The sequence below is a fragment of the Homo sapiens genome, chromosome 6, assembly GCF_000001405.40.
Source record: "Homo sapiens chromosome 6, GRCh38.p14 Primary Assembly".
Lineage (NCBI taxonomy): Eukaryota > Metazoa > Chordata > Mammalia > Primates > Hominidae > Homo > Homo sapiens.
Window position 1 is genome coordinate 19,309,715 of NC_000006.12, and position 72,089 is coordinate 19,381,803.

General features: G+C 39.1%; 2 long non-coding RNA genes and 1 pseudogene across 2 annotated transcripts, besides 2 other annotated features; 1 reads left to right on the forward strand and 2 right to left on the reverse strand.

The window, feature by feature from the left end:
- Nucleotides 1,797-2,581: an enhancer, noted in NCBI's record as "OCT4-NANOG-H3K27ac-H3K4me1 hESC enhancer chr6:19311742-19312526 (GRCh37/hg19 assembly coordinates)". NCBI's record gives its function as "activates a minimal SCP1, AML or CMV promoter by ChIP-STARR-seq in naive H9 embryonic stem cells {active_cell/tissue: H9 hESC(naive)}" and the evidence as "EXISTENCE:reporter gene assay evidence [ECO:0000049][PMID:30033119]".
- Nucleotides 2,582-3,367: an enhancer, noted in NCBI's record as "OCT4-NANOG-H3K27ac-H3K4me1 hESC enhancer chr6:19312527-19313312 (GRCh37/hg19 assembly coordinates)". NCBI's record gives its function as "activates a minimal SCP1, AML or CMV promoter by ChIP-STARR-seq in naive and primed H9 embryonic stem cells {active_cell/tissue: H9 hESC(naive and primed)}" and the evidence as "EXISTENCE:reporter gene assay evidence [ECO:0000049][PMID:30033119]".
- Nucleotides 7,338-12,571, reverse strand: LOC105374961 (uncharacterized). Its single transcript, XR_926561.3, has 3 exons — nt 12,479-12,571; nt 11,204-11,307; nt 7,338-7,558 (listed from the first exon to the last, which is right to left on the reverse strand). It is a non-coding gene; the product is annotated as an uncharacterized LOC105374961 (long non-coding RNA).
- A 777-nt stretch (nt 12,572-13,348) lies between these two features.
- LOC107986575 (uncharacterized) lies at nt 13,349-21,189 on the reverse strand. The gene is made up of 2 exons (XR_001744014.3): nt 20,915-21,189; nt 13,349-16,084 (listed from the first exon to the last, which is right to left on the reverse strand). It is a non-coding gene; the product is annotated as an uncharacterized LOC107986575 (long non-coding RNA).
- On the forward strand, nt 38,400-39,419 carry RPL5P20 (ribosomal protein L5 pseudogene 20; annotated as a pseudogene).

Below are 72,089 nucleotides of genomic sequence, written 5' to 3' on the forward strand. Positions count from 1 at the left end.
CCAAATCTCACTTACAGTTGTAATTCCCATAGTCAGGGGAGGGACCTGGTGGGAGGTGACTGGATCATGGGGCAGATTTTACCCTTGCTGTTCTCATGTTAGTGAGTGAGTTCTCACCAGATCAGATGGCTTACAAGTGTGTGGCACTTCCTCTTTCACTCTCTCTCTCTCCTGCCGCCATGTGAAAACATGCTTGCTTCCCCTTTGTCCCTCCACCATGATTGTAAGTTTCCCAAGGCCTTCCAGCCATGCTTCCTGTACAGCCTGCAGAACTGTGAGTCAATTAAACCTCTTTTCTTTATAAATTGCCCTGTCTCAGGTAGTTCTTTACAGCAATGTGAGAATGGACTAATACAAAGGTAGTGTTTTTCTTTTCTTTTTTTTTTTTTTTTAATAGAGTGAGAATAATCCCTCTCACCCTATCTCTTAGTTTTCTTCCATGCTCTTTTTGAATGAAAGCCTCTCTCCACTTTAGCCAGAAAACCAACCATAATTATTGCCCTGTTTTCCTAACAGGGCAGTGGACTATGGAATGAGATGAGAAACTTGTGTTAATGACAACTAAATTACTGGCCCAGTGATTCCCTTTTTCTCCCTTCATTAATATCTACAAGAAACCAGTATTTCCAGTGCATTGGCCTCGTTTGATGTTAGGACCTGGAAGAAAAAGATAGAACAGCACAGTTGAAAAGAAAACCTCTGTGGAAGCAACCCAGATGCCCATTGATGGACGACTGGATCAAAAACATGTGGTACGTACATACAATGGAATATTGTCCAGTCTTAAAATGGAAGGAAATTCCACCACATGCTATTCCACCACATGCTACAATGTAGATGAACCTTGAGGACATTATGCACAGTAAAATAAACCAGTTACAGAAAGATAATTACTAAATGATCCCTCCTAAATGAGGTACTAGAGGAGTCCAATTCACAGAAGCAAAGAGTAGAAGGGTAGTTGCCAGGGGCTAGGGTGGGGGCTGGGGGCTGGGTGGGTATTGTTTGGTGAAACAGAGTTTCAGCTTAGGATGATGAAAAATGTTCTGGAAATGGATGGTGGTGATGTCTACCCAAATTGTGAATGTACTTAATAGGGTCTAAACTGTATACCTAAAAATGGGTAACATGGCACATTTTATGTGATACATATTTTATCAAAATAAAAAGGAAGAAAGAAAGGAAAAAAAAGGCTCTGTCCTTAAAGATCTTTGAAGTGTTGAGGCATCCTTGAGTTCAATACTTGCAATGTCCAGGGGGCAAAAATGTCTTATGTCAAGCGAAATAAGTCAGGCACAGAAAGGCAAATATCACATGTTCTCACTCATATGTAGAAGCTTAAAAAGTTGATCTCGGCCAGGCGCAGTGGCTCACGCCTGTAATCCCAGCATTTTGGGAGGCCAAGGCGGGCGGATCATGAGGTCAAGAGATCGAGACCATCCGGGCTAACACAGTGAAACCCCGTCTCTACTAAAAATACAAAAAATTAGCCAGGCATGGTGGTGGGCGACTGTAGTCCCAGCTACTTGGGAGGCTGAGGCAGGAGAATGACGTGAACCCGGGAGGAGGAGCTTGCAGTGAGCCGAGATCGTGCCACCTCAGCCTGGGCGACAGAGCAAGACTCTGTCTCCAGAAAAAGTTGATCTCATGGGGGTAGCTCTGGAAGGGTGTGTGTGAGGGGGTAGGAGGTGTGATGAAGAGAGGTTGGTTAATGGGCATAAATGTACTGTTAGACAGGAAGAATAAGTATAATGTTTGACAGCAGAGTAGGATGACCCTAGCTGACAATTTATTGTATGTTTTCAGGTAGCTAGAAGAGAGGATTTGAAATATTCCCACCACATAGAAATGATAAATACTCAAGGTAATGGATACCCCAAATACTCTGACTTGATCATTACACACTGAATTCATGTAACAAAATATCACATGCAACCCATATATATGTACAAATGTTATGTATCAATTTTTAAAATGAAAAAGAAAGGCAAATCTAAGAAAAAACAAAACAGTTGTTTCCTAGGGCTGTGTAAATTGCAGCTACTGGTAGGAACTCTCATATTAAAAGGGAACCCAAACCAGGGCGGCTTGAGGAGGCAGCTTCCCAGAAAGGATGGCTTTTTGAGCTGCCTTGTGGGGAGACCCTGCTGTGTGTCCCCAGTTCACCAGCAGTTGACTAGGAGTGAAGGGAGAGGGGAAGATTTCCTGGTAGTGTCTCTTGTAATACCTTGTTAGTACTTGTAATCAACATGGCTAGGATGAAAGAATTCTGGCTTCAGAACAGAAACATTGTGCTTTAAATTAAATCAGTTCCCTGCTGGGAGCCACTTACTCTCCTTCTTTACCACAGCCAGGGAAACAATTCAGAGGTTTCTCTGCATGGTTAGCAGCATGAGTGACCTTCAGTCTTCCCACTTAAAATCGATTCAAGATGATCACGCTGCCTTAAACAAAAGTCTCCATCTCACCCTTCCCGTTTCTCCTCCTCTTCCTAGTATCTCTGTCTCTGTCTCTGTCTCTCATAGAGAGCCTCACGTTTATTTGTCTTATGCGTGTGTGCACAAGAGGGGCTAAATCCACCCCAAATGTATCACCCTTCCACCTGGCTCAGGGCTGACAGTGAGATTTTGCATCTCCTCACTCTCCTCTCTCCTCCCTGAAGAACAGCAAGCCAGATGGCCATTCCCCAGTCTCCCAGCATGAGTTTGACTGACAGGAGCCTTTGATAAACCTTGGAAGAATGAAGTCATCTCCGGGTCACCGCGGTTGCCTGGCCTTTAACACCCCACACAGACCACCATTATCTGTTGAATAGGAGACAAAGGAAATTAGCCCTGCTTCCCTATCATCCCCATTATTTCCAGGCTGATTTAAACAAGGAAGCAATGAGATGCCCTTCACTTTTCTCCAAAAGGTACAAATGTCAGCTGTTAAAAAATGCAAACAAGAGGCTTTCCTATGTTAATGGTGGGTTTCTTTGTTATAGCTGAGAAGTGGAAAGTGCATTTTATTCACTGCCTTTGAGGAAAGACTTAACAGGATTCTAAACAACTTCCTTAACTACACATACCTCAGAGCCACCTAAGAGCATGCCTTCAGGGTTTTAGCTGGAAAAAGAAGGGAGGAAGTGGGACTTCATTCCCAATCTTTAACATCAAAGAACCTGGACAGACAAGTTACAAGAGTGTTCTACCCATTTAACCCTTTTTTTTTTTTTTTTTTTTTTGAGATGGAGTTTCACTCTTGTTGCCCAGGCTGGAGTGCAATGGCGCAATCTCGGCTCACTGCAACCTCCACCTCCCGGGTTCAAGCAATTCTCCTGCCTCAGCCTCCTGAGTAGCTGGGATTATAGGCATGTGCCACCATGCCCAGCTAATTTTGCATTTTTAGTAGAGACAGGGTTTCACCATGTTGGCCAGGCTGGTCTTGAACTCCTGACGTCAGGTGATCCACCTGCCTCAGCCTCCCAAAGTGCAAGGATTACAGGCGTGAGCCATCATGCTCGGCTTTAACCCTAAAATTGAAAAGGAAAAAAAAAAAGATTTCTCTCCTCTTTCCCAAAATAATTTTCTCCCACAAAGTAAATGTTTAAGTGCCAACAGAGCAAAAAATGAGGCAAGGGTACCATAGAATTGTCATTTAAGGGAATTGTGGCTGATTGTCTCCTGTCATTGTGTTGCAAGAGGCAGCACGTGTGTGTGTGTGTGTGTGTGTGTGTGTGCACATGTATGCATATGTGGGCATTTGTGTATACACATTATAGCAGAAAGGCTCATTATTGGGAAGAAATTTATTCATAACTATTCCATAGTTTCTGAATATTAGGAGTTGGTGTAAATAAGTTCTCTTTAGATGACAGCCCCCACTTTTTCTAAGAAGGCAATGCTCACCATTGTTACCATTTAGGCTATAATACTTTAAAGCTCTGAGTGCTGCAAAACAGCCAGAAGATTTCAATGAAAGGGCAAGTACCAGAGAAATCAAGACAATGCAGGTGAATGAATGACTCAATCAATAGACACTTGTTGGGCATCAGGGCCAGGCATTGCACTAGGTCCCTCAAGGGATACTAATTTGAAGGCATAGTCCCCACAAAAGGTTTCCAGCCTAGTAAGGAAACAGGAGTGAGACTGGACCTCGTTCCTAAAGTGGAACCTACATAAGTGAAAAGGTGAGAGGAGGCCCTCCCAGAAATAAACTAAAGCCTGGAGAAGAAAGAGAACTACGTGTTGAGGGGTTTCATGGGAATGGGAAGTACTTTTATGAATGGGGTTGAATTGTTGAGGGGTCGTATTTTCTGGATGAGGAATTTACACTTCCTTCTTGTATTAGTCTGCTCTGACTACCATAACAAAAGACTAGAGCTGGTGGTATAAGCAATAGAAATTTATTTCTCTCTGTTCTGGAGTCTGTAAGTCCAACGTCAAGGTGTCAGCAGGTTTGGTTTCTCCTGTGGCCTCTCTTCTTGGCTTGCAGATGGCCACTTTCTCTCTGCATCCTCACAGTAAGTCTCTATGCATGCATATTCCTAATCTTTCTCTTTCTTCTTATAAGGACACCGGTCATATTAAATTAGGGCCTCATCCTAATGACATCATTTAGTGTTAATTACCTTATTAAAGGCCATACCTCCAGATATAGTCACATTGGGGATTAAAGCTACAACATAGAAATTTGGGTTAGGACACAGTTCAGTCTTTAATACCTCATTAGGCAACAGGAATGCAGGGACTGATGGGAGAGGGGGACCCTCAGGATGAGAAGTTCTTTCAGAAGCCTGAGTGAATTAGTGAAGAGAGGGGCAAACTAAGAGACAAATTAGAAGGCTATTAAATTAGGCAACAGGTAAAATGGAAAGGACCTGAACTTGATGTTGGCAGTAAATGAAACAGGATGCAAAATAAAAGTGTTAAGAGAAAATCAATAGGACTTGATGACTGATCAGATATGGCAAGCAAGAGAGAAGAAAGATGACTTCAGGTTATAATTCTGAGAGCCTCGGGAAGTGGTTGAAAGATGAAATGGTACAGAGGAGGTACTGATACCAAAAGATGGAGTAGAAAGGTTATGATGTCTGCAACTTAAGCTCAGACACACTATGTTAGAAACCCAAGGTTTGTCATCTTCTGTGTGTGAGACCTTAGCAATTTACTTAACCTTCCTGCGTCTCAATGTACATTTGTGTTGAGTTGGGCGATAGCAGCAACCTCACTGAGTGGTTCACGTTTTATAGATAAAAGGATATCTCCTAATTCCACTGAGATAAAATTCAAAATTACCATGACAGATTGCAGAAGAAGCTTAAGAACAACATGTCATTCAAACTGTGGTGAGGTCCTTTAGGCAGAAGAGTTCAAAATCAATAAAACAAAGAACAATGATATAGACATAAGAGTCACACTGAACCGTGAGATGAACATGGAGGCTGTAACGTAGCTTAGAAACAAGTCTGATCTTGCGCACATGCAACAGAAATGCAACACTTGAGAACCATAAAATAATTATTTGCACTGGAAAGTAAGACACATTTTTTTTTAAAAAAAATGGCAAAAGGAAGCTAGGTGTGGTGGCTCACATCTGTAACCCCAGCACTTTGAGAGGCCAAGGTGGGCGAATCACCTGAGTTCAGGAGTTGAGGACTAGCTTGGCCAACATGGTGAAACCCATCTCTACTAAAAAATGCAAAAATTAGCCGGGCGTGGTTGTGCGCGCCTGTAATCCCAGCTACTCGGGAGCCTGAGGCAGGAGAATTGCTTGAACCCGGGAGGTGGAGGTTGCAGTGAGCCGAGATGGTGCCACTCCACTCCAGCCTGGGCAACAAGAGCGAAACTCCATCTCAAAAACACAAAGGCAAAAGGAATAGAAGAGATTGCTAAGGAAGGGAATCATCTCCTACCAACTGCTGAAAAGTTATTGTTTGGGGAATAGTAATCAATTCTCCATCTCTACTGAAGGTGGGAGGAGAAACAAAATGGACTCAAAGCAAATTAGAAGACATAGAAATGATCTCTAAGGAAGAAATTCTGACAAAGTGGTAAGCATATGCTCTGGGCTGAATTATGTCCCCCCAGTGTTGACATGTTGAAGTCCTAACCCCCAGTGCCTCAGAATGTGACTGTATTTGGTGAATGGGTCTTTAATTGGGTGATTATGTTAAAATGAGGTCTTGAGGGTGCACCCTAATTTAATCTGACTGGTGTCCCTTTAAGAAGAGGAGATGAGGCCAGGTGCGATGACTCATGCCTGTAATCCCAGCACTTTGGGAGGCCAAGGTGGGTGGATCACCTGGGGTCGGGAGTTCGAGACCACCCTGACCAACATGGAGAAACCCTGTCTCTACTAAAAATACAAAATTAGCCAGGCATGGTGGCTCATGCCCGTAGTCCCAGCTACTTGGGAGGCTGAGGCAAAAGAATCGCTTGAACCTGAGAGGCAGAGGTTGTGGTGAGCTGAGATTGTGCCACTGTGCCATTGCACTCTAGCCTGGGCAACAAGAGCGAAACTCCGTCTAAAAAAAAAAAAAAAAAAAAAAAAAAAGGAGAGGAGGACAAAAGCACAGAGAGAAGACCATGTGAGGATACAGAGAGAAGACGGCCATCTACATGCCAAAGGGAAGGGCCTCAGAAGAAACCAGCCTGACTGACACTTTGATCTAAGATTTTCAGCTTCTGGAACTGTGAGGAAATCAATTACTGATGTTTAAGCCACACAGCCTGTGGTATTTTTTTAGGACAGCCTTAGAGCCCACAATACTGAAGATTCTTGTAGCATCTCCCTGCTTTGCAATTTTTAAGAACAGACTAATCAAATTATGAGGGGAGAGCTCATCAAATCTTCAATTAACATTTTTATTCCTTGATGACAGCTCCCATCATTGTTGGTCCAGAAGGTTCTCTTGTTCAGAGACTTAATGTGATTTTCAAATAGTTCGAGTTATGCTCAGCACCACAGAAGCAAATGCCCCCACCTTTGCCATGATTGGTTTTCTGGAATCACAGAAAAACAGAACACAAAATGGCCTTCGAGAGTACTGTCTAAATTCATTATGTAGCTTAATTGGGCCAATTTGAATACTTTTGTAGCAATCCTTGGGTCCCTTGGGATGCAGCGCAGTTCTTAAAGTGGTGATTATTTCATTTTTTTACACTTGGAACTCCAATTCTTTGTAATTAATTATGCAAAAAATGTAAGAGAAGTTTGTGGAAGTAAAGCATCTTGGTATTGCCTAAAAATTAAAAAAACTTCCAATTCAAAACATGAATCCTTCTGTACATGTCACCCAGTGGCTAACTAAATGCCTTTAACTGTCAGAAACTCATCTTCATAGGGCTGCCCCTGTGGTTGCGTGAGGGTGGAACTCTGTATTTCTGTGCCTTTCCTTGGCTGATAGCAGCTTACAGTAGTTGTTCTTTTAGTCCACCCAGCATGCCTCCCAATCCTACCCCTCACCTTGTCCATGACCCAAGCCCAGGGAAGCAAAGTACTTTCCAAGTATTTTTCAGGCTTAGCTGACAGTAAAGAGCCTTCTTTTCTCTCTGGTTGCTTGATGAATGACAGTCTGGGGGAACATAACGCAGTAAGATAATATCAAGTTTGTTGTAAAAGTAAGTGAGAGAGAAAAGAGAGAGAGAGAGAGAGAGAGAGAGAGAGAGAGAGAGAAACACCCTGGTCCTAGTTTTCACTATGGCTAGCCCTTTTTCTGACTTTCCCACCATTTGGTTATGTGAGCCAATAAGCCCTTCTTGTTTGCTTATGATACTTCCAGTTACATTGTCATCACATGCAAATATGAAACTTGGCTGAGGAATAAGTATAATACATCCTCTCCAAATGTTTGGAAGCCATCATTAGAGAGATCATATTTTTATTGTCAAACTAGGGCACTTTTGAGAGTGAAATACAATGCAAATTGCAATTATACTGGGACAATAGCCATACACTTAGACCAGTCCAATAAACTTATCGTTAGTCTTCTTACTCTTACTCTTTCCAGTTCACACATCCCTGATTTTTTCTTACAAGTCATGGTTAGGAATCCCTCACCACGTTGACTGATATCCTTTGGACACTTGGCAGTTTGCCAGTGTCTTACAATGTGTTAGCTAGAATTGAATCCAGTTCTCAACATGTAGTTGACCAGGGCAGCAGATTACTTGGTTGGGAGCATATATTCCCGTGAATCCCATTGATGCAGCCTCAAACTGAATCTCCCTCTTGCTCTCACTCTTCTCTTTAACAGCACTTTACACTGTGGCTAGTACCTGGTTGGTGTTTAAAGACCAAAGAATAAATGGCTCACTTTGAGATGGAAGTCAACTATAATCCAGTTAACTTTTGGGGATGGAACTTCACATCTCTCTGTCTTAAATATCATCTTGTTAGTGTGAGTTTATATCTCACAATGTCATTGTTTCTCCCAACCTCTGCTCTTTATTAAATTTAATAAGCATATCATCTCTGTATTATTATTATTGATGTTGATATTAGCTAACCCTTAGTGCTTCTTATATGCCAGTCCTTATTCTAAGCATTTTAAATTCAATATTCAGAATAAAATTATGAGATGAATATTATGACTATTCTCATTTTGAGGATGAAGGAATTGAGATACAACAAGGTAAAGTAGATTGCCTAAGGTCACAAAGATAATAAGTAGCAGAGTCAGGTTTCAGTGCAGACACTCTTGCTCCAGAATTCGTCTTCTTAACCACCTTGCTATTCCTATTCAATTAATTGAAGATTATTATTATTATTGAGATGGAGTCTTGTTCTTTCACCCAGGCTGGAGTGTAGTGGCATGATCTTGGCTCACTGCAATCTCCGCATCCTGGGTTCAAGTGATTCTCCTGCCTCAGCCTCCTGAGGAGCTGGGATTACAGGCACCCATCAGCATACCTGGCTAATTTTTTATTTCTAGTAGATACGGGGTTTCACCATCTTGGCCAGGCTGGTCTTAAACTCCTGACCTGGTGACCCACCCGCCTTGGCCTCCCAAAGTGCTGTGATTACAGGCCTGAGCCACCGCACCCAGCCCAATTAATTGATTACTAAGATGTGTAACAGGACAAGGTCAAGGAGACAGACTGTGGCATCCTACCATGAATACACAGCACTCAATGAGTTTGTTCTGTTTCATTATCTACTACTGTACATAATTGTATGATAATAAGCATATAAAAAACGCAATGTCATATGTCTTGCTGAAGCCAAGATACACTCTTCCCATCTGAATGTTTTAAATGCTTACAAAACATCATTTTATTAATCCAATCTAGAATTTTCTCTTGAGCTAATGTCAAATTAATAGTTTTGTTCTTTGTATTATTTTCTTCCTCCTTTCCCTCCTTTCTTCCTTCTCCTTCTCTTTCCTTCTTTCTCTTCCCTCCTCTCCTTTTCTTTTTCTTCCTTCCTTCCCTCTCCTTCCTCTCTTCCTTCCTTCTTTCCTTCCTTCCTCCCTCCCTCCTTGCTTTCTTCCCTCCCTTCCTTCCTTCCTCCCTTTCTTCCTTCCTTCCTCTCTTTTCTTCTTTCTCTTCCCTTTCTCTTTCTTCCTTTCTTTTTCCTTCCTTCCTTCCTTCTTTTCTTCTTTGCCTCCCCCTTCTTCCTTCTTTCCTTCCATCCTTCCATTCTTCCGCCCCCTTTTTCATTCTTTCTTCTCTGTCTCTCAGAAGAGTTACATTTGCCTGACTGCCTGCTTCTAGTCTATTCTCCCATGCTCTGTGATTTCTTAAAGATCATAGCACTTGCCCTGGAAGTCCTCTCTTAACCCAAGCCTCTGATTTCTTTGGGTAAAAATTTGAATTTACTTAGGGATGTTAGCTAACCTGTGGCTCTTTCACCTAAGAAATTATAGCTATTAGCAGAATCTGCAAATTTGTACAACTGGTTCAACATAGGCTTGCCAGATCAACCAATGACTTGAACTAACTTTGAAGATCTTTCCTCCTTTTGTGAACATAATTTCACTTTGAGATATTTTAATCTCAACCTAGCCATTGTAAGAACAAATCAAAACACAAGACAATGATAGCAACCACCGTAACTGGCACAGAATGTACTCCCCAACCTACCCCAGACCCCAAGCGATTACTAGGCCAAAGGTTTCAAAAGTAACAAGACAATTATTTGAATAATTCTGAATGCAGAAACTGAAAAAATGAAGTGTACAAAAATTGAAGAAATACCTGATGCTATGGTCATCCTAGATACAAGTTCTTTTGGAGACAGAGAAATACAAGGTCATAAATGGAATCATAGCTGTGGAAATTAGTCTAATTACACAAACACAGGGCCTAAAATTAATTCAGAAAATCTTGAAGGAATTAAATAAAGTCCAGATATAAATAAATATAAAAAAAACAGTACTCTTGACCGATCTGGCTATTGGATGCCCAACTGCCTGCCACTGGAAAGGGCAGAGCCAACAACAAATACTGCCAGCCAGGAGATGAGTTTTTTCACCTCTCTGCAAGGCTGAATAGAAGGAATTTAATTTGCCCGCTTGGCTCTTATGCAATGCCAGGTAACCTTAGAATAAAGAGGGCTTTGAGGGAGAAAGCCAGACTTCCCCAACATGTTGCTGCAATCATATTCTCCTCTTGTCAGATGCCTGCAGACACAGTGACTGACTTGTCCCAGACTGCTCATTGCTATCGCTCAGATCCATGAGGCTGTGTCTCCCACAGAGAAGGATGGGAGGTACAAAGGCTCCAACTGCTCTCACTGTGAAAACTCCACAGTGAAATTCCATCAGACAGAAGCCAGCTCTCTGCTGAGTGAATTGGGCCTTTTATCAGTCAGATTTGTATACATTATAGAAAGAGCCAAAGAAGGGAGTTACTGTACACTTCGTATATTTTTAGTTCCCTAGGATTAGTTGCTATTGGACTGAACGTTTGGGGAAGAGAAGAAAAAATGCAACTTCAGTCCTCTGTGTATGCTGGTGGCTTCCTGAGGTCTCCAAGTTTTTCTGGACTTGCCTGTTTGCTTTTCTGATATACCATGGTACGTTCTGTAGCACAAAGGGCATATTATCTATTTCATCTTCCAAATTTTACCTCTGCTTCATTTGTTTTTCAAATAATTTACTAATGAGGGCCACTGTGTGTGTGTGTGTGCATATGCATGTGTGTGAATAAACACATGCACACGCACACAAACTTTCATTCATCTGATTTTAGTTTTGAGCCTAACTCATCCTACTCACCCAAAGCAGCACAATAAAAACATTTCTGTTGGCAGAATCAGCGGGGGAAACCTTTGCAATCCTCTTACTTTCTTCATTGACTTTACTTATTGCAAAAGCAGTTCCTTGTGGTAAAATAAAAACAAAAACAAAAAAAAAGCAAATAAGTAGGCTATGTGGATGTAGAGATAGCATCGCTGTCATTAGATTTACAATTTAAAAAAACTGACATTGTTGACTTGGTCTTCTACACAGTTTTATAAATAGAAACAATTCTTCTACCATTTTATTCACTGGCATAATTTTTCGGTCATTCTTACTTCTTCCCCTCAACTTTCTTTCAATTATCTAAGGTTTCAATTATTCATCAAATATTTATTGAGCACCTGTTATGTGGTAGGCATGTACTTGGTGCTGAGGATCGGATGGGACAATGAATAAGACAAGCATGGCCTTTGCCCTCCTAGACCTACAGGATATTCCATTAAAAATATGACACAAGGCTTATTCCCATAAAAATCCCTCAAATTACATTTTAGACACTATTATTAGGGATCAATGCAGGGAAGATGCCATATCTCTAGGGACAGAAGAAGAGGTAAAGGGATGAAAATTAACCAAAGAAAATAATCTGTTCAGCAAGGTTTGTAGACATACTACTGTATGGCTCTTGAAGGCTGTATACAGAAGACGGAGTCCTTGCTTTCTTCTTCCATCCCTAAGAGATAAATCTGATTTCCAAACTTCAGGCTGGTTTCTACTTCCTCCTAAGCTACTGTCTACACTCCCTTCTAGTTTTTTCACTGATGCTGCTGAACCAATGAACTTCATCAGGCTCTACTTCTTTGGGATGCAATTTGAGTGTCCTAAGGTAAAACACCTATCTCTTTACATGGAAGTGGTTTCTGGGCCCGGCTCAGAAAGACCCCCAGGCTTGGTTTAAGGCTCTGCTGTTGCTGCCTTAAAATTCTTGATACTTTCAAACAAGGGGTTCCACATCGTATTCACAAAGACTTAAACATTATGTAACCAGTCCTGTCCTTAGAATTAATGGGCAACCGGTAGAAAATTTTGGACCTGGTGGGTGGAGAGACTCTGCTCGGATGCTAATTGTAAGCTCTTATCCTCCACCTAGGTTTAATAGATAACAAGCTTTGGAGATTATGGCATTGGACAATTACTTATAAATGCTCAAGAAATAATTCAAGTGATTACCGCCCTAATATGTACTTGACAAAAATTTACTGAGCCAAATTCTTACAGATGGACCAAATGAAGCTTAAGGGTTTCACTGACCAATCTCTTATGAGCTCTTTGACAGTCATTGTGTTGCTAAAGGAGAAATGAAAAAAAAAGCCTATACATTATTGTTAAATCATATCTAACAATGCTTATGTAGAATATGGAACTTGGAATCATGAGACCTGGGTTCAAATGCAGATTTTCTGTCTTACCTATTACATGACCTTGTTTGAGCTACTTGTGCATTTGGGGGCTTTTAAATTTTTTCTATCTAGAAAACAGGGAGAATAATACTATGTTCTGGGTCATTGTGAGGATTAAATTAAATAGTGTAGGTTAAAGTGCCTATCAGAGTCTGTGCCGCATAGTAAACACTCAATAAATCATTGTGCTGGTTTGATATAATTATAACTCTTTACTTAGAAATAGAATTCCTCTGCATGCATTCATTAAGAAAAAATAATGAGTTATTATTAGAGTTTAATAGATTATAATTTCTCAAAAAAAGCTGATCATTATATTTATTTTTACCTCTCTTCTTTTTATCTTCTCAACACTAGCCAACATTACTACCAGTGGCACAAGGATTCTTTTTATTAAATAGGATTTATACTCTACACTTACAGGGACATGAATCTTTAATAAGGTTCAGTCAGATTCCAGGAATTTTGTTTATGTGGTGTGTGTATGTGCACAGCTATGCACAATTAATCAGAGTTTTCAAAGTAGAATCAAGTTAACTTACCACCAAGAGTCCTCTGCCCCCTGCTGCTTCACCAAATTACTACTGTCACTCTTTGTAGAACCCAACCAGTAAAGAATTTGGGGTTTCATCTAAAGATGTGTCTGTGTGGATCATTTGTACATCAGAAACAAATAACCATTGTTTTCTTTAACCAGTGCCCTTTTAGCCAACCCACAAAATAGACTTTGTACTTTCTTTAATTTAAAAAGCAGAACTCACATCAACTAAGTCGGATTTGGCATAATTTTAAGAAGAAACATTATCATTACATTCAATTCTCTTGTTATTCTTGGCTTTGAAAGGTGAACGTGAGGTTATCATCCAGGTTCGTGGAAAGCACTAATGATGGTCTCGGGGAAAAGGGCAGTTTCGACATCTCCAAGGTAATGGTTGTGGTTGTGGTTCAAGAGCTTCTCTATCCAGGACTGCCAAGAGTACATTTCATTATAACCATAGACCATGGCAACTAATCAAGAAGTAAATTCCATGAATTGTGAAAGTTTTTTATATATTTATTATAAAATATTTGGAATTGTTTCTTGACAGACTTGAGTGTTAAGTATTTGGCTGTAAATTTTACATATGTAACCCAAAATAACTCAATGAAATAGCTTCGTTTTACAGAAGGTGAAACTGAGGTTTAGTGAATTTGAGAAATGCTCCAGATTATACTTGGACCTGGAAAAATCAGGACTAAAACCAAGCCTGCCAAACACAAAAGGTGGTGCTCTTACGCAGAATGGCACTCTGTCTTCTATTCTGCCATTTACCCTCCAGCTCCATACCTCGTCCTACTTTCCTCATTTACAACTGAGAACATAGAGAAGTGAGCTTGCCTGCAGGGCTTACCACGGAAGAGAAAAGAGTACGTAGACAGAAACCAGTTACTTAAATATTAGATCCACAAGCTCAATGTTCAATTCAGAGGTTTCCTAAATATCCTGACCTTACAGCTATCCTCATGCAACAGTGTAACACCAAAAAATATATTAATATACATGAATACAAATGAAAATTATACCTCCTACAAATTATCTTTTTAGAAATAAGACTGGGCTTAAGCTTACAATAAGTACTTTCAGGATACAGACATATTTTAAACATGTAGCATAATTTTGCTATTTAAATTAATAATCTGGAAGAAAAAATCAATAATCATCATGGTACTAGCTATTAAAAATAAATCTGTATTTTTCACATTCTACTATTCTAAATAAACCATTTGTAGTAGGGTTGGCAAACATGCTCATACTCAATTTCATTCTATGCAAGCATTGCACACGTGAGGGACTCATGGTTTGTTTGTTGATGTTGGCCAAGTTAAAACCTCCATTGCTATCTGAACATGTGAAAGTTTTCAAACCTGCTAACATGGAGTTTGCACCTGACAGAAGGGAAAAACATTTTAACAAGCTTTATTTCATCTGTTGAGAGAAAATGAAATGAAGTTTGCAGTGATATTTGCTTTTTAACAGAGCCAGTGAAAAAGCTGTGGAAAGATAAACATAGAAAACAAAAAAAAAAAGAGAGAGAACTCACTCAGATTATGCTTTTCTTTCTCATTTCATGTTTTTCTGACTCCCACCTACTTTTCTCTATAATTTTCTGCCCAGGCTGAAAAGTATAAAATCCTTTTACATCTCTACATGCCAATTTCCACAGCTTCTGCTCCTTGCTAGCAAGTAAAACGTGGTCCAGCCAGAAGACTGCTGGCTGGTTGTTATGCCATGAACACCAGAAAATCCCAAGGAAACATGCAGAGCTCTATTCAAATGGCCACCGAAAGCGCTATACTGGGAGAAAAAGAGGGGCTGTCTCTTACAGTTTTTTAAACTGGGCATCCTTGAATCAAAATAATTTCCCAACCCTTTTACTAGCTTATTATCTCCTGCCCCCTTCCAAAAATATATATATATAAAATTAGCTTTCTGGATTCAACATGTAGGTCACTTCATTCAAGCTTCTGTTCAAATGTCACCACCTGAGAATTGCCTTTGCCAAACACACTATGTAAAATGTCACCCCGCACCCCTGACACCTTCTATCCCATTTTCTCTTGCTTTATTTTTCTTGATAGCAATGATCACTACCTGATACTGCATCTTTTGTTCATTTATTTATTGTTTTTCTCTCCTTCCAGCATGTATGTGCCATGAGAGTAGACTAATTGACTACTGTACCCCAAATGTGTTGAACAGGATCCCACATCTGATACTCAATATATGTTTGTGGAATTAATTAAATACCTGTGAAAACAAGCTGAACCATATGGAGCTGGCAGCAGTATACTGACATGCTACTTTCTGATGTCATTTGTTCTCACCTAATTCTGCCTGAAGAAAACCTTTTCAGGGAGGCAATCTTCAGTCCAAGTTTCTTCCACTTCTTTCTTCTGTTCTCTGTGTAGTCAGCCCAAAGGATATTTGAGTTCAATTTGCAGAGAAATGCCATAGATAGAAATGATAATGTCCCTTCAACTTAAAAGGGCCGAGCATGTTTTGAAAGTGTTTTATGAACTGGAAACCTTTCTATGAGATATTCCACTGTAGCCCCATAAAACCTTACACCCTGCTGGAATTTCATCCTGTTAAATTTGGCAGTGTTTCCTTCCTCAAGTAATGAGTTCAATTCATGTTTTCATTTAAGTTCATACCCAGATACAAATCAGTGTCACTGCCACAGGCAACGATTCGCAGAATTCCCAGGCGCCAAGGCTGAGGGATGGCGGGTTCAGAAGAATGAATGCCAAATTCTCTTTTTCACTGAGGGCAGTGTAGCATTTACTGTCATAAGCCTGCCTCATGCCAAGTCCCATGGAGGCAGTTGGCTAAGTGGGCTTCCGGCTTCTATCTCAACGCAAGCTCGTCTTCTAAAGCCTCTCTGGATTTCCTGTGGTAATCCTTCTTTGTGTACCTCTGAGAAAGAAACAATAATAGTTCAGTATTTTTAGTTTCTTTCTTTTTTCCAAGAAGAGAGTTCAAGAGCACAAGTGGTTTTAGTTAAGGATTCAATAAACACTTTGGCAAGAATGAGGAAAGCTGTGTAGAAAAGACCTAGCAGTTCTTCCAGTTGTATTAATAGCTTAAGGGGGTATTTTCCCATGAGGAAAATAGGGCATAGTCAATACTATGAGAGCCCACCTCTGTCCTTTGCTGATACATCAGGTAATTAAAATCTTATACTTACTCAATGGCTCTTTTAAACATGGTATTATCAAGGAATGATTGTTTTTGCAACAAAGATGGTAACAATGACAGCAAGAGCACCAGTGTGGAAAGTTCTTCTCTGCCTGTCAGGGAATCTATCCTGATTTGCAATGACACTATGACTTCTTGCAAGCAAACACCTGGAGACTGGGTCTAACTACCTGGGCAGGTAGTGCTGAGCTTCAAGGCAATGCTATCACGTAAGTCTTCATTAGGAGCGGCACTGCAGCCAGCTCTTCCCTTCCTCAAGCCACATTCTCAGACTTCAAAGAGATCTCACCCATTTGAAGGAGAAAAGACAGTGGAGCACAAGGTTGGAAAATAACAGGAGGAAAGCAGTTAAAGGAAAGTAAAAAAAGAAAAAGATAAATTGAAAAGTAAAGTGTTTGTCTTCTTAATATTCAAGAGATCTAGCTAATTTACACACATACACACACACACACACACACACACACTCATATTTTGCTAGCCCTTTTACCCAGCTGTAAATTTGTGACTCTGAGCTTCCATAATCAGAGGACTGAAGCCATTGTACTAAGAACCTCAAATCTTAGTATATAGTTCCACTGCTTTTCTTCATGCCAGGTGAGGCGGACAACTGAGCCCACAGTGAGCTGATGGTTGACAGACCCCTCTGAGAGATCTGAGAGATCTGTCTGTGGAACTCCCTTGGTAGATAGATGGCTATGCTATGCTGTGAAACATATTTTCTTTGTGTACAAATTGGAATAACATTTAGATGCCTGATGATGCTTTACAAGGCCTTCTCTATTAAAAGATAGTTATTTTTCTACTCTCCCTTTAGAGGCTTCTTCTCAACCCTAATTTGGTCCCACTGCTTAGAGATCACTATGCTACTACCATTTGGCATAAAATTGACATAAAATTGCATGTCTTCCAAATTGTGCCATAATAAGCTGAAATATACATGCAAGTATTCATGTAATATAACTTTTATATCAATGCAATGTATTCATTAATTAATGTGTTAATTCATCAATTATTTGTTGAACACCTACTAATTCCAGGTATTGCCAAAGAAGCCGGACACTGTGAGAAGGTATAATGAATACAAGTTCTTTGGCGTGTATTAAAAATATGAGGCTTACATGGGAAACAGTCAGTTGTTAATATACACTGTACATCATTCAGGAGATATTGTATATAAAAGCTATTTCAGACACTAAGGCATTTGGTCCAAGGCATATTCTCTACATTACAAGCAAATTCTATTTTGCTTATTCAAATAATTCTTGGCATTTTGAGTGGTTATATTTTAAGTTGTCATATCTCAACCCAACATGCAGGAAGTGACCTCGCTTTGAAACATTGTGTTTAATCAGGAGTTTTGATCTGGTGTGACATCAGTGTGCCTGTTGCAAGAAACTGTTTTAAGTCCAAGAGCAAAAGCCATTGTCTCCATTATCTGTATCACAACTACAGATGAGCTGGATTTTGCCATGGGATGTCGAAAGGTAGAAGTTCACAACCTGAGGCTTTAGTTCTGAAGGATAGGTTCAGATAGCTGCAGAAATGGAAAAATAATTCATCACCCTATGAAGAACTACTACAGAGACCAGAATGTTCTTCTGAAACCAACGGGAAGCAGGGCCTGCCGGACTGTTTAAGATATGCAGCCAGTGATTTCTTGAAAGAAGATGAGAGGAGAGAGGGAAGGTTAGGACAGAACTAGCAAGAGCTGTGAGGGGAACCGGCAGAAAGGAAAACGGCCGATGCCAAGTTGTCAGTGGAGGAGTGTGATGCTCTTACAGAGCTAGAAGAGGTCAATAAATCACCGCCCTTATCTTGCAAACAGAGCCTGTGACTTCAAAAATTAGCTCATTTATTCTGCACAATTAAATTTATTGAAGTGTGACAGTAAAAGTTTAGCAGGCAGTGAAGCAGAAAGCCAGCAACAGCCGAGGCGAGCATCTGAGTGAATGACACAATTAGTTGATTTTCATTTTATTTATCAATATAATTATTGAATTGTATTTATCCTTTTTCACAGATTTCTACAATTATTACTGCTCGGGCCTCTAGGGAAAGAATTAGTTTGAATTCTCAGACTAAGTTAATGTGATTATGGAGCTGCTAATAAAAGGAAAGTTCTTTAAAGTGCTACACAATCTTGTATTCAATGTCACTCCCATCATCGGGCTTAGAAAACCAGTCCCTTTTCATGTGAATGTGGTAAATTGAATTTAAATTTGTATATGTATGGAATTCCCCAGGTGGGAACTGAGCTGGGACTGGTCAATGCCCTCCTTTCTGGGACTGTAAAGGATTTGTCTTGTATTTAAAATTGGAGACCAGGATATATATATATATATATATATATGTGTGTGTGTGTGTGTGTGTGTGTGTGTGTGTGTGTGTGTGTGTGTGTGTGTTTTGAATATGATGAAAAAAGAAATCCTCAAGAATTTCCTAACCTTTAGGAAGTCTGGAAAAGAAAGAAGGATAGAGGTGATGGAACTGCTTTCTTTTTTGTTTTATCTTGGATTTATCAGGACTTGGCATTCCACTATGTCCCTGTGAAAGCATGTCAAAAAAAAAAAAAAAAAACAGAACAAATATAAGTTGTTAAGACAGTATGCATGTTCTAGAGGAGAGATGGAGCGCATCCTGCCACACAATTTCTGGGAACCTAGTTTATCCCCCTGAAGCAGCAGTGTAGGAATGTACCAGCGTACCAGCTGTATGAATCTGAATCATCTTCTCCCAATACATCAAGACAATGGGTGCCAAAGTACACTCTTCCTGCATGGTCCGAAAAATAACCCATTTCCTAGAGAAGGGAACTCAATCTCATTCATCATCTCCAGGCCTTTCAGTTAAATGTTTTCTTGGTCTGAGAGACGGTGAGTTTCTCTGTGAAGGTGGAGTGAAGACAACTCAAGTTCAACTTCTAATAAACCCAACAAAGTATATAAGTTCCCAAGAAATCTGTTAAAGCAGTGATTTTCAAGCTCAGAATCTATAAGGATCATGGGGTACAAGTTAAAATGAAGATTCCTAGGTCCTATCTCCAGAGAGGAATTGGGCTTGCATTTTAAAATGAATATTCCATTGGCTGTGGCTTGGGAACCAACTTCGAGAAATATTAGAAGTGCTAAAGTAAATCATGAACTTGAATAGTGGCAGCTCTTCCAAAGATAAACGGTTCTGCCATCCATAAAACTGGGAGAACTGCTGACTCACAGGTGAAGAAAACACTAAATTCTGACCCTAATATAGCACCTAACACACAAACTAAAGCAGGATTTATCACTGCCACATATTCAGCGTGATCATTTATCTAGTTCTTATTAATGTGGGATAATACTCATAGAAAGAGCTAATATTTATTGTCGCTATTATAACCCAAAATAATTCTTTCCTTTTTTAAAGTTTTATTTCAGGTTCAGGGGTACGTATGAAGGTTTGTTACACAGGTAAACTTGTGTCACGGGGGTTTGTCGTACAGAGTATTTCATCAACCAGACATTAAGCCACGTACCCAATAGTTATCTTTTCTGCTCCTCTCCTTGCTCCTACCCCCACCCTCAAGTGGAACCCAGTGTCTGCTGTTCCCTTCTTTGTGTTCATGAGTCCTCATCATTTAGTTCCCACTTATAAGTGAGAACATGTGGTATTTGGTTTTCTGTTTTCTTTATTTCTCTTTTTCTTCAACTTTCCAATTTAATCTGTCAGTAAGACCTGTCTGTTCTGCATCCAAAATATGTCTCAAATCTGCCTACTTTTGGTAACCACTAGTTTAAGTCTGCTAAGTCTCACTCTGGAAGCTCAGTGTGGCTGAAGTAGAGTGGGTAAGAGAGTCCTGGATGTTCATATTAGTAAGCTAGCCAAGGGCCAGATCATATAGGGTCCTGTAGGCCCCCGACTTTAGACTCTATTCAAAATGTGATGGGAAACCACTAGAGTACTGAGATGTCATAAGCATCAAGATGTGATTCATCCTTTTAAAAGGTTCATTCTGACAGCTAAATGGAGTACAGGCTGTTAAAAATATATAAAATGAATTCAATATTAGATTAAACTCTGAAGTCACGGGACACGATTTTAGAAAGATACTCTAGTCCATTGTTAATTGCCAAATAAACAGATCTCCAAGGGGGATGGGGAAAGTCTCTTCTTTTATGACCCATTCCTTTGTAATTCATAAACTATCTTTGACATGATTGCACCCAATCTAAGTGATACTATAACTCAATTTTTTGGATACATACTTAAATTAGATTTCAAATGGTCACAAAGATTTAAGTATCATTCTTCTCCTTGTGCATTTTGAGAGAGGCTAGCAATGAACTACATGGTTCAAGATAAAGAAAACACATAATTTGTCAGAAGATATATACAGAGCATATAAATGTCTATCATTCATAAGCTTGTATCATCCTGGGCTAGCAAGACAGAAATTTTTATCAGTGTCACTTCCTACCTACCTATTCTTTTTAAAATGGGGGTGGGGTGGGAGGTAGGGTGTGGAAAAGAGTATAAAGTATTCATGAGTCATTGGACAAAGGTCTGACTTACCTCTGTGATGACTGGACTTCAACATAAGAGCACAGGAGGCCAGGTGCGGTGGCTCATGCCTGTAATCCCAGCACTTTGAGAAGTTGAGGTGGGTGGATCCCTTGAGGTCAGGAGTTTGAGACCAGCCTGGACAACATGGTGAAACCCAGTCTCTACTAAAAATACAAAAATTAGCTGGGCATGGTGGCACGCTCCTGCAATCCCAGCTACTTGGGAAGCTGAGGCAGGAGAAATGCTGAAACCTGGGGAGATGGAGGTTGCAGTGAGCCGAGGTTACGCCACTGCACTCCAGCCTGGGCGACAGAATGAGACTCCATCTCAAAAAAAAAAGAAAAGAAAGAAAGAAAGAGCGAGCACAGGGGCTAAAATTATGCCCAAGTGGAATAAATATACTTCCTGTAAAGTGAAATAGAGAGGGCCAAATAGTTCACTTCCAGTTAAAAGAGTGGAATGAGATATGAAGTTTACGAGTTGATTTTCTAGTGCCTAAGATGTACCCGTGGCCAAGGGCTAATTGTCAATTTACATGTGTGCACAAATTTCAAACACAGCTTTCAAGCTGTATGTGAACAAGCTAAATGAACTCCAGCAGCTCTGTTTGAATATAATGTTTCCCTGAAATTTTTGTTTCTGTGGCAGACACTTTAGACCTTGAAATCATTTTCGGTTGAATTACCATTCACACTCTGTTAATAATACCCAATACCAAATGCACATATTAAAATTTCCAAGAAATTACCATTTTCTTTGGAGTTGGGCTTCCCAGAAATCTCTCTCATGGATTTTAATGCCTGTGCTGTAAATGAACCAGCTTTTGCATTTCATTAGGACAATTGCTTTTATGACATATCCTAGGTGAGGGGCTGATAACTTTCCCCAAAGAGTGGATTATAACTATGTATATTGAGACACAAATATTGTTCATCTTTTCGGAGGCTCTCAACTTATCTCTCTTTCTCTCTTTCTCTTTCTCATTTTATCAGTGAGAAAGACCCATGTCAGGTCACCCTTCCATTACTGTATTTTAGTAAAACACCACACTGTGAGATACAGGATCTGTTTCTGGAGAAATGGTGAATGAACCAGATGACAGAGCCCAGAGGATAGGGAGTTAACTCCTCATGGAGTGAAACTAGGCCAGTTAGAAGTGAGAGATGGGAGATAGCTAGGCAAATACATTTCCCATTCTTTCTGTCTGTGGGTTACTCTGGAGAGAGGTTCTCCCTATAAACTTTCTGCAAAATCCTCATGTACAGAATTAACAACTCTATTGAGTGACCTGCTATGGCTTATTATAAAGTAGTAGCCAAGGTGATAAGACATTGCATTCCATTCTTACTTTGCTTCCTGTATCTTTCACTCTCACCTTCATTGCCATGATCTTGCATCCCCAGTAAAATGTTAACATTGATTCCTTGTCTTAGGATCTGCTTTCTAAAAGACCCAGTAAGACACAGTGTTTTCTGTAGATGTGGAGGAAGGAGGCAATTCAACCAGCTTAACACAGCCACTAAGACTCACAACTCTGAGTAAGCATCAAAATTATCTGTGATTCTTTTAAAAATACAACTTTTTTTTTCCTTTTTTGAGACTGAGTCTCACTCTGTCACCCAGGATGGAAGGCAGTGGCACAATCTCCACAATCTCAGCTCACTGCAACCTCCACCTCCCAGGTTCAAGCGATTCTCCTGCCTCAGCCTCCCAAGTAACTGGCATTACAAATGTGAACCACCACGCCCAGCTAATTTTTGTATTTTCAGTAGAGACGGGGTTTCACCATGTTGTCTGTTTTTTTTTTAAATTTATTATAATTATACTTTAAGTTTTAGGGTACATGTGCACAATGTGCGGTTAGTTACATATGTATACATGTGCCATGCTGGTGCGCTGCACCCACTAACTCATCATCTAGCATTAGGTATACCTCCCAGTGCTATCCCTCCCCCCTCCCCCCACCCCACAACAGTCACCAGAGTGTGATGTTCCCCTTCCTGTGTCCATGTGTTCTCATTGTTCAATTCCCACCTATGAGTGAGAATATGCGGTACCATGTTGTCCAGGCTGGTCTCGAACCCTTGACCTCAGGTGATCCACCCGCCTTGGCCTCCCAAAGTGCTGGGATTACAGGCATGAGCTATCGCGCTTGGCCAAAAACACAGATCTTTCACCAACCTCCTGCCTGAGCCACTCTGAGTTTCCAATGGTAGAGCAGCTACAGATTTACAAATCCCCTCCAATAATTTTGATGCACTGATAGGTTGCCTACAGTCTAGGGAACTAATACTACTCTGACCTTTCATAAGACAGGGAGTCGAGATCCAGGAATAGGAGATTATTATATCACTTCCCCCACTAGAACCAGTTAGCTAGACAGGCTTTACAAGTTTAGATTGAAATGCAAATATAACAAAGAAAACAACATAAACCCTTATCAGGGTAATGTATCATATCATGTCAAAATGTAATAAAATTTACACAAATTGATAAATCTCATTTGCCTCTCTAACTTAAGAAACCCAAAAAAGTGGCTTGCTCTGTAAGATCACCTACGTAGTTAATAAGCAACCTAGAACAAGAACCTGCCTCGTTATTTTTCAGGCCAGTTTTCTGCTCCACTTCCGACTGTGATGACAAGGCTGGGGCAAGAAATGATTTACCACGAAAGATGTTTTTCTTGTTGTTGGTGTTGTTTGCCCTTCATTTATTTATTTATTTATTTAGAAACTTTTATTTTAGGTTCAGGGGTAAACTTGCAAGTGTGTTACATAAGTAAATTGCGTATCATGGGGGTAAATTGCGTATCATGGGGGTTTGGCATACAGATTACTTCTTCACCCAGATGGTAATAAGCATAGTACTTGATAGGTAGTTTTTTTTTCTTTTTTCTTTTTTTTTTTTTTTTTTTTTTGAGTTGGAGTCTTGCTCTGTCACCCAGGCTGGAGTGCAGTGGCGCCATCTCGGCTCACTGCAAGCTCCGCCTCCCGGGTTCACGCCATTCTCCTGCCTCAGCCTCCTGAGTAGCTGGGACTACAGGCGCCCACCATGGCACCCGGCTAATTTTTTGTATTTTTAGTAGAGACGGGTTTCACCGTGTTAGCCAGGATGGTCTCGATCTCCTGACCTCGTGATCTGCCCGCCTCGGCCTCCCAAAGTGCTGTGATTACAGGCGTGAGCCACCGTGCCCGGCCCTTGATAGGTAGTTTTTTGATCCTCACTCTTCTCCCTCCCTCCACCCTCAAGTAGGCCCCAGCGTCTGCTCCCTTCTTTGTGTACTCAGTGGTTAGCTCCCGTTTATAAGTGAGAATATGCAGTACGTGGTTTTCTGTTCCTGTACCACAAAAGTTTGAGTGTAAAAAGAGGACCAAAAAAGAAGGCCAGAAATAAGAAAAGTGGTAGCAAAATGGAAAGCGAGGCCTCTCCAAAGGTATGTTTTTCTAACTTCAACTTGGGCTTGGAGTTGGCTTACATGCCCCCTCCTTGACTGAGTCACTGACAGCCACATCCTTGGACTTAATCTGACCTCTGATGCACACATTGTAAACCTCTGATAGGGTGAAAAAGACAATGAAACATGGTAAACATTTATTTTGGTTCTGCCTATCTCACTATGTAGGAAACCAAGAAGAAGAAACTAGGGAAACTTTCACGTGTTTGAGTTTCTTCTTTTGTGAGCTAGAGAACAAAAATTGGAACTTTGATGTAATAGTTTTCACTAAGAACAAAATACAGTATTAGATTCATTCACCTTGGATACTAAGATGACATGTTTTCACAGTTTATCATTTTAACAAGATTCTATTAGGATACATAGCTATTTAACTGAAAGTATTAAAAAGAAGTGAGTTAATGACAATCCAATAAAAAATTTGATTACTAGAAAGCAAAATAGAATTACTATTTATGCCATGACTGTATGAGCATTATGCCATAGTTGCTGTTCTAAGCATTTTATGTGCTTTTAAACATTTAATCACTGCCACAATCTTATATATAAGGTATTATTATTCTGATTTTACAGATAAAGGAAAAAGGTAGAGTTGGGTAGGTGGGTAGTTAAGAGGTTAAGGAGTTGGATTTGCAATTGAGATCCAACTCCAAAGCCCATTTTCTTTCTTCTATACTGTACGTACCATGGGGTTACCATAAATATTAGATAAACTTTAACAACTTCAGCTACATATCAAATGATATCATTAAGTAAAATCCTTAATTTAGAGATTTGGAAAGACATTCTTTTCTCTTTGCAGACTATCACATAGATAGTAGATTTGCTCCTCATGTGGAAATAAAAATGTTTTGAAACATATTCAATCTTCTTGAAGTCATTTTCAATCTCTTTTCTCAGGCTAACTAGTGTCAAACCATAAATGGCTATGATCCTCATCCAGCTAAAATTAGCTTTGTTTTAGTCGTGTTACGAAAAGCTGTTGGATGTGCAATAGGCTAAGAAAGTTGGATACAGATCACCTAAAAATGAAATAGCATAGGAAATAATTATTTTTCCACCAATAAGCTGTGCAAAAAATATAACATATTCACCAATGCCAGAGTACGTAAATCACAGAGTAGTTATTGGAATAGAGTTCTGAAGCACATGCCCCATTACTAATGAGTCCATTTTGCCTGAAGGGCTTTCTCCAGCCTCAGTCCTACTCTCTTCTCCTAGAGCATCAATTTCAGTAACTATCACCTTTTGTTAGAAATCCTCCCCCGATATTAAAATGTTCTGGCTTTCTTATCAGTGGATTCTCCCCCAATATTTTTTATCCAAAGAAACTTTACCAAAATATATAAAATAAAATGAAGTGTTTTATATCTTTTGTTTAACCTTTACTACTAGTAATATAACGACTAAAATTTATTGAGGCCGACTGCGGTGGCTCACGCCTGTAATCCCAGCGCTTTGGGAGGCTGAGGTGGGCGGATCACCTGAGGTCAGGAGTTCAAGACCAGCTGGGCCAACATGGTGAAACCCTGTCTCTACTGAAAAATACAAAAATTAGCCAGGCATCATGGCTCATGCCTGTAATCCCAGCTACTCGGGAGGCTGAGGCAGGGAGAATTGCTTGAATCCACGAGGTAGAGGTTGCAGTGAGCCAAGACCATGCCACTGCACTCCAGCCTGGGTGACAGAGCAAGACTCCATCTAAATAAAATAAAATATAAAATAAAATAAAATTATTGAGCACTTAGGTGTAAACAGGCACATTTCATATATTTTCTTTTTCACATTCCTCAACGCTTTGTGCCATAGGCATCATGATTTTCCTCTCTCTCTCTTTTCCTCTCTTGCTCCTTTTTTCTCTTTCTGTCTTCTCTTTCTCTTAAAAATGTTCAAACTGAGACTCACCAAGCAGAATTATTTGCATAGGATCACACATGCACACATGGGAGTCAGGCCTGCTCAACTCTCAAACCCAGCTCCTTTGCCTGTAAGGATTGCATCGGCAGGATGTGGGCCAGCCTATGTAAGGCTGTGGGTCAAAGAAAATAGATCCCCTAGGCTGCTTGAAGGGTGGTGGTGGTAGTGGTGGTCATTCTGTATTTGCTATCCAAAAATAACTGATATTATTAGATTGGTGCAAATGTAATTGCATTTTTCACCATCAAAAGTAGTTGCAAAAACTGCAATTACTTTTGCACTAATCTAACTACTTCAATTTTCTTGAAAATTTAGGTAAGACTGAGTCAGGTCCTCACTTTTTCTCAAAAAAAAAAAACAAAAACATAAAACCATAAAACAACAAAAACTTTAAATTTCCTTTTTTTTTTGGCAACCAACCAAATTGATTACATGATTCAAAGGCTTAGTCAGCTCTATTTTTCTCCAAAATACCTCAGCAGGCACTTTTTAACAGAAGACATACTTTTGATAGCTATGAATTAATTATTTTTGACTAATATTAGATTCTATTTCGTCTTACTACATTGAGCACATTTGAAAGATATTTCTGTGAGTCTGAACCCTGTGTATTTTAGAGTCCTTGGCATATGCAACTTTTTGTTACATTGCCCATGTTGTACCCAATAAAGTTAAAGACTTTTCAGAATTTCAGAACCGCTTTAGTGTGAGGGGGTTTTGGGGAATGCTATTACCCTCTCCCTATTTGACTCAAACTCCCATCTGACACCCTGGGCTGAATTTAAGTGACGCAGCCTAGCCCTTCTGCTTCTGCGGGAGATGACAGCTCTGTCTTCACGAGAATTTGTTAGCTGTTAGAACTCTGTGTTCTCCTGGTAGATACTTTAGGAACTTCTGATATTCACTCAAAACCCCAGGTGACATAAAACTCAGAAGAGATGCAGTGAAGAATTGGGAATGACAACTAACAAATACTAAAGTATCATTTCACCCAATTTCTGGCCAGGCAGAAAGGAGGAAAGGAGGGAAGGAAGGGAGGGAGGGAGAAAGGAAGAAAAGAAGGGAGGGAAGGGAGGGAAGGAGAGAAGAAGTGAGGAAGAGAGAGAGGAAGGGGAGAGGAAGAAAGAAGAAAGAAACAGAGGGAAAAAGAAACGAAAAGAAAAAAATGTTTTGGTTACGTGTTTTTGTTGCTAGATCTACATACACAAAGCCAAGTGGAAAGTTGAAATTAATTAGATGAGTAAACTAGAAGACAAAGCTTTGTAATAGATCCAGAGAACTCTGTGATATGACTGACCATCACATTAGTCTTACTGATAATACAGTTGTTTTGGCCTAAAAAGCAGTTGAAGGAGGAGTGGTAGAAGCTGGAGATATGTCTGGAGGAGGCAAGATGCAAATGAAGTGGAAGGCGGAGGCAGAAGGAGAAAGCGGGGGTGGGGGGGTGGGGGTGTGGGCGGGGGGTGGGGAAAGCAGAGTCGAGTAAGGCCTGCAAAGAGGGAGACAATATTCACCCTGAGAAAATAATTTCTTTTCTTTTTTTTTCTTTTTCTTTTTCTTTTTCTTTTTTTTTTAGAGGGAGTCTTGCTTTGTCACCCAGGCTGGGTGTAGCAGTGGTGTGATCTCGGCTCACTGCAACGATTGCCTCCTGGGTTCAAGCAAGTCTCCTGCCTCAGCCTCCCAAGTAGCTGGGATCATAGGCGTGCACCTCCATGCCCAGCAAATTTTTGTATTTTTGGTAGAGATGGAGTTTTGCTGTGTTAGCTAGGCTGGTCTCGAACTCCTGACCTCAAGTGATCCACCCACCTTGACCTCCCAAAGTGTTGGGATTACAGGCATGAGCCACTGCCACCCATCAGAAAATAATTTCTTATAAGCTTCTTAATCTTTTGAGTATTCTAAGAAGCCACAGTAGTTATTTCTTTATTATTTTTGATATAGGACTTCACAATTTATTAACTCTTTAAGACTATAATCTGAGTTTTATCTAATCTATCTCTTGAAATCTCTCTCCAAAATATATCTTAGTCATTTACTTAATAATCAATGTATTATTATGATCTAATGATACTACTTGGTATCATAAAATATTAAACAGCACAAATTTCTGTGTGGCATTAATAAGGAAAATACCTCATCAGGTCCATATATTTATAATAATAATTTCAAAATCACTTATATGGGCATTGATACAAAAAGTGTTTTGGAAAAATAAAACAAGGCTTTCCAACATGTAATAATAGTCACTTGAAAAGTGTCTTGCCCTCCTCTCATTCTGGTCTTCCATCATTTTCCAAGCTAACGAAATCTGATTCTCTAAATAAAATCACAGTAGATATGAATATCAGAACATCAGGAAAGGCTATCTTTCCTCACATCTGTATTCCACACAGAAAACCTAAGAGGCTGAAATGAAAGATCTTTTGGAAACTCCATCCTCAGTAGCTCGAAATTTTACACTTTTATATTTTCTCAGAAATCTGAATATAACATTCCCAGACATAATTTCCCCAATGCTTCCTTAAATTAGATAAGATAATATTGTTGTTCATCATCCAGGAATAACAAATCAATTGGTCTAAACATGAAAAATAAAACAATCTAAATGGATATACTTGTTTCTCCTTTGATAATATATGATTTGCTCATAAAGTTATGAATTAAGCTACTTAACAGGTTATTGAAAATCTGATCATGTGAACATTCTGTTTTTGGATGTTTTCTTGGACATTTTACAAGAAACAGAGTAAAATAGACACCAAATCCAACAGATCACCTAATGAAAGAGAAACAAATTTAGAAGTTGACAGTTCTGTGCTAGTATCAGTGTAAAAATACATGACAAAATCAAAATTATTCCCATGGCCTACTGACTACGAAAATTTGATTTTTTTTCCCCTGTAGCTGTTTAGGCAACTAGTTTTAACTCAAATATACAGTTTTGTAGTTTGGCTGTTTCATATGTACCATAAATTTGTTCACCTCTTTGTAACTACTGATAAATGCTCTTGATTTGAATTGTGTGATACATGTTTTGAAACAAAAATAAATGTCCTACACTTGTATATACTTTTCTGTTTACAAAACACTTTCATACACATTATCAGTTCTCACACTAAATCTATGAGCTAAATTACTTTGCCCATATTACTGAAAAGAAAACTAATGTTTAGGGTTACAAAATGACTTTCCCAAGGACACAAAGCTAGTCAGTAGTAGAAACAAGATGGCAACCCTCTTTATCTGTGTCTCAGCCCAGTCAGCGTCCTTTTCCTCTACACAACAATTAGCTCCTTCCAAGAACTACCCATGAATATAGGTACTGATTCCTACCTTCAAGAACCTTCTATCCCAACTGGGTCACAGAACTGTCCAGTCAAGACCAAGTCATCTATCCCTTTTTCTTTCAGTTATCTCTTCTGCCCCTGCTTTGTTTGAAGAGAGGTAATAATACCCAAACTTAGGAAATAATTCACAGCCCTCCAAGCAAATTGGCCTATTAAAAGCGTGCGTTCATATGCACTACTGTAAAAGCACAGTAATTAGATTTATACCTTATGCTCCCCAGCCAAGAATGGATTAAAATGGCTGTGTCCTTTCTAAAACTTCCAACCTTAAAACAGGGATTATCTTTTGCTTCAGAGTCACCTTCAGGTAATTTTCTCTAAACAGATAAATAAGTATAAAGTTGAATTTTCGTTTTTGGATGATTCTTTGCAGTTTTCCTTGAAATGCCAATTAAAATTTTTTTTTTCATATGTAACATACCCAAATAGAGGAACATACTAAAATTTAAAATTGGCATGAGGCTACTAGACATTCAGAATTTACTTAAACTTACTTGAATTTGCTTAGCAAATTTCCTTAACATTATTTCCTAGAGATGACAAAATCCTTTGCCTTAGAAAAGTCTAATAAAAATGTGTACTTTTACCTTTTGCTAGACAATGCAAAATCCTAAGAACATTTAAATTCCATTTATCACCATCTCTTCTCATACACTATTATTCTTCTTATGTATTTTAATTCTACATATTTTAAAATTCCACAGATATTATAATTATTATTGTCTTACATAGTCAAAATCAATTTAGATTTAGGAGCATATTTACCCCTTTTCTTGCTCTTCCTTCCTTTTTGCAGCTCTGAATGTCTTCTGAGATTATTTATCATCTTCCTAAAAAGTGCTTTCTATAATTTTAATTAAACGTCTTCAGCGGAAAGTTCTAACCACTCCATTGCCTTACCTAGACTCTAGTGATGTCTTTCTTACCACTTTTACTTTCGAAAGATACTTTCACTCAATATGGAACTTCAAGTTTGTAGTTGTTTTCTCTCATTATTTTGAAGCTATAATTTCATTGTATTCTTGCTTCTGCATTTTTTTTTTTTTTTTTTTTTTAGTGAAGACAACTGTTAGTATAATTTTTCTCTTCAATGAAGGTAATATCATTTTTCTCTGTCCAGTTTTAGGATTTCTTCTATAATTTTGGCTTTCAGCAACTTTGCTGTGATGTCTTAAAAACAATTTTCTTTATATTTATAGTGCTGGAGTTTATAGACCTTTTATAATATTGGGCTTTATATCTTCTACTAGTTTTGGAAAACTCCCAACCATTGTCTCTTGCAATATTGCTTCTACCACATTGTCTTTCTCTTCTCCTTCCAGTATTGCAACTATATGTATCTCAGTCCTTTTCACTACTTTTCTTCTTTCTCTTACACTCCAATTTTATTCTTTTTGATTTCAATTTGAAATTTTTTTGTCATATTTTTCAGGATAATATTTCTCTCTTTCTTCAATCTATCTACATTAAATTAAATATGCTATTGTTTTTAAAGTTCTTGAATTTCCATTCAGTTCTTTTTTCTTTTTAAATATGTTTTAGTTTCACATAAAAATCTTAATCTGAGTTTTCAACATAGTAAGCATAGATATCTTTAAGTCTTTGCCTACAAATTCCATTTTCCAGATCCTCTCTAGGCATTTTTCTATGTTTTATTTCTCTTGATACTCAGCCTTCAGTCATTTGTCCTCGTTCTCCTGTTTTGTGGTTTTTGGTTTTGTTGTTGTTTTACGGACGGGGTCTCACTTTGCCACCCAGGCTGGAGTGCAGTGGCATGATCATGGCTCACTTTAGCCTCTAGCTCCTGAGCTCAAGCAGCCCTCCTACCCCAGTCTCCTGAGTAGCTGGGATCACAAGTGTAAGCCACAGATCCTGGTTATTTTCAGCTGAGTGCAGGACATTGCATTTTTATAAAATGTAGAGATAATCTGTAACCTAGAATGGTATCTTTCTTTAACAGGAACTTATGTTTGCTTTTGGCAGGCAGTCAGGAATACTTGCAATGCTAAATGATCTTAATCTAATCATGAATTAAAATAATTTGTAGCTGGGTTTCAACCCCTGCAAGAATCTATTTGTTATTTTTCACCTTATTGTAGCTCTTTGGGATTTCAACCGAGAGTCATGAAGTTTACTACAATACCACGCTTTCCTTGCTGGGCCAGGAACTTCTATTTTCCCAGATCTGTAAATCTGTCAAAAATTCAGTTGATCTTCTTAGACTCTCAGCCACTAATTTTTGGAATATATGATGGCCTGAGGAGAAAAGAAACTCTCAAAGGAAGCTTTTATTTTTTCCCCCTCTGGCTTTCATTCTTCTCCTTCGTTTTGGTTTCTATAATTCCTCACTACCTTATTAGCTTTCTAATTCATCGGTAAGATGTATTTTTATACTGTGTCCAGGATTTTCAGTTGATCTTAGCAGACAGTCAGAATTTCCTAATCCACCATTACTAGGAGAGAAGCTCTGCACTATCGCAAGAAGAAAACAAATACAATAGTGTGTCTGTGGTACATAGGATCTTTACATTTGCAGCCAAAAAGGAATTTAGAAATTACCATTTAATTCAACTCTCTTGTTTTACAGATGAGCAAAATAATGGTAGCTGGTTAAGCCAGAAAGATTGGAGAAAAACCTGTCCCTCTGCATGCCCCTCTTTGAATGTGAGACCTTATACACATTTGGAGGAGGCATGAAGAGGCTCAACAGGAAGTAAAAGTTGGAGGAGAATACTGTCTTAGCTTTAAATGTGTTCTCCAATCCATACACAGATCCAATGGTAAAAGTGGAAACTGGTCAGGCGTGGTGACTCATGCCTGTAATCCCAGAACTTTGGGAGGCCGAGGTGGGTGGATCACCTGAGGCCAGGAGTTGGAGATCAGCCTGGCCAACCTGGTGAAACCCCATCTCTACTAAAAATACAAAAATTAGCCGGGTGTGGTGGCATGTGCCTGTAATCCCAGCTACTCCCAAGGCTGAGGCAGGAGAATCGCTTGAACCTGGGAGGCGGAGGTTTCAGTGAGCCGAGATCATGCCACTGCACTCCAGCCTGGGTGACAGAGCGAGACTCCGTCTCAAAAAAAAAAAAACAAAAAACAAAACAAAAAAACAAAGAGGTGGAAACTTTACTGAGAAAAAGTGTTTAAGCACAAGCTCTTACTAATTATTAACTGATGACGATATTATATAGATCCAAAGGTGACCACTAAAATGATAGGCTTAAAAATGAAAACAAAGATTTAATAAACAACAAACTGAGCAGAGACATCAGTGGCTATACTATATGGTGAGATAGATTCCACAGAATTATTCCAAGCAAGTCACAAAACAAGTAAACAAGGAAGCCAGCAAGCAAAAAATAATAACAAATACAACCACTGGGAGAGAGGATTTGGAATTTAGAATTTCAACAATGTAGTATCCAAAATGTCCAGTTTTCAACAAGAGATTACAAGTCATGAAAGAACTAGAAAGTGTGACTCATACAGAGGGAAGGAGATGTTTATTAGAAACTACATTTGTGAGGGCCCAAGTTGGACTTAGAAGAAAAAGCAACTATCATAATTACATTTACAGCATATTTAGAAAATCGTGTTTAAAGAATTAAAGAAAAACATGATGACAATTACCTAGCAAATAGAGAATATAAATGAAGCAGTAAAAAGTATTTTTTAAAAAGAAGAAAATGGAAATTTGGGGATTAAAAAGTACATTCAATGAAATAAAAATTCACTGGAGGTATTCAACAACCGATTTGAGCTAGCAGGAAAAATAGTCAGAAAACTTATAAGATAGATCAATAAAAATTAACTAATCTGAAGGACAAAAGTAAAAATGAAGAAAAATAGGGCTGCAGAGATATATAGGAAACCATCAAACATATCAACATATATGAAATGGAAGTCTCAGAGAAAAAAAGACAAAAGGGGAAAAATATTACTGAAGGAAGTTCTTCAGGATGAAAGAAAATGACACTAGACAGTGACTCAAATTCACATGAAGAAATAAAGACCACCAATAAGGTAATTACATACTAAAAAGTATATTTTTCTTTCAACTGATTTAAAAGCATACATAATACATTTTCTTGAAAAGATCACATGCTAGGCAATAAACAAGTTTTAATAACTTAAAAAGGCTGAGGGACTGGCGTGGTGGCTCATGCCTGTAATCCCAGCACTTTGGGAGGCTGAGGTGGGTGGATCATGAGGTCAGGAGATCAAGACCATCCTGGCTAACACCGTGAAACCCCCATCTCTACTAAACATACAAAAAACTAGCCAGGCATGGTGGCGGGCCCCTATAGTCCCAGCTACTCAGGAGGCTGAGGCAGGAGAATGGCATGAACCTGGGAGGCGGAGCTTGCAGTGAGCTGAGATCACACCAGTGCACTCCAGCCTCAGCAACAGAGTGAGGCTGTGTCTTAAATTAAAACAAAAGGCTGGAGTCAGACCAAGTATGTTCTCTAACTACAACAGAATTAAATTAGAAGGAAAAACTGAAAGAAATTTTGGAAATCCATGAACATTAAAAAATTTAACCACGCATTTCTTACTCATGAGTTCAAGAAGAAATCACAAAGAAAATTAGAACATTTTATACTGAAAGAAAACAAAACAACCTATCAAAATTCATGGGATGCAGCAAAAGCAGTGCTTAGGAAGAGAGTTGTTTGTATCTTTAACCTGATAGTAGAATATAAGAAACATATCAAATTAATAACTTAATCTTCCACCTTAAGAAAATAGAAAAGAAAAGCAAACTAAGTACAAATACTTCTGGAGAAAAGAAAAAAAATAAAGAAAAAGAAAAAAATAAAGAAGTAGAATCCATGAAATGGAAAACACAAAGCACTAAAGAAAAATTAATGCAAACAATAGTTGGTCGTTTAAAAGATCAACAAAATTGACTGGCTAAGGGAAAAAAAAGAGATAAAAGATATAAATTACCAAAACCAGGAATTAAAGAGCGGACATCACACAATCTCTATAGACACTAAAAGAAAGAGAATACTATGAACAAACTTGTGCCAACAAATTAGGTAACTAAGATGAAATGGTCAAATTCCTAGAAAGACACAAATTACTAACAATGACTAAAGAAGATACAGAAAATGGAATAGACTTATAACAATCAAAACTATTGGATTAATAACTAAAAAATTTCCCATGAAGAAACAACTAGGCCCAGAGGCTCCCTTGGTGAAATCTCTGCATTACTTTCATCTGCAATCCTCGCACTTTGGGAGGCCGAGGCAGGCGGATGACAAGCTCAGGAGATCGAGACCATCCTGGCTAACATGTTGAAACCCCATCTCTACTCAAAATACAAAAAATTAGCCAGATGTGGTGGCAGGCACTTGTAGTCCTAGCTACTCGGGAGGCTGAGGAGGAGAATGGTGTGAACCTGGGAGGTGGAACTTGCAGTGAGCCAAGATCGTGCCACTGCACTCCAGCCTGGGCAACAGAGCCAGACTCTGTCTCAAGAACAAAGAAAGAAAGAAAGAAGAAAAGAAAGAAAGAAAGAAAGAAAGAAAGAAAGAAAGAAAGAAAGAAAGAAAGAAAGAAAGAAAGAAAGAAAGAAAGAAAGGAGGGAGGGAGGGAGGGAGGGAGGGAGGGAGGGAGGGAGGGAAGGAAGGAAGGGAGAGAGAGAGAGAGAGAGAGAGAGAGAGAGAAAGGAAAGAAGGAAAGAAGGAAAGAAAGAAAGAAAGAAAGGAAAGAAAAGAAAGAAAGAAAAATTAATGCCAATACTTCACAAACTATTCAAGGTAATAGAAGAAAAGGGGATAGTTTCTAACTCATACTGTGAAGCCAATATTACCCTGTTATACAAGCTAATCAAAGATATTACAATAAAATAAAACTACACTGATATATTTCATATATATTGATATAAAAACCCTCAACAACATTTTAGCAACTCAAATCCAGAAATTAAGTAAATAGGATTATATAGTATAATCAAGTACAAGTACACTGTATCCCAGGAGCATGTAATTGCTTTAACATCCAAGGATCAGTTAATGTAATATATCATGTTAATAGGATAAAGGACAAAAATACATAACCGCCTCAATCAAATCAGAAAAAGCATTTGACAAAACTCACTCATTTACAATTTTAAACTCTCAACAAGGCCAGTGTGGTGGCTCACACCTGTAATCCCAGCACTTTGAGAGGCTGAGATGGGTGGATCACAAGGTCAGGAGATCCAGACCATCCTGGCTAACACGGTGAACTTCCTTAGCCTGAAAAAAGACATCTACAGAAAACCTACAGCTAACATCATACTTAATAGTATACTTTCCCCCTAAGACTGGAAACAACCCAAGGGTGTCTGCTGTTATCACTTCTATTAAACATATTCATGGAAGTCCTGGCCAATACATTTAGACAATGGAAATAAATGGCATCTACATTGGAAATGAACAAATTGAACTTTTCTTATTTGTAGATGACATTATCCTGTATGAAGAAAATTCTCAGGAATCTACAAAACACTACTAGTACTAATAAATTAGCAAGTTTGCAGAATACAGAATCAATATACAAAAATCAGCTGTATTTCCATATCCTAGCACTTAACAATCTGAAAATGAAATTACAAAAACAATTCTAATCATAATAGAATCAAAATAATAAAGTAATTAGAAATAAGTTTAACAAAATCAATACAAGACTTAAACACCAAAAAATATAAATACATCTGAAAGAAACATTAAAAGCTTTAATAAATGGAGAAACATTCCATGTTTATGGATTGTAAAAGTCAATATTGTTAAGATATCAATTCTCTTCAAATTAATGTACAGGTTTAATGCGGTACCTAACAAAATCCTAGCAAGAATTATTGCAAATTAGTAGTCTTAAAATTTACATGGAAATGCAAAAGAATCAGAATAGCCAAAACAGTTTTGGAAAAATCCAAAGTTGAAGAACTTCCACTTCCTGATTTTAAAATTTACTATGAAGCTACAATAATCTGGCATAAGGATAGACACACAGACGGTTTGTAACTTATAATGGTTTGACTTATGAATTTTTTTTTTACTTTACAATGTAATGATGTTACGCATTCAGCAGAAACCATATCTTGAATTTTGAAGTTAGATTTTTTTCCCAGACTAGTGGTATGTAATATAATACTCTCTTGCAATGATGGGCAGTGGTGGTAGGCCACAGCTCCCAGTCAGGCGTGCAATCACAAGGGCAAACAACCCATACTCTACAGTGAACTGTGTTGTCAGCCTTCTTCGGTATTATGTTTTGTGTTTTTGTATCCCATCATGTCAACAAAATGTCCATTTTTGACTTAATGACGTTTTCAACTTATCATGGGTTTATCACTATGTAACTCCATAATAAGTTGAGGAACATCTGCACAAGTCAGTGAAACAAAATTGATAGTACAAAAATAAACCCTTACATTTAAGGTCAATCAATTTCTAGCAAAGTTACCAAGGTTATTCAATGGGAGAAATGATGGTCTTTTTAATAAATGGTGCAGGGTCAGTTAGGTAACAACCTGCAAAAAGATGAATTTAGACTCATCTTACATTCTACAAAAAAGTTAAATTCAAATGGATTATAAACTTAAATGTATGAGTTAATATTAATACTATAAAGGGTTAGGCAGCACATTCTTAGATATGATACCTAAAAAGCACAATCCATAAAATAAAATATTGATAAATTTGATTTCTTCAAAATTTAAAACTCTTGCACTTCAGAAGACATCATTAAGAAATGAGAACACAAGCCATGTACTAGAAAAAAATTATTTGCCAATGAGATATCTGACAAATAACTTGTATTCAACATATATTCAACATATGTATGTATTCATACATACACATTCAACATATGTATGTATTCATACATACACATTCAACATATGTATGTATTCATACATACACATTCAACATATGTATGTATTCATACATACACATTCAACATATGTATGTATTCATACATACACATTCAACATATGTATGTATTCATACATACACATTCAACATATGTATGTATTCATACATACACATTCAACATATGTATGTATTCATACATACACATTCAACATATGTATGTATTCATACATACACATTCAACATATGTATGTATTCATACATACACATTCAACATATGTATGTATTCATACATACACATTCAACATATGTATGTATTCATACATACACATTCAACATATGTATGTATTCATACATACACATTCAACATATGTATGTATTCATACATACACATTCAACATATGTATGTATTCATACATACACATTCAACATATGTATGTATTCATACATACATATTCAACATATGTATGTATTCATACATACATATTCAACATATGTATGTATTCAACATATATAAAGAGCATTTACAACTTAGTAAGACAAACAACTCAATTAAAACAGGCAGGCTGGGCACGGTGGCTCACGCCTGTAATCCCTGCACTTTGGGAGGCCGAGGTGGGTGGATCACGAGGTCAGGAGATTGAGATCACCCTGGCTAACATGGTGAAACCCCGTCTCTACTAAAAATACAAAAAATTAGCCAGGCGTGGTGGCGGGCGCCTGTAGTCCCAGCTACTTGGGAGGCTGAGGCAGGAGAATGGCGTGAACCCACAAGGCAGAGCTTGCAGTGAGCTGAGATCGCGCAACTGCACTCCAGCCTGGGCAACAGAGCGAGACTCCATCTCAAAAAACAAAAAACAAACAAACAAAAAAAACAGGTAACAGGCCTTCTTCCCCACCCCACCTCCCCTCCACCCCCAGTGTTGCTGGACCTGTAGATCTGTGTTGAGCCACAGATATGAGTTTCTGTTTCTCAGGATGGGGTTTGTTAAAGTTGTCAAGAGTAAGGCCTACTTTAAGAGATACTAAGTGAAATGTAGAAGACAATGACAGGGTAAAACTGATTACTATGCTCAGAAATCCTTGGTGATATAAGATAAAAATAAGTACAACATGCCTAAATACAGGGTGATAGTTTGTGTAACAGATAGAGATATCATTTGTCAGATTGCTTATGCCCATATAGGAGGGAATATGATAATGTATGCAGCTTATGCATATGAACTGCCAAAACATGGTGTGAAGGTTGGCCTGACAAATTATGCTATAGCATACTGTACTGGCCTCCTGCTGGCCTGCAGACTTCTCAGTAGGTTTGGCATGGACAAGATCTAAGAAGTCCAAGTAGAGATGAATGGAGATGAATACAATGTAAAAACCATTGATGCTCAGCCAGGTGCCTTTACGTGCTATTTGGATGCAGGCCTTGCCAGAACTACCGATAAGCTTTTATGGGGTCTGGAAAGGAGTTGTGGATGGAGGTTTGTTGATTCCTCACAATATTAAACGATTTCCTGGTTATGATTCTGAAAGCAAGAAATTTAATGCAGAAGTACATCAAAAGCCCATTATGGATCCAAATGCTGCAGGCTACATGTGTTACCTAATAGAAAAAGATGAAGATGCTTACAAGAAATGTTTCTCTTAATACATAAAGAACAGCATAACTTCAGACATGAAGGAGATGTACAAGAAAGCTCACGCTGCTATATAAGAGAATCCAGTCTATGAGAAGAAGTCCGAGAAAGAAGTTTAAAAAAAGAAGTGGAACCATCTGAAAATGTCCCTTGCCCAGAAGAAAGATCAGGTAGCTCAAAAGAAGACAAGCTTCCTCAGAGCTCAGGAGCAGGCTGCCAAGAGCTACCTACACTGAACAATTTTCTGTGAGAATTTTTCAGATAAAGACAATAAACTTATTGACTAAACAAATAAAAAAGAAATAAAAAACCAAGCAAAATATTTGAATAGCTATTTCACCAAAAAAGATGTATGAATGCTAATAAACACATGAAAAGATTCTCAGTGTTGTTAATCATTAGGAAAATGAACATCCAAATCACAATGAGATATAATTTCATACCCACTAGGTAGCCATAATCCAAAATACAAATAGAGACAAGGGCTAACTAGAATGTGGAGAAAATGGAGTGTTTACACATGGCTAGTGGGAATGTAAAATGGTTCAGCCACTTTGGAAACAGTTTAGCAGGTTCTTTAACAAGTTACATATAAATTTACCAAGTGACTTTGCAATTCTCTTCCTAGGTGTCAGCCCAAGAGAAGTTAAAGCACATGCCCATACCAATATTTTCATGTGAATAACACTCTCCATAATAACCAAAAAGTGGAAACAGTACAAATCTCCAACAACTGCTGAATGGATATACAAAATGTGGTATATCCCTACAATGGAATACTATTCAGTAATGAAAAAGGAAAGAAGGACGGATACATGCAACAACATGGAATAATCTCCAAAACCTTATGCCAACAGAAAAAAGGTAGGCGCAAAAGACTACATTTGTATGTATCCTTTTATATGAAATGTCTAGGAGAAGCAAATCTATAGAGACAGAGCAGATTAGTGGTTACCTAGGGCTAAGGTAGGAGAAGGGACGGACTACAAACACAAGCAGAGGCTCTTTTTGGGTGATAAATATGTTCTAAAACTCATTTTGGTGATGGTTGTAAAACTCTGTAATTTTACTAAAAATTATTAAATTATATACTAACATTTTTGTAGTATGCAAATTATACCTCAATAAATCTTCTGTTTTGGCCATTCTGCAGACGTAAAACAGCACCATCCAAACTTGAGGTTTCAATATTGAGACAGATGATGCCACGGACACACCAAGAGGGTATGAAAAAGTTTATAATGCACACAATGAGACTTTCTGGGGATGGCAGAACAGACTTTCCAAATTGGTCTGGTAATGACTTGAATAGCGAGAAAGGGGAGACCAGCTTGGGGTTTTTATTGCGGTTAGGTGGCAGGACTCGGGTGAGGGTTCTCCTTATGGGCAGGACTTGCATGATTTGAAACTCCCACAATTACCAAAGAAGGGGATATCTGGAATTTATTATAGGCTTCTCCAAATGTGAGCTGAAGGGGATGAAAGATAGGTGTGACTTCAAAGCCGTCAGCAGTCAAATGTCAAAATTGGAGTCAAGTTCTTTATTAAAACTGTTTAAAAAATTATTTTCTACTAGAAGGTCTTGACTTATTCCTGAAGTTATTTTACATATTCCCCATGCACACCACAGTAAACTTTTCCTATGGCCCTTGCCAATCTTTGTTGTCCATTCATTATTCCCCTCAGTAGACGATGAGCTGCTGTGATCTTTAAGTCCCAATTCTTTCATAATATGTGGAATACGGTAGACACCATAATTGTTAAAAACAGGTGACAGACTATGTGGAGTGATTAAAAGCAGAAAAGAAGGGAGCAGAAAAAAATCAAGTGGCAGCCGGGCGTGGTGGTTCACGCCTGTAATCCCAGCACTTTTGGAGGCCAAGGTGGTCGGATCACTTGAGGTTAGGAGTTTGAGATCAGCCTGGCCAACACCATGAAACCCCATCTCCACTAAAAACACATAAATTACCCAGGTATGGTGGTGCACGCCTGTTATCCCAGCTACTTGGGAGGCTGACGCAGGAGAATTGCTTGAGCCCAAGAGGAAGAGGTTGCATTGAACTGAGATCATGCCACTGCACTCCAGCCTGGGCGACAGAGTGAAACTGTGTCTCAAAAAAAAAAAAAAAGAAAAAAAAAAAAATCAGGTGGCTAAGGAAAAATCTTCCCGAAAAACCATGCTCCTTCTATTTTCTACCTCAAGCTCTATGGATGGCTTCATCTTAGATTATTTGACTTCTTCATGTTAAGAAAATGGAAAGTAATAGTTTAATGAAAGTGAAGTTAATATTTTCTTTGTTGCCAAAGAAACAATATTATATGAACCTTAATTGTTTCTTGGTTGACTACTAAGTATATACTTTCAATATTATGTTTTAGTATCCTTAATTCTTGCCCTTTTACTTCAGCTCCTTACATTCAGAAAAACATTAATCCTATGATTCTGGGTATACCTTGTAAACCTTTCTCTCCAGTCTCTTATCTTCCAATAAGTTCCAGGCTCTACAATACCATCTTTATTCATTGCCTGGTTGACTATAAGTCCTTATTTGCCAAAGAAAGTTCCAATTTACTGTTGTTGTGAAGAAATTATTGATAGATGATTTTTAAGTAATTCAGCCTGGATATTAACTTATGTAATCATGCTACACATTATCCATGGATAGACTTCAGCAATTTTTAACTAGGATGGCAGACCATTCAATTTTAGATCAATCTTATATAACTGTATATAGCTATGCCATAGTGTTGTAAGGATATTTAGCTTTGTTAGATCTTTCTTTATATCTGTGTGTGTATGTGTGTAAATAATTTATAATATAAAGTCATTGAGAAATCACCGACTTAACAGTCTTATGCAAAAGTGCTAGTCTTGGGTATAAATCATGCCTAACTAGGTAAATCATATAATCTCTTTGAGTCTCAAATTCTCTGTAAAATGGAAGTAAAAATCCTTGCCTTGCAGTACAGCAAATAATGACATGTGGTTGGAAGCTCTTAGAAAATTTTGTAATTTCACACAATTTTAAGATAGTATTAAACCTATTTTCAGCTCCTAAAGAGATGACCCAGATATATAATCAGCTGGGAACACAAGAGAATCATATACAAATATTATCAAGAAGCCAAGAGCTTGTCCATACACAGACTGTAAGTGGTTTGCAAGTTCGGATGAAGGAGTGATGTGATCAAGGATAGTCTTTGAGGTGTGTGGCAGATCCTTCTGACTCACTAACTCAACACCCACTTCCAATCCATTCCTCTTTACCTAATTGTATTATGAATGTGGGAAATTTAAGTGTTAATTTGTCATGCCTCCTTGCCCATGCATTTGGCAGGCAATACATTTTTTGGTCAATAAAATACAAAATAATGTCTCTCTCTGGGGTCACTTGGGAAAACTTTTGCTAACTTGATAAGAGGACAGATAAGGGGAAGCAAAGCTCCTTCCCCACTCTTTTTTTCCTTGACATGATGGCTATCAAGTGATGATGCCATAAAAGTCCAGCAGACTAAAGATGATGCAGTGGATTGCCTCCCTCCGGATCTCTTATTCTATGTGAAAATCAATTCTTTATTGAGCTGTTCTTAGTTGGATTTGTTGCAGGCAAAATAACTTTTTAGTAACACAAGACATTTACTTTGTGAGAGGTAAATGATTTCTCTAGTCAAGTACTGGCTGGAAGAAAAACCCCCATTGCAATGGCTACAGCTAGAACAAGCCCATTTAAATACAAAGGAGGCAAACATAGTATAACAGGTTTTGTTTCCCTGAATTTTGTTCCAGTAACCAGGGCCCTAATCTAGTGCTGCTGACAGGATTTCTCACATATGCTCAGAATGCCCACTTGGTTTTGGCCTCTGTTGTTCAGCACGTGTTTCTTCAGAGGGATAAGTAGGTAGATAATAACTATGTGGAGATGAATATTTGAGTCGACATGTGAAAGTACTTTCTAACAACTAGGGCTGCTCAACATGACCCACGTGGCACTTACACTCTTCTAACAAACCAATCCACTGGAGAAGCCATGGAATGGGCTTCCTGAGTGGAAAGCAGGGTGCTTTTAACTCTGAAAGTCTAGACTATCTGATTATGGGTCTGTATTAGAAGTTACCCTTGTGCAATAAGAAGCAGCCTCTTCCCATAAGGAGTTTAGAACATAAGAAATTCTCTGGTGAAGAAAGAAAGATATTGACATAATAAGGAAGTTGTCTATATTGCCTTATTCAAACCTTGGTGAAAACTTAGCTTATTTTGTTTTATATGTGCATTGGGGAGTACAAGCTATTTTCATGCAGTCACCTGTCTGCTTCTGGGGATACCAAGTGACCATTTAGAGTGCTGGCCCAGGCAGCATGGGATTCCAGTTTTCTACTGTTATCTGGCTCAGAAAGCAGCTCATGCAGGCCAAAAAGAAATGAAATGATGATTGTACTGCAGACAATGTAACTGATCTCTTCCTTTAAATGCTAAAGGGACAAAAGTCATTGAGGATAATTTTGTCTACATCATTTCTCCAAGTCTGAATAGCCATGGAATTTCAGACATTTACAGGACTAAGAATTTCTAGTTAGTCTGCAAATTTATTCAAAATTATTTTATGGGCCAGGCACGGTGGCTCACGTCTATAATCCCAGCACTTTAGGAGGCTGAAGCAGGTGGATCACCTGAGGTCCAGAGTTTGAGAACAGCCTGGCCAACATGTTGAACCCCCATCTCTACTAAAAATACAAAAAATTAGCCAGGTGTTGTGGCAGATGCCTGTAATCCCAGGTACTCTGGAGGCTGAGGCAGGAGAATCGCTTGAGCCTGGGAGGCGGAGGTTGCAGTGAGCCAAGACTGCACCACTGCTCTCCAGCCTGGGCAACAAGAGCGAAACTCTGTCTCAAAAACAAAAACAACAACAAGAACAACAACAAACTATTTTATGTTAGTCACTTTATATGTATTATCCAATTTAATCCTCACATTAATCATTATCCCTATTTTACAGCTGAGGAAACTGAGACATAAGAAGTACAAGTCCCTTAGCAAATTAACGTGGGAACAGAAAACCAAATAATGTGTGTTCTCACTTCTAAGTGGGAACTGAATAATAAGAAAACATGGACACATTGGGGAAAACAACACATGCTGGGGCCTGTTGGAGGGTTGGGGGTGGGAAGAGAGAGAGGATCAGGAAGCATAGCTAATGGATGCTGGGCTTAATACCTAGGTGATGGGGTGATCTGTGCAGCAAACCACCATGGCACACATTTACCTATGTAACAAACCTGCACATCCTGCATATATACCCCTGACCTTAAAATAAAAGTTGGCAATAAAAAAAGGAAGGATAAATGATTTTTACAAGGTATCAATATCTAATAAGGAACAGAGTAAGATTCAACTCTAGGTTTATTTTGGCTCCAAAACTTATACTCTTACTATGCTATTTATTTGCTTTGTATTATTTAATGGTATATGTTTGCCGAGTTCCACTCAACACTTTTTACCATTTATCTAGACAAAGAGAAACTGCAATCACATGGCAGCTGCTCAGTAATTCCCTTAGGGCATCACTGTGTGTGGTTAAGATACAGCATAATAAGATGGACAAGCATGGTAAAGTGCCTTATATCAAAACAGGACAGATAGATATGCATAGGGGGCATCTGAACCATGTATCTTTAAAGTTATTCTTCATGAACTCCAACCCTTTCATTTTACTGAAGAAAATCATCAAGGTTATTAGGTGTCAAGGAATATTTTTTAAAAGCAGTGTCAGAGCAGAGAGAGCCATTGCTCCTCTTCCCTGGACCCTTTCTCTTAGTTGCTACCCAATCTCTGACGGTCATGTTTATTATTTAATTTTAAAAGAAAAACAACATATTCAAGCATTTTAGATAGTAAAGTTCAGATACTACAGCCATTCTGTAGTAAGAGAAGAAAAGGAGTCCATGCTTTGTTTGAAGCTTGTACCACATAATATATTCTAGATAATGATGACTTAAGTGCACATGGAAGTATGTATGAATATGTAAGCACTTTGAAATTCAAACAAACCCTATGGGTTAATCTTTATCTGAAATAGAAAATGACCCAGACCAGCACACCAACATACACACAGAAGAAGGACAGCACATATTTATCCTTTGTAAACTTCTTGCATGTTTTATGGCTTTTGCTGCCTAGAAATTTCTTTTCAGGACTAACTAAAACGGCTCTTACAAAGATTTAAACTCATATCTTGCTATGCTGTATTCTCCACAGACAGACAGCAGGTGGGGAGTTTAGAAACAACGTTTCAGGAGGTGAGAGGGTAGGGTTTTAACCAGGGTATATGCTTCTCACAGCCTCTGCATCCTTCTATGAGAAATGATTGTGTTGGACTTGAACTCTTAAGTTTGTTATTGGCTCCAAAATACCATAATGCTATGAAAATAGGTGCCAATTGTCCCTGTCGAATTTTAACCCCTCTAGAGTAGGATTAGAAGACATAGCATCTTCTAAATCTGATGCTTCCATTATAGAACTGTTTATCCCAGTCAAAATGGATCAGTAACAGGGTTTATAAAGGCCTAGATGATCAAGCGGTTAATCATGCTTAAGCAGAGGGAAGATAACACAATTTTCAACATTCATTTTTTTCTTATTTTAAAAATTGGCTTCTATATGCCCTCAATCTTCACGAGCAAGGAAGAGACACTCCACAGAGATATTGCTAGGAGGCTAAATGAACCACATGGCATGTTGAAGCCTGTACATCAGCAGATGCTGCATCTTCTCCCCTGTAACAACTCACCTTTCTTCACTGAATGCTACAAACTCTTAGCCCTTAACTCTGTTAAACTCATCTCTATGTGTTGTAACCAAGGCAGTCCTTGTGCAGAAAACAGGCATGCATCTTATGCATCTAAATCCACAAAGCCAAAGATAGCATGTGTACCTCTTTATTTCTGCATAAAAGAACACCAAGTTTACACTTCCACTTTATTCTACACCTTTTCTTTATTTGGAATCAATAAGTGGCAGCAAAAGGGGCAGAGAAGGGACTTTCTGAGTATGTATATTAGTCTGTTTTCACGCTGTTGATAAAGACATACCTGAGACTGAGAAATTTACAAAAGGAAGAGTTTTTTTGGACTTACATTTTCACATGGCTGGGGAGGCCTCACGATCATGGAGGAACACAAGGAGGAGCAAGTCACATCTTATGTGGATGGCAGCAGGCAAAGAGAAAGAGAGTCTGTGCAGGCAAACTCCTCTTTTAAAAACCATCAGATCTCGTGAGACTTATTAACTATTGTGAGAACAACATGAGAAAGTCCTGGCCCCATGATTCAATTACCTATCACTGGGTCCTCCCATGACACATGGGAATTGTAGGAGTTACAATTCAAGATGAGATTTGGGTGGGGACACAACCAAACCATCTCAGTATGCAAAGGCAATAACAAAACAAAACAAAACGGAAAACTACATAAGAAATTTACATGTACATAATTATTATATTTCAGGAAAAGGCTTCTTTGTTATTTTAATTTCAGAACAGCATTAAAGACTACAAAACAAGATTTTAAGCACTTTCCTGCTGAGCTGATGACTTATTTTTTTAATTTGTTATAACCACACAAAAACATACATTCTTTGGAGACCTCATTAGCCTGAGTGCTGCATGTATTATTTGCTTTAAGAGATGGATGAGGTAGCAGAGGCAATTTCTTATGGAATCCCTTGGTTTTCACCTCCCTGCTCCACACCCTTCCCTACAAATTTGGTTGCCAATTCAGCATTATGAATTTATTAAGTGTTCCTGGTGTGTTTAATGGGGGAGAGAGAGAGAAGGTATAAATTGTAGGCTAAAAAATAAACAAAAAACAAAAAACTCTGCTTTCTACATTCGCCCTGCATCTTTTTGCTCCAGTGCGATAGAGGACTCTCTCATCTTCCATAAGATATTCATGTTCACATTTAGCTTGAGGCCCTCAGTGTTCCTAGAGGGTTTTAAAACCCTCAATGTTGCAATAATGTTTCAACCTGTGGTTTTGGATATTTCCAGGGACTAAGTCATCCCCCAAGTCTCCACAGAATACCCATGCTACCAGATTATGAGGTCATCATTATTACCCTTTCTTGATAGTATTACCTTCTAGTCTAGGATTTTTGGTATTTTGACTTATTTTTTAAAATCTTGCTATCTAAAAGAATAGTAAAAGGTAGTTCAGAGCTTAGGTAAAAGACATAAAAGTCATCTGTGTTACATATGAGTGTTTGAAGGAGAAGTTAAATATCTGTCTGCTAGTGGTAATGAACTAAAGCCCTCCCTGTATGCATTTTCCAGGAATACCCCTGAGGGTAAGCACCACAAAATGGCATGGATTCCCCATCCTGCCAGTAGTACTACTAGCTCTGTAGCATAAATGAGGGTCAGGTGATAGGAGCCAAGAGGATTTTGACAAAAGCAGCATTTCTCACAGCTGCAGAAGGGCTGCCACAAAAGAAAATTTAGGAATTCAAAACTTTCTCTGACTCTTATTGCAAATTTAGATGGCTACTGTTGTATAACAATAGAAATGTAAATCGAGACCTAAAAATGTTTCTTGGGTGGAAAAATGTTTACTACACGATATTTAGTGAAATAAGAAAAATGCAAAACTAAATGGTATGAACTCACATTTGGAAAAGAACAGAAATGAAGCTAAAACAAAACATCAGAGAGAGAGAGAGAGTTTAGAAAGAGAATGGAGGTAATTAGACAAAAATGTTAATAATAGATGGTAAGATGATCTATGGTTATTAAATTTTTAATACATTTTTGTGTTTTCTATAAAATAACAAAATAGATATTCTAAACATATATTTAGGGGGAGAGAGCTGTTAAGAAACTGTCTTACAGCCTTAACTGGTTTAACACATAATGATCACATCTTTCACATTTGTGCCATCTTGTCATGAATTATTTCAATTTTCCTCCTCCATAAAAATTTTCATCTCGCCTGTTGGAGGCTGAAAATTGAAGGCACTAATAAGTCAAATGATCTTTCAATTCCCATCTAATTATAACAGAGTTTAGATCGATGAAAAATCTTAAATGTTTATTTTGAACAAGGTATCAGGGCTGAAAACAAAAGTTGCTGGGCTAGTAAAGGACTGAATGTATCATCATGAGAAATAAGTTAGAAAAGAGTATAAAGTGGTAAAAAAAAAATTTAAAAGAGACCATTGTTTGCAAGAAAATAAGCAGGGTAAGTTGTGTGATCATATTTCTCACATTAGAGGTGAGATCTCTGATAATCAACAGTTTGTCCCAGTTGGAACATAATCACAATGTTTATTTTTCTTTTTCTTACCATGGGGAAACCTAAAACATGTACTCCACGAGTAACAACGATAACTATTATTTATTGGTTGTGTGCCATGTGCCAGATTTATCAGGAAACCTGTAGTACAACATTTTACACATATTGTTGTGTTTAATTCTAAGAAAATATCCCATCTTTATAATAACAAAATTGTGGCTGAGGTTAAGCCACTTGTCTAATGACACACCCATAAAAAGTGTATAACCCACACTTGAACCCATGTCTGTCTGACCCTGAGCCTATGCTTTTTCCAACATTCTACAAAATCCTACAACAGGTAATGGGAACACAAGATATTATCTAAAAAGCTGGTTGGGCTAAGAGAAAGCTAGGATTCCTCTCAGGGAGATAACTTTACCTTTGGTTAGGAAGTCACTTCAATTTAATATTGGGTTATGAAGGTTGAATTAGTTGGGATAAGACAATAGCAATTAAGTGATTTAAGGCATATAGAAATGTCTTTCTCACTATCATAATGACCTAGGGGGTCCCAGTTCAGGGCATGGCTCTCCTCCATGTGACTATTCATGAGCCCAGTCAGAGGTCATCTCCACCATCTTCAAGATGTGATTTCCAATATGTAACCACTCCAACCCTTGGGAAGGAGGAAAGAGCACAGAGGAGCACACACATGAGTATCTACAGGTCAAGCTTGGAAGAGGCCCCTGTCAGTTGCACTAGCATTCTGCTAGTGGGAGCAGAGTACCCTGGCAATGCCTCCAGAAAGAAGACTTGAGTTGAAAAGACAAAGAAGAGCAGAGGTTCCGAAGGCAGTAGAAATAGGAATTGTAGCTAGAGCCAAAAGGAAAAGCCCTAATCAGTCTTGGAGAAATTTGGGCAGGCTGAGTTTCCCAGAGTATGGGCTTTGGGGCATCCAGCCATTTTCTTGAAATATTCACTGAGGGTAGTCCCAGAATGCTGGAGAATTTGAGGATATTCTGGTTACAAATAGCATGGATAGCTGTGGTAGAGAAGAGTGATCAGTAAACTTAAAAGCAGAAATTCAGGCATCTTAATCCAGACTTTGCTACAAACTAGTTGTTTGATTTGGGGTAAATCTCTCCATCACCCTAAGCCTCAACTTTCTATGTCATTAAATAAATAAAAAATGTTAATTACTCCACAGGGTTGTTGACTAATGAAATGAGATAAAGTATGTGAAACACATTGGGACTTGTAAAATGCTATACAAATGGAAGGTAAAACAGCACCACAGACCTAGAAAATGCATTGAATATGACCTTTTCACATGTGTTTGAGGTATGTTCATGGTTAATAGTGGGGAGAAGAGCAAGGGCTAAAAAACACTACGAGGGTGAAAATACACTGACAAAGAAGCTATTTGGGGTTGGAGGAAGATTTGAGTGAAGAAAAAAAAAAAAACATACATCAGTGATACATTAGTCATGTTTTGAAAGGAATTTTGCCAAAAATTTGATCAATCTTTTCTTCAATATTTGATATTTTTACCCAGTGAAAAGACCAAGACATTTAGAAATGCAGTGCACCAGAGAAATTGCACGTATTTTAGATTTAAAATCTAGTTGGCAATTAATTTTGCTTGTGTGTGTGTGTATGCATGCGTGCATGCACGTGTGCATTTAAACGATGCTTTCTAATAGCTTTGATTGCTGCAGTTTCCTAGATTTTACTTGCCTTTTGCTCTGTAGAGTTAATTAAATACCACAGAAATGTATTTACTATCTCAAGTTCCACACACTCGTGAGGATTTTGTCATTGACTTTGGTCCAAACAGGACACCTTTAGGAACATAGCAACACTTATCTGCTCTTGGGAAAAGCTAATGTGTCATTGACATGTCAGTATTGCTATTTCACCCCTTAATGTCCCTGGCTCACCTAGTTCTTATGTATATCAAAAATATCCTTGGAACTAGGAGTTAATTTCTACATACTTTTAGACTATATTTCCCAGTGAAGGGTGCACAGGGCCTCCTTGTACATTTTCTTACAACTTCCTGTCATCTGTAATTGCTTCAAAAATAAATACTTTTTCCTACATATATATAAATAAATGTATATTACATATGATATATGTAAATATATATAAATAAATATATATTACATATATGTAAATATATATAAATAAATATATAGAATTTTTTTTTTGAGACAGAGTCTTGCTCTGTCGCCCAGGCTGGATGGAGTGCAGTGGCACAGTCTCGCCTCTCTGCAAACTCTGCCTCCCAGGTTCAAGTGATTCTCCTGCCTCAGCCTCCCAAGTAGCTGGGATTACAGGCATGTGCACCATCATGCCCGCTTAATTTTTGTATTTTTAGTAGTTATGGGGTTTTGCCATGTTGGCCAGGCTGTTCTCAAACTCCTGACCTCAGATGATCTGCCCACCTTGGCTTCCCAAAGTGTTGGGATTACAGGCGTGAGCCACCATGCCTAGCCTCCCTACATATTTCTATTACATATCAGAGTACAGAAAATTTACTTGGAACTCTGGTTAAAGCATTTCTGTCACCTTCCAAATGCAGTACTTGAAATGCTACCCACTGGGTTTCAGGTAAAAGAGGATTTTCCATTCAGATGCTATCCAAGTTATAGGACAAAAAGGATTTTCTAAAGTTAGGTTTCTTAGTAGAAGGCATCCTTTTAATTCAGAAGCCACTGTGAAAAAAAAATTAAAAATGCAGTCGTTAGAGCTAGGTTCTTCCCTTTGACAAAACCCCCAAGAAAAAAAAAAAGGACACTCTGTAGATTTATAAAAATCTATTGGGTGGGCCTTCTCAAAGCATTGTGATCCAACCAAAGCACTGTTACTTGGCATGTATTTTAACACTTCAAAGAATATTTACTGAAGGTTTTTAATGTGAAAGCTACTGTGCTGGGATTGTAGAGAAAAATGAAGACACCATCAAAAAAACCCAGTCACTTAGGCCATCATCTTTAATCCCTTCCTCATTCTCTGCATCCAAATAGCCTGCAGGTTCTATAGATCCTACCTTTTCCACAACTGCCACATCATTCTCTCTTATTCCCATTCCCATTGCTACTTTCTAAAGTCATAGGACCAGCTCTCCCCAGAATAACAATAACTGTGCCTCAGACTTGTCTCTCTCCAATTCTTTTGTAACATCACCATCAGTATTATTTTTTTCAAATTGAAATAGCATGTTGCTTTTAAAATCCCTTATTGACTCACCATTACCTAAGCTATCTATTTTCAATTCCCATTTTGTACAGTGAGAAACTTCTTTAAAGCAAAGGAACCTCAACATATTAAACAGTTGAAATCAATTGGTATTGTATGATAATAATTTATCTGATGAATCCAAACTAGTTTATTATAAGCCCAGTCAATGAGAACATTGAGATATTGACATTATCACCAAAATTTGAAAGCAGACTTGTGTATAAAATTGTAATCTTGTATCAGCCTCAATATCCAGTTTTATTTCTGAGTTTGGTTTAAAATTTAGAGTAGTTAAAAATAAAATCCACCCTAATTCACACTGATAAATACTTGAAATTAGGAACAGGTTTCTAAATAGTTACTTTTGCAAACTCATGGTATTTTTTTCAATTAAATAGAATGACAGAAGCTTTATTTTGAGGATTGTGCAAAAGGATGTGAATTTGGCAGCACAAGTTAATTGCACTGGTCATCTTTAGTATATTTCAATATGGTTTCTTACATATTTGTGAGGGGTTCCTCCTTTAATTGCAGTTATTAAAATAATTTTAAAATATAACAATATAAAATTCAAATCAACAACCATAAAGCAGAATCAGGTCCAAACTTCTTAGCATATTAGTGTGGCCTACGAAACCCTCTATTATCTTGTCCTTGTATACTTTCTCCAATTTTGTCTTCCCATCTTTGTCCCCAGGCTCTAGCCCCTATCAATTATTTTTGGTTCTTTAAAAATGCTGTGATTGTCAACCTTTGGTTTCCTGTCTCTCACGTTTTCCTCTGCCTATAATGTCCTTAGAGTTTTCCCTTCTATAGAATCTCACTTCCCTCCAGAAGTTTTGGCCACTCTCCTTATGCCCCATCTACTCAAGGGAAAGGAATCTGCATTATACCCTTTATTGCATTTATTTGTTATTACTTGTAACCTTCATCCCCAGACTTGATGGAAGGACCATGTGTTGTTCATGTTTGCAGTAAATTTACATTGTGTCAAGTTAGCTTAGCAGGAAATACAATTCCCAGAATTCCCTGTATGGCTTTTCATTGGGGTTGGCATAAGCGAGGATTGTGCAAGATTCAGAGGCATATGTGTATCAGCAGCCATTCATCCCTGGAGGTCAGCGTAAGGTACCAATGGCTGCAGCAGCTCACAAGCATCGTTGCTGATTCTGGCTCATGCTGTGGTGAGAGAGCAGCTGCTGAGCCCACAGCTTCTCTAGGCCCTGCCAGATTCCACTCCGGAGCTTCTCCAAGTCCAGGGCCAGCCACGTTTGCAGCTCCATGGCAAAGGAGAGTAGCTTCTTCTGCAGATCATGCATGTCATTGATTTCATGCATTCCGTGTTGCCTTTACAAGTTCTGTTTGTCCTCACTTCCCCTGCTTCAGATCCAGCGTTTCTTCCCAACTGCTGACCTGCCATGTTTTCGGGTCCACCAGACATAGCAGTAACAGCCTTCTGTGGACTTCCTCATGAGTGCCTGCAATTGAGTAAGGTATAATTCCTAGAATAAATTACTTACTTGATATCATTCATAGTATTTCTACTTCACAGATCAAGCCCTACCTTATACAATATTACACTCCAGAATGTAATTCAATATTTGATCCTCAGCAGGTATTTGTTCAATAAATACTCTTCACTCTCATTAACAATCATCATTAACCAATCTGGTGGCAAAAGTAGGAAAGATATAAGCCAGAGAAGAAATTAATGAGAACCTTAAGGTTTGGCTTTATAGATACGAGAACAATAAGTCATCTTAGATATGATTATGTACAAGGTGAGTTCAGAGGAGATAAATATGTATAAAACAATGTCTGCACATTTTTTTTCTGGGGAGAGATTGGGCCCATTGCTTTTTAACAGATTCTGAAAGGACCAGTGTTATAGGTACAGCCTTTATTTTATAGATGTGAAAATTATAGCTGGGAGATCTTCACAACACAACAGAATAGTAACAGAACACAGGCCAGAACCAGGTCTTCTGATCTTAACTTTTATTTTCCTTGAACTCTAGCATGGAAAATGGCACTAAAACAAAATTTTAATAACAAAAATACTGCAGCAGGGGAGAGACAATGAAAGATACTGTAAATACTTCTGAGCTCTCAGCAGCCTCAACCTCACTAATATTCTTATGGAACCCACTGACAATTGGCAGTCATCTGTCTATCTTAGAGCAGGCAGGTGAGCACAAAGAGTTTAAAGCATGGATGATGATCAAAAGGCTAGTCTGGATGTATTCAGAGGCTTCCAAAGTTTCATTTCTGACTTAGAAATGTTTTTCAAATGGTGTGGTTCCCTAAACTATTTTTCCAACTCAGATTTCCCTCAATAAATGCATGGTTTGTTATTTCTGTGGTAACTTGACCCCACTCTTCTGCCTATTCTGAAGTCCTCTTCACTGCTGCTACCACATATATGGACTATTAGTGCCCTTGTACATATGACAAAAAGAAATACATGTTTTAAATTATCTCCCTTTAGTTTCAAGAAAAAAAAAAAAAGAATAAGAAAAGAAACCAAAAAGGAAGTAGAGACAAATGATAGCAGAATTTTCTTGGTTAGATTATCCAGAAGCAGGCTCTGTGATGGAGATTGTCTGCAGAAGTTTTATCGGGGAGTTCTTGCAAGACAAGTACCTACAGGAAAGTGAAAGAAGCAGAATTGGACGGAGAAAAAGATAGAACTATGATGCAGCTGCAAGAAAAGTCTCAGCTAATCCCATGGGGAGCTCTGAAGCTGGCATGCCCCATCAGCATTATCCTGAATTGAGGTAAAGAGAGTGAGAACTTCGTACCCCCCACAACAACTAGTCATTGGATGCAGTCATAATCTTGAGAATGGCAACTCCCATCAGCCAAGGGTATTTCCCAGGCAGGGACTCCACTGTGATCTATCAGATGCTAACACTCCTGGCAGCTGGAGAAATGAGCACCTCAATCCCAGAAGGGATTTGGGTAGCTCACCACAACTTTCACTCTAAACCACTACTTATGCCACTCAGATCAACTTGCTTTGTATAATAACGTTATCCCATCTGGAGGCAGCTCTTTCAAGATTCTGGATGGCCTTGTATATTGGGGAAAGTTTTAAGAAGACTGTGAGTGAGCTGAACTATAGTCCTTCATGCTGCAGCTTGTCCTCTACTTCCTTATCACTCAGGATGTTCCTCTTCTTCTGATGCTAGATTTCCACCCTTCCCTAGCACCACTGCTTCTCAAGATGGCTTACCTGATGGAGTAGCACAGACCCTCATTCCTGAGAAGTGAGTCCCTGGTTATCATGCTTTCTAAGGCCATGGCTGCTGATTTTATTATTTAAACATCAAAACTTGGCCAGGAAGTACCTGTGGATTACCTACAGGCCCAACGTATTCTTAACTACCTCAATTTTATAACAGCCATACTATATCTTCTGAGGATCAGGATCATTTGCCTTTGCCAGAATGTGACACCTCTTCTTGATTGCTAGTCTCTCGGCATGAAGACCCTGGACTGACCAGGAAGCAGTTATAGCTTAAATTTTAATAGGACTCCTGGAGAAAATGACCCCCCTCTGAAAACCTGCATGTCCAAATCTGTAAATCTCACAGATGTGCAATGAGAAATAAAAATTCACAAGTGAGTCCTGGGGAGTGATCATAAACAAACATATTCTTGCTTCCATGCCCTTGGTTCCTGGGCCCAAATATTCTATTTACTGAAGACACAGCATCATTTAAGGGCTACTGATTTAGGCAGATTATGGTGTCTTAAGGAATAGCACTCCATCTTTGCAGGGTATCACCTCCCAATTAGCACCTCAGCTGTCCCTTCATAAAGCTGTTCTGTCATGCCTACAACTCCTGGATGTCTTAGTATATAATAAGACCAGGAGGTCCATGGCCATGTACCCACCACCATGTCTCCTTTTTCTATAAAGTGGGTGAATGGTTTGAATCAGATATTATTTAGTACCTGTGCTGGTGGATCCAATACTCTTTAAGTCTACTGATGTTGTGCTGGCTGAAGCCCTGAAATCAAGAAAGGCAAATCCATAACTGGAGCATATGCCAGTTTCAGTCAAGATTAGTGACTGCCTCTTCCAAGGTAGAGGGGGTCCAAAAGTAATCAACTTAATCCTAAATTGCTGGCTGCTCTCCTCAAGATATGGTGCTCAGCACTGGTTTCTGTTGCTAGTAGGTCAGATATCTGGCAGTAGTAGGTGTTAAACCTGTTCAATGAGTGGGAGCCCATGCTATTGCATTCATGCAAACCCAACATCTCTGTTAATATGGTTCCTTGGTACACAAGCCCATTCCCTCAGCACTAGTGAACTAATGGAGATATAATGGATACCATCAACCTTCATCCTTTAGGTCTTTAAGGTTATTCTATCTCTGCCCCAACATTTATTATCTTGATTGAGTGAGGGTCATTCTCAGAGTCTTCCACTTGGTCTTCCTCTCTACAGTATCTCTAACCCCACAGATCAAGGAACTGATGTGCAAGTTCTGCCAACTACTAACCATCTCTATTCCAATTATACACATAAGGACTGGAGAAATTGACCACTAGGTAGATATAGCACTCCGTCTTTGCAGGGTATCACCAGAACAACTGTAAGTCAAATCTATATCAGGATTCCACTTATTACTCGGCCCTCATATACACTGACTCTAATAGGGAGGCCATGATGAAGCTTCTTCAGATCCCTCAGTATTGGCATCAACCTGAACTTTGTGGGGAGCAATCCTTGGAAAGTGTGAGTATTCTCCTTTCTTCAGTGTGTGGTTACCCAAGTAAATGGCTATAGGACTCTTTAGGGGAAAACTGGCAGGTTCATTACTGTATATAATTCTCATGGCTTTACAGAATTCTTCATCCTGGGAATCCAGACTCTCCCTCAGTCAATGGGTTCAAAGTCTAAAACCTAGCTCAGGTCTGGAAATTAGGCAAATGACTTGTTATGAAGGAAGCTTCCCTCAGCCGCCTGTCTCCTGTCATTGATTTCTTTTCATAGACTGAACTGTACTTTTGTTGACTGGCCATTTATCCTTTCCCTGGGGTGCTGTGTTTTACATCCAATCTCCACAACTTTCTGTGGTCCAGGGCCCCCAGCCTCCACTCCAACCTTTCCATTCATTAAGATGATTACACCAATCTTTTTTGCTGATGGTTAAGTGCTACCATTTGACTTTATCATTTTGGCATCCTATCTGCTCCATTGCTTCCTGGGAGCCCCTTTCTGAAACATTTCCTACTATCAACCTGGCCTACAGGAACTAGTCAAAAATTCTGTATCCCTCTCATCAGCACATTTTTTACCTCTTCGGTGAATGTTGTCTCCTACGAGCCCTTCTGCAGAGCGTAGTTGGCGAACGGATTTGCAGGCTATGTATAGCATATCCACTCTTGCATGTCTGCTGCTTTGAATCTTTTAATCTGTTATTCCATCATCTGCCAAGGTAGCTCTGGAATCCCACTTTATTAAGGGTGGGTTATTGCTATCTCCAAGTTCCACATGCCATCCTACCAGCGTATTAGCACCATTTCTTGGAACTTCACCAGGGTGTTAATTCTGTGTCAGAGGAAAGTGTGATGATAGTAATAAAAACTCTCCCTTATTTAATTTTGTGTTCTAATCCTGTGATTTAGCACCCTCAGGATTCAGTTCCATGATACTCTCTAGTTCTTGCTGGTATATGTTAACTAGGTCCAGTGGCTCTTTCAGAGTATATGTGTATTTTTCCTTGCCAAGCCCAGAACTTCCCAGGATGTTACATAATGACTTAATCCTAATTTATTGCCTAGTGGCCAGAGGAGATGAGGAGGGATAGACTCTAACATGATTGTTGCTGTCCTGCAAGGCAGTGGTGTCCTCATTGTCTTCAAGAAAAAAGATTTTCAATAGGAAGGGTGAGTCACTTCTGCTGGCCCCAAGACTTCATGGGTATCTGGGATTTTAATATTTTTGAGTGCCTTGATTTAAGTATTTTGGGGTCTACTCTGACCCAACAAGGGCCATGACCTTGAGAAAGCAGCTTTGCTATGGTTGAGAATTTAACCTTTTCTAGAGCTTTGTTATCCTTATAATTCAGTCTTGGGGCTGATCTTTGACTTATTCTGCCCTCTGGCTATATGGCTAAGTCTATTTATGTGCTACCAAAGAGACCCTCTGACTTTCACTCTTTGCCTTTAGCTGGTGATTAATCACTCTCAACCTTCCACTGTCTTTCTCCAATGCAAAATTTGTGCTCAGCAACAGCCATTTGAGTCCTTTGTCTTTATAACACCATTACCTCATGTTATCAAATGCCTGAAATATTGTAATCTGCCCAAGCATTCCCTTCCATCAATATTGCATCCCAATGTAAAATTGTAAAGTTTTCACAACTACACAACTACCACATGGCAGGGGCTGTGAGCACTCTACCTACTACCAGTGATGAGATTTCACTACCTGCCAGTCCATACATAAAGTACACTTGATCTTCGCCAAAAGACCAAGAAACAGTTGGCCCACGCATAATCTAGCTCCAAAACCCCACTTCAGAATTTGCTTCTTCAGACCACTTCCGGCACCAATTCTCTTAGGTTAGGTTCCTTGAAATATGGACAACGAGATGGAAATTTTCATTACAGAAATATAATCAAGAAAATTAGGCAGCCATGGAGGTGTGCCACACAGATTTACCCACAAGACAACCTGCTTCAAGGAAATAGTTTGAGAGCTTCCCAATGCTACAATTTAAGATTTTTTGCAAGGTTTACACGGTGATCACAATTTCCTTGGGCTTCTCCAGTCAAGTTACTGGCCACAGTTGGGATACTAAAGCCCGGACATTTCTGCCTGACTCAGGACTCCTCTAATAATCACTGTTCTGATTCACTTCATCAGCCTGATCAAGACTTTCTCAGAGCTATGCTGCAGGCAGTTTGAAGTTTTTCCTACCCAATCCTACTTCCTTCCTTCTTTCCTTTCACAGATGTCAGACCTGTAGCCCAGTTTGAAGTCTCTCTTGATGACTCCTGCTTCCTCTGCTTTTCATTTTTCGTAAGTATTTTCCCCAATATGTACATATTTGCACGTCTAATTTCAGCTTGACATCTACTTTTCGGAGAACCCTAATTGACACAGGAGTGATCTCAGGAAGAACTCCTGTCAGGGATTCAAAAAAAAGGAAAAGTGTAAAGGGAGAAATTAAACTCTAGTACATTGGTAGGAAAGGGACTGTCTGGTTTTACGGGGAGTTCTGGACCTGAGATGGCCCTTCAGAGTTTTCCCAAATTGAGGCAAAAGGATCAGCCATTTATACCTTGCATCCATGAGTCATTGAATAAAGGCTACCACAAGGGAGCAACACAACATTGGATGAGTCAACTCCTTTTAGCTGAGGACAAGTCCCAGGGAAAGCCTCAGCTGTGAACCATTAGCAGCAAACACTGCAGTCAGCTAAAGGAATAAGTGTCTTCCTCCCCAAGGGGAGAATGTAGCTGCAAACAGCATCTGCTTCAAAGGGGAAACTATTATTATAGTTAAAGGACAATGGTAATAAGCTGCCCCCTTTATAGAGGGAAAACATCACCTTTGATAAAACTCTATAAATGAGTGGAGCACACTTCTGTTATTAGAGCAAAGGTCAAGAGAAGAGAATCCCACAAGTAGAGCAACTGGGAACAGAGATATACTACATATCAATGGAGTGTGCTTTGTATGGGTTAAACACATTTCTTCCTGGTGTTCTGTGTGCCAAAATGGGAAGACATTTCTTCCTCTTCTCCTTATAAAGAGAATGGGAGAGATATGGTCAATTGTTCAGCCAACCTAAAGTCAGGCAAAAGGTCAGGGTAAAGGGAGTTCCTACTTTTATTGGTGCATACAAATTATTTTCTCACAGCAAATAAAAATAGCAGTAGCTACTCCTAACTAAGTGTCTACTGAGAAACAAGAATGTTTCTTACAGCATGTATGGCACTTGCCATATCAATGTATTGAATCCCAAATAACCACATGAAGTAGGTATCTCCATTAAATGGTCGAGCCAACTAATTATTAGAACATTGATAGTTTTTCCCAATGTTACACAGCCAAGAATCCACAGACTTGTGATCAAACCCAGTTTTCCTTGGCTCCAAGAAGAATTTTCTTTACACTCTCCAATGCTTTCAAATTCCCTTGGAAATTGGAGTTCCAAATGCAAATGCTTTTATTCTCCATCACACCCTTCACTTTAAAGGAAAGACAAAAGCCAAAGCCTCAGAGGCCCTAGACGGTAATGATCAAGTCCATTGATAATTATGATTAGGCAATAATTGCACAGGAGTTTGTTACAGCAGTGACAGAATTCACCTGAAGATTGGGAACTTGTTCTGTGAAACATGTGCTCTCTGCCAGTGTGCATTCACTCAACAGCATTTGTTCAATAGTATCTCTATTCTTCCACCTAACTGTGCTCCCCTTATTTGGCAATCTTCAAAATACAGGCTGCTGTGTGCATGTGCACACACATGCACACACACACATAAAGATTCTCCTACTCTTCAATTATTAGATGCAGCAGGCTGTTAGGGTTTTTCATTCTTTTTCCATATTCAACCCTTTGATGTGTTGCCTGTACTATTCTTTCCCCATGAGCTAACAAGGCTGTCTCTAAGGAGGGGTTCAGGGGCAACCAATTAGAGAGAGAATGTGAGGGTGATCAGAATAGAGCAGCCTGCTGAGAGGCTGTCATTTACAGACTTAAAGGCAATGCAATCATTGCTAAAGGCTTGGGTTTCAACAAGAGCTGTAGCATTCCAGCCATATTTCCAGTCATCTGAATTTGATGGGTTGTTTTTTTTTTGTGCTTTACATTGTTTAATTTTTTTCTGTTTTAAAAATAACCATTGCTTACATTTTAAAATACCTAATAATAGTGGTAATCTCTTTGCAATAAAATATGGATGATGGTAACCTGCTCATAAAATGCAATGCTGTGAAAAGAATCTAACAACCATTTGAATATATGTATATGTAAATTACTGATGGTTGTGAATAGAATTTCAACATATACATGAAGAAAATGGAAGAAAATTGTGCCACTCTCTGTGTGTAAAAGCCAGAGGTGATGCCATGTTACAGTAGTAAATTTAGGTCCTCCCAAATCAGCATATGTAAAATGTAAGCTTATAATAACACAGCTAAGTCTCCATGATAATATTTACCGTCCTCAAATGTATACGACCAGAGCAGCCGCAGAAGAACAGAGTGGGAAGGAACCTCTTAACTTTACTTTGATGCCTCAATTTGTTCACAGTAAGAAATCAATCCTGACTTTTTAAAATTTACTTGAGTCTTGAAAGAAAAGCTGATCTGATTTTTTTGAAGGAATTAGAAAGAATAGGAACAAAATGGAGGGGGATGGCCCTGAGAAAAGATCACTCTGTCTATCTCCCACCCCCACCAACTCAATAAATGATGGCCGCATTCAGCAGACCACTCCCAATTCCTCCCAGCCAGAGTTCCTAAGTGTCCTGGCTAACTGATGCTGGATTTTGTCTGTAACAATTTCCACCAATTATTAAGGGGCACACAGACAGGTTTTGACACAATCAAGTGTTAAACAGAAACACAAACAGAAGGATTGTGTGTCTAACCAACATAAACAGACGTCAAGGAGTGAAAAATTATGCCTTTTTTTAAAGTCAGTATGTCTGTGTGTTTGCACTAACATATGCCTAGAACATGTGTATTTTGAAAGGTAAGCATGAGGAGTAACGAGTTAAGAAACAACAAAGCTTCTCCTTGGGAAAAAAAGGAAGGAAAGGAAAGGAAAGGAAATTACTGTTGTAGTTTCAGTACGTTTAAAGTGTTTTAACATTACATTTTGCATCCATTTGGAGGGGTGGGAGACAGTAGGCAGGCTGTTGTGGCTACTGAACTGAGAAATCTGAGAACATGCGGATGTGGGCTGAGTTGGTGACCTAAGTCAGAGGGATTCACTCTTTGTCTAGAATGTGAGATCAACTTTCCCTGATACAAAAATGAGCTGATCTCCACAGGTATTCTTCAAGGGCAGAACAGAAATGGAGAAATAGATTCAACTGAGAAAGCAAGTTTAAACAGGAAAAGACAGAATTCAGCTAGGAGCTCTTGAAGGGGGCTGATGTAGAGTTAATAGTTCTGGATATTACCTTAAAAAGGTGGATAAGGATGCCAAGCTTCCCCAAGAAAAGGCAGAATCAGACTTAATGGGAGAGAGAAATATCTTTTAGGCAATCTAAGCAAGGGAGGGTTCAGAGAATGAATGTTTGAATGGGTGCTCTCTGTCAGGTACTGTGCTAGGCACTTCGCAAATGTTATTTTAGTTAATCCTTATAATAATTCTATGAGGTAAGGAATATATTTCACATTTTGCCAAGGAAAAAATTAAGGTAACACAGGATAAATGTTTTCCTGAGAATCACACCACACAGCTAGTATTCAAGCCAAGCTCTGTCTGCCTGACTTCTAGGAACTGGGACCCAAGAGAGCTTCAGGAGCAGTAAACACACCTGTACCAGGGTGGTGGATGACCTGGGGGAGTCTTTGGGGGTTCACAATAGAATGTCTTAATTAGTGAAAGAAATTAGGAAACAAGTTCTTGAAGGTATTGGACATTCTCCAGAACTTGCTGAAGTATCGATTTGAATCTAATGCAGACAGTCTGAGGAGCTTGTACTTATTGAAGAAGATTCGATGGGGAGACCCCAAAAGACTCCAAGGGACTTCTGCAGGTCTTCAGCAGCCATGGAGGTGAACCACTCAGAGCTCCCTTGAAAAAAGAACCTGCAGTGAGGAGTAGACAACCTGGCTGACAACCTCCAGGTCCACTCCTTCAGGATCTGCTGCAGTGATTATGCAGAGGCAATGTTCTCCCAGGGAAGGGTGAGCCAATATGAGGGGAAGCAAAGCAAGCTTGACCCACATGAAATTGTGGTGATGGTTAACAGAGCATAGTGTCACCAGGGGTGAAATAGACAAGCAGCCATCAAGGGTGCTGTTCAAATCTGTAATCCTCAGTAGGAAAGAATCAGGGAACAGGAGGCAAAAGGACATTTATCCCAATAAAACATCATGATCTTTTGCCACTGATGTGGTGAATGTATTCCTTTCAGGGAAGGATAAGGAAGAGCATGTATTCACATGCAACAGGGAATTATATTTTTTACAGTTTTACACCCAACTCCATATTCGTTTTCCTATGCACTATTTTAACATAGTCCAAAACTTCTAGAGTGTGTGGACATCTAGCAGAACATCACAACGATCCATTATATCCATCAAATCATGCTGATAGAGAAGCAAAAGTCACAGTTGGCTAATGTGCTGTTTGCATTAGTAGGAGTCATGCACTCCACAAAGAGAGAAATAAACCCTACAACAATTCAAGGACCTGTCTCTTCAGCAACATTTTTAGGAGCCCAGTAGTCAGGGGGTACACTGAGATATCCCCTCCAAGTAATAATTAGTTTGCTGCATCTTATACTCACTACCATTAAGAAAAAAGCACGATACCTGAACAAAAGGTTGTTTGAATTTCGGAGGGAACACATTCTACACTTACGATGCTCGTCCAGCCTATATGCCAGGTAACATGGAAGTCTGCCAGATTTGAGAGTTATGTAAAACAGAAAAGAGTTCTGGATCAGGTTTCAGATGCAGTGCAAGGAGCTCTGACTCTTGGGCCATATTATTCTATAGACCTATTGTGTTGGTGGTGTCATTGGTGGGATAAGACGCAGTGTGGAGCATATGGCAAACCACAGTGAGAGGGATCATAAGTTCAGGCCCCTCGGTTTTTTGGAGCAAGGTGCCATCTGCAGCGGAGAATTCAATACCTTTTGAGAAACAGCTCCTGGCATGTTACTAGACCCAGACACAGAAAGAATCTTGACCACTGAGCACCAAGTGAACATGTATCTGGAACTTCCCATTAGGGGCTAGGTTTCATCAAACCCACCAAGTCATAAAGATAAACTACTCAGAAACAATCCATTGTCCAAGACCAGAAGGCATAAGTTAGTTGCAAGGATAGATAGCACAGACTCTCACTTCAATCACTACTATTGCTCCTCCCCCTACTCACACCTATGTCTGTATGGGAGTCCTCATAGGATGAGGTGTAAGAAAAGGGAAAAGCCTCAGTTTGTTTTATGAATGGATCAGCCTGGTATATTTGTGTAAGCTGGAAATAGATGGTGGCTGCATAATAGCAGCTTCCAGATGTGGCCGTCCAAGCAGTGGAAAGGGAAGCTCTTTCCAGCTAACAGAGCTGCAAGTGGTGAACCTGCCCATTCATTTTGTAAAGAAGTGGCCCAAAGCAAAAAACACATACAGACTTCAGGGCAGTGATCAATAGCCTGGCCATTTGGTCAGGACCCTGGCAGAAAAAGTCTGCAAGATTAGAGACCAGGAGGTCCAGGGTAGGGGCATGTGAATGGGTACATGGGAGTGGGCATAAAGTGTGAAGATGATTTGTTGCATGTTACTTTCCACCAGAAAGCACCCACCACAAAAGAGGCACTGAGGAACCAAGTAGGCAAAATGACTCAGTTCACACTAGCCAGCCTCTGGTAGTGGAAACTTTGGAAGCAGCACAACGGGCACGTGATCAAATGGCCATGTAGGCAGAGACAGCTTATATGCTTGGGTCTGTTAGACTTTTTCAGGCCAATTCAGGTAAAACTGCCTCTGCTAGCTGCAGAGACCAATGCTGAGTTGCTGGTACAGCACAAGTTGAAGAGACCAACTGGCTGCTTTGTGGTATATTAACTACATTGGCACATACCACCTCAGGGCTAGACAGCTATACTAAGCACAATTTCACCCTTCATACCAGCAGAGCTTCAGCCAACACCACTATCAGAGGCTTCTAGAATGTCTGATTCACACGCATGAAATCCCACACAGCACGGCGTAAGATCAGAGGACCCTTACCATAGTGAAGGAAGTGTGAGCGTGGGCCATGACAATGGGATCCACTGATCGTATCACAAATCACAACATCCAAAAGCAGATAACCTGATAGGGCATTAGAACAGCTTGCTTGAGGCATGATTGATACACCAGCTCAGAGCCAATACTCTGCAAGAATAAGTTGCTATCTTCTGGGATGAGTATACACACTAAGTTGGATACCTCCATAACCATTACATACCTATAAAAAAAAAAAGGATGCAAGGCTTTTCAAACCAAGGAATGGAGTGGCTCCACTCACAATGACCTATTGGAGGCACTTTGTGCTTCTCATTCCTGCTACTCTGAGTTCCTAAGGGATAAATATTCTGGTCCTCTAAAAGGTGTAATCTTGCCAGGGGACAAGTTTACTGTTAACTGCCAGGTTCAGATGCTGCCTGGGCACTTTGACATTCTTGTATACAGGGACCAGCAAGAATGAAGACTAGCCATCTTGGCAGAGGTAGGAGGAGATAGAGCTGCTGTAAAATAACAGAGGCAAAGAGAAGAACATGTGGCACCCAGGCTATCCACTTGGATATTCTCAATCCTCCTTTGCCAAGTTGTAACCTGATGAACATATGCATGAACCCTGAACTGGGATGGGTATGAGAAGCCATAAGGGCTTAGACTCCTTAGGAAGGAGGGTTTAGATCATACTACCAGCTAAGCCATTGTGTGGAAGTGATAGCTGAGGGTGAAGGGTGTTTAGAATGAAGAGTGGGTAGTAGAGTAGGGAAATGATGGGTACCAGTTGCATTTTTTAAACTACTGGCAGCTACAAGGGCTGGAGTTTGCCCTACTATCTTCCCTTTTCTAAATTTTCTTTCATGAAAAGAGGAAGGAAAAGGGGCTCACAGAAGCCAGGGAGTTGCTGCTATGTGGATTTGTGGGGAAGCAGAGCTGAGTGGCTCATGGGATAGGCTGTTTTGCCATAGAAGTTAACTGCCCACATCTCCATTGAAGAACAAACCTGTTATGAGAAGTGTAATGAGTGGACAGGTTCAAGTTGCTGCACCTTCAAGACCTGCCATAGTTTTCACGTTGAGGCCAAGTTCTCTCCAGGCAACTTCTAGCCAAGGACTAAGGATGATGGTGGTGGGGCAGTGAGTGCCAGAGGCAGGCCATTTCTGCCCAGTGCAGGATTCTTTCAATGTGCAATCTTTGCTCTAGGGATTCCCATCAGCTTGGTTGAGACTTTTTTGGAGCAGTGCTGCAACCTGAGGCTCTTTCTACCCATCCTTCTTCCTTCCCTCTCTTCTTTCACAGATGGCAGACCTGCATTACCATTTGAAGCTCACCCTCTACCTCCTGATCCCTCCACTCTTTAACCTTCACAGACATTTCTTTCAAAAATCTTTTCAGATTCTGCTTTTGCATCCTTTTCCCAAAGGACCCAAAGAGACATAAGAAGTATGTAAAAAAGGAGTCAGAGACTAGCTTGTGAGAAAGAGCTGTACTCTTGTATTTCAATAAGGGCTATAGGCTTATATTTCAAGAAGAACCAAGGAACCAATTCACAGTTTCTGTTTTGAGATTTCTGAAACCTTTATCACTGTCTCAGTGCTTGTTTCTTGTTTGCTGCTGCTTGGTTTTGTTGTATTTACTTACAGTAAAAATTCCCCAAAATAGAAAGGAGTAGCAGTGCCAGTTTTAAAGAGAGAAGAAGTTAGAAACTGTGTTCTGTTTTTCTGCTACCCTGGGCAGACAAGAATCCAGCAGGGAAAACCTGCTGGTGGCAGGGGAAGTGATAGCAGGATACTTAGCCAATGATGAGGGGTAAAAACTAAACATCTATTTAACACCAACTTGGGCCAGGTTGCACACTTTCCCACTAAGATGTATTTGAAGCATTTAAGTGTCCAAGTTGGTCTTTAGTTTTCCTTAAGCAAAGTGATTTGGATTACAAGGTCATTGGTTTGGCATTTTGGAAGTTTTTGAATACAACCTGATCTACTTTAGTAAGGCTACCAAGAACAGGGATTCTGAGGCACAGGAAAAGAATAAGAGCTATGTTCATAACTGCCCAAGCATAAAAAAGGATGGCCAGGCGTGGTGGCTCAAACCTGTAATCCCAGCACTTTGGGAGGCCGAGGCAGGCAGATCACCTGAGGTCAGGAGTTCGAGACCAGCCTGACCAACATGGAGAAACCCTGTCTCCACTAAAAATACAACATTAGCCAGGCATGGTGGTGCATGCCTGTAATCCCATCTACTCGGGAGGGTGAGGCAGGAGAATCACTTGAACCTGGGAGGCGGAGGTTGCAGTGAGCCGAGATCGTGCCATTGCACTCCAGCCTGGGCAACAAGAGCGAAACTCCATCTCAAAAATAAATAAATAAATAAAAGGCCACTGGACATTTTCCTAAGGTGATAATTCAATTGCAGATATTACTTTTACTGTAGTGAGAAGTAACCGTGAGATTATTTGGTACATTTGAAGGGGAAAAAGTGGTGCCTAAGGCAACTAAGGAGAGTGAGAGGAAATAGAATAGAGAATATTGGCAAAGATCATGAAAGGGTATGAAAGTGAAACTCCAACTGTAAGAGAAAAACCACTACCAATTAATAATAGTTGTGGTGGTAGTAGTAGACACCCTGGTATCAAGTATTGAAATGTGACATTCCCAGGGATTCTTATAGGAGACGAGAAACACCTAAAATTAAGTCACTTAGAAATCATTTCTGAAGGTGTCTAACCTCATTCATTTTATTTGAGCCCACCTGAGATTAGCTGAGCCCTATCCAGACAAGCAGAACCACCAAACCCACCCACAGGCTTGTGAGAAATATTAAGTGGATTTTTTAAGCCATTAAATTTTGATGTGCTTGTTAGGCATCAATTGCTAACATACACATAGAGTAGTATCATAAAAATTTTAATAGATTACATGTTCTGTTAATATTTGTTTTATTTTGCAAAATAGTTTAAAATTATTTTCACCTTTTACCTTTTCCAACCCTACCAAAGAAACCAAAATAAATAGCCTCATATGTATCTTCTTCTCACCTTTTTCCATATTCTTAGTTTCCCATATACACTGATGTACATTTATCGACTCTTTTCTAAGGGTTTTGTTTAAGAGATCATACTGTATATTTTTCTCTGTCTTCCTTTGCTCATCTAACAGTACACTGTGGGGATAATTCCAAGTCAATGAATCTAGATATAGCTCATTCTTTTTAAGAGCTCCATAACATTTCATTATATAAATATACCACAGTTTATTGAACCATTCTTCTAATCACAAGTATTCCGATATTTAACAGTTTCTTGTCATTACAAACAATGCTATAATAAACATTTTTCTTCTACTTTCCTAAAATTCTTAGTTCTAAGTTTACTCTAAACTTTTTTTTACTCTAAACTTCTAATATTCTTATATACCAGTGCTTTTATTTCTATAATGTGATGAAGACCCAGAGGAGATAGCTAGGTCAATAGGTATGTGTATTGTTTTAAACAGATATTTCCAGAATAGTTTTCTGTAACCAGGAAGAAATTCACATTTCTACCAGTGATATAGGTTATGCCCTTCCCTCCACAACTCACCCCTGCCACTGTCTCCTCCTCTCTAGGTCTTGCCATCAATCTTTAGTTTGGCATGACCATATATGGATGCTGATCCTGGCTCCCATGAGCACCAGCAAGAGAGACAAAGTTCTTTGCTTCCCACGCTCTTCTTTCTTGCTCTTTACATGAAGGTGGGGCTCTATGGCTACATCGATGGTTGTGTACAGCCTGGGCTGCTGTCCCCTCCCTTGTGTGATATCCACACATTCCAGTTTCCCTGTTCTCTAGCACACGCAGCAGTCCTCTCCCTGAAGATGAGAAATGTCCCTGACTTCCACTCTTCTGGCAGCTGCTTGAGCTCTCAATGTCTTAACAGAGACTTAAGAAATTCTTCATTTTTTCTTTTTATTTTCTCTGGCTTTCTTTTTATTTTCCAGAGCCTTCTCAGGTTAAAGCTGCAGAACAAATCTGCGGGGCAAAGGGCAGGAGTTGAGGATGGTATAAGCACGATCCCTAAGCACCATGTACTTAAAATACTCCTTCATTTCACTCTCTGCACATTGGCCATGCTCTTGGAAAAAGCTTCCTAGATTATTCTTTTCCTTGAGGCTCCATGGGCTTAGACCACCACTGGCCTTCCAGGATGTCTGCGTTTGTAGTGTGTACAATCTGGGATCTACTTTATAGCCACCAAAGATCTTTACTGCATATGGGTATCAAAGGGAATTAGCTTTTCTTCATTATCTGTTCTTATCTTACAAGAATTTGCAATATTGACTAATTAATGGTCCTCACACTCACATTATTTGATCCTCACAAATCAACACACAGTCAATAGCAAAGAACATAAAAGAAATCCATAGAAAACTAAAGGAAAAAAGATAATCTTGTAATGACTTGAAAATCTTTGCTTCTCTTTTCAAATGTAAGTTCTTTCCTCTGAGAAACAAGATGGAAAGAATGAAGAAGATGGAATTTCTGAGCAACATCTATAGGGATATGCATGTGAGCACAGGCTACAACATGTTCTCTGGCCTCTATGACATTGGAAGTGGCAAGAGAAAATGTATATAACCACGGCCAAAAGAAGCCTTCTTCCTTTCACTCTATCTTTGACCCTGAATTATTTATTATCCTTAGAAGCACAATAGAGATCAATGTGATTGACATTATAAGAACCAAAGATTTTACTTCCATGGAAACTTACTTTTCAAAAAGTCACTGTGGATGGGTTAACCCAGCTGGCAACATAGATATGATTTTCCTTCTCTCTACATTGTCTTTTTTGACTAGGCAGGCAGTTGAATGGCTCTATAAGCCAGAGACCAGTGAGATATAAAACAAGGTGATGACTCACCTTGAACAGGATGGAATTGACATGCTATCACCTTGTAGAGATGTAAGTGCCAGAAACACAGTTGGAATTTTGATGGGTAATAATTATTAAATCTGAATAATTAAGCATATCTATTCTTAGGGATTATTAGACCTAATAATTATTACCCAGAAAAAATATGTGTGGCTTTGAAATCGACATTTTATCACCAATGATGAGCCTGTCAATTCCATCCCATTAGCCAGTTTTTGTTGCCATCTAATGTTAATGTAAGGAAGTCACTGGAAATCACAGTTTATAACAGTACACACTTACATGTACTGTTTAGTGAAGTATAAACTATCAAAAGACTTTACTATTTATGCACAGAACACCTAACATTCTGATTCATTAAAAACAATTATAGTGTGACCAGATAGCATTTCACACTTCTCACTCTAGCAACTTCACTAAAAGAAAGGAAAAAGACAAGTGAAGGATCAACATTTATTGGCTACATACAGATGCTGACTATTTTACATTCCCCATTCCATATAATAATCACAACTACTTTATCATTAGTCTTTGGTTATAAGGAAACTGAAGCTTTGAGAAATAAAGTCCCTTGCCGGGTCCACAGAACTGGTCAAGGATAAAGGTGGGATTTGAACCCAGATCAGCCTATTTCTCATGCTTCACAACATAAGATATATGTTCCATGAAGCATAATTCAAGAAAAGGAAAAAAAAAAGCAAACCATTTGACTAATAATTTCAAGCTGTATATGGAGTGGAATTCAAAAGTCACATGGATTTGTAGAATAAACTGATGTTTATTGTACAAATAAAGGCCACAGATTTGAACCAGGCCTGTCTGATTTTAAAGCTATGTACTCTCCACAACCCTGCTGTATCTCCACCAACACATATTCTTTATCCCCATTGCTGAGAGAAACAAATGTTGCCAAATGCTTTCCAGAAAAGCAACTTGAATTTTCTTTGAGATTACTATGGGTTTGTTAAACTTGATTGACCCTAATATTACAGTTGGAAATAAAAGGTTGTTTTTAAAAGCAAAAATTAGGGGTAAAAGGGTTAAAAACTTTTTTTTAATTGGCACAAGGCAACTTTCAAAGGAAAGTTGAGAACACCAAGCTGGGGCAGAAACAGACAAGTCACTGGGCAGAGGCAGAAGCCCAGGGATTAGCAGTAGCTGGCATGGTGATGCTGGCAGCAGCTGCAGCAACATTCATTTTACTCAATTCATCTTATTTCAGCTATCAAACCAGGTGGTCACAGGAACAATGAGGGTACGAACTTGTTTTCAGGATGTTGCCAAATGTTTTCCTCAAGAAAACATGATTCAGATATGTTATATCATTGGAGTATTTACAAGGTCAAGGAACACCCATAGCGCTTGGTGACACATCAGAAAGGAAGTATTAAATCTGGGTTAAAGAGCTGGACTGACTGTGTGAGCCCCATAAAGTGTGTTCTGTTCTGTTAGGCATCATGAATTTTGTTAGAAATCAGCCCAGGATAAAGAACATGTTAATTTGACCTCCAAAAGCCTTCAGGCACTATATGCATTTGTAAGTAGTAAAAGTAAACCACAGAGATTTTGTTTCGGGACCAGATAGAAACATGAGGCAGAAAAGGAAAAGTTCTGTATTTCAATGTCTTTATTTTCAGTATGGGCCGAGGAGTGCAGATCACTGCTTTTAAAATCACCAGTCATGAAATCAATTCAGTGGCACTGACAAATATTATTTTAAAATGAACTACGATAGAAAATAGCAGAGTATATTGCCTATAGTAAAAGTAAGAATTGTTTCATTAAAATTTCCTTCAGTTATGTACATACAGGCACACATAAGTTTGTGTGCACTGGGACACAATATATAGAATTTCTTAATGTGTGTCACAAATAAATTTGAAAGCCACTGGTCTAGATGACATCTAAAGTGGCTTCTGGCTCTAAAACCACATGATTCTGCTTTCATGCAAGTTGGTGGCATCTGGCGCAACTTATTGCAGCCTCCAAGTTTCCTGTAGGTTGCTTAGAGATGGCTACAAATGGTCTCAGAGGGGCTGACGTGTCAGAGCTGCAATCTGCCAAATCCAGGGCAGCTCCACTTTCATCTCCGGTACATAGTGTGTTAAGCAGCAAGGTGTGCATGCATTAAGGGCAATACAGCCTCTGGAAACAAAAAATAGCTTGAAACCCATGGTCCAAGGATATGCTAAGAAATCTAGAGCCTGTGATCCCCCCACAGACAGGGAAGAGATGCTAAAATGTCCCCATATGGGCCAAACACATTATGTATTTTCTGCTTTTTTTTTTTTTTTTTTTTTTTTTTTTTTTTGGTGTGAGACAGAGTTTCGCTCTTGTTGCCTAGGCTGGAGTGCAATGGTGTGATCTTGGCTCACTGCAACCTCCACCTCCCAGGTTCAAGTGATTCTCCTGCCTCAGCCTCCCAAGTAGCTGGGATTACAGGCATGTCCCACCACGCCTGGCTAATTTTGTATTTTTAGTAGAGACGGGGTTTCTCCATGTTGGTCAGGCTGGTCTCGAGCTCCCAACCTCAGGTGATCTGCCTGCCTAGGCCTCCCAAAGTGCTGGGATTACAGGCATAAGCCACCTATCTATATTAGTTTATTTCATTTT